Here is a 72,089-nt window from a genome sequence, read left to right on the forward strand (position 1 = left end):
GGTAAACCAATCTGGCTGAAATGAAGGTTCGGGATGATGAGTAATTGGAGATAGCATTGGAAACAGCTGGTGTGTTGGGTTACACAGGGCCTTGACCCTTGGGGACAGGAGAATCACCACGCTCCATGAGAGATGTGTTCTGAGTCCACCTTTCTCTTATAGCCATCTTGGCCTCCTTTCCCTTTATGCTTCTGCCTTGAAGCCAAGAGACCATTCCTGCTGGATAGACCTGCCCTTCCTGGCTCCATTGGTTCAAGCCTGACACAAGTCTAGGCCTGGCAGGTAAGTGTGCAAGGCCATGTGAGGACTTCTTAGAGCTCATTACTATTCCAGCTTGGACAGGGCCCATTTTGGAAACGGAGTGGTGAAGTCTTCTTGCCTGGGGATGTGTGTAAACACCATCTGTATGCACAATGGAGACACAGATAGCTTCTCCTCGTCACTACTCCCAGAACCCACTCAGCTGGCCTCCGACCCAAGAACCTGAGAAGTAGGTATAAAACTGGGCATTTGCTCAAAAGGCAAGCATTGCATAAGGATTCAACTCAAACCCTGAGCAAGTCTTGATGAATACGGACCCGATGATGCATTATAATAAGAAAATGAAAAGCACAGACTTTGTGGTTGTAGCTTCCGAGCTAAGTAATTCTGGAGAGTAATTATGAAGCAGGAGAATGATTACACAAATTGCAGACTAAACATTTAAACCCTGTGTGGGGGGCCGGCTGACAAGCAGAGGTAATTAATAGGCAGTTACAGTGTGGAAGATTCTGGAAAATAGAGTTTTGTCATCTGAAATTCACAGTCTCTGACAGAAGAATATTAGCAAGATGGATGTAGTCGGCTCATGTAAAATTGAGAGGAAAGGCATTCTCAAACCGCTTTTGGAAAAACTCCCTGGTGGTGTTGGGTTCCCTCTGTCCCTTATGAAGAAAGAGTGTTCCTGAGTGTTCCAGTTGGCGAGCCTATGGGTAAAGGAGATGTCACAAGCAAGCGCTGCAGCTGTACAAGCAAGCCACTGAAAAGATTAGACACTTGTTAGTTTTTATAAAGTTAGGTGTCTGGTCTCTGTTTCTCTGCCTCCCTGGCGGAGAGTTAACCCAGGCGGCAGCATCTGCTCCGGGGCCGGGCAGATGACAGCTGGCCCTGAGCGTGGCTGCGGTGGTGGAGGGCTTCTGCCAAACATATTAGGACCCTCTAATTCTGCTCCCCTCCTCCTGTCCCAGAGGCACTGATTATTAGAAGGTGTGACAAGGACTCTGGCCTTCCTTTGTCAAAGGGAAAAGGAAGGGAGCATAATGGGTTCCTTGGAGAGCCAGGAGCCTAGTCTCCAGAGCTGGTTTTTAGAATGTGGGGAAGCTGAACTTTGATGACTTCTAACTTCTTTTACTCCTATATTCTTTTGGGCTTTTTCCTCAGTACCACACTGATCCTCTGCTGAGAGGTCCCCCTGATATATATATATATATGTATATATATATATACACACACACATATATATCCCCACCTTCCAAAATGATCCCAATCCCAAACCTCTTCAGAATGTCCATTTCCTCAGGGTGAAGCCCAGAAGAAGCAAAGACTGATTAATTCCAACTAAGATGTGAATGACTGGTGCCCTTGGGTGAGGGTGGGGTGGTGGTTATTCAGTATAGAAGGTAATTATTCAATATAGAAGATGGTTTAAAGGCAAGTGGTTAGGAATATTCTATATCTGTCCTTTCACAGATAGTGTCTTGTGCATCCCTGCAAAGCAGAAAATCTTACTATTTCAAGTTTACAGAAGTGGAAACTGAGGCTCAGAAAACTTAAGTGACCTACTTAAATAAATAGTCTAGGCAGAACTTGAACCCAGATCTCCAGCTCCAAGAGGCCTTGTTCATTGCCTCACACTTCTCTGCTTGAACAGCAGATGAAAATGTATTTGGATAGTTGATTCTTCTCAACTTTTAGAACCACTGAAAGGCTAATCTCTAGAAACCAACAATCTGCAAAGGCAACGCATTGGACTAAATTGTGTCTCTGCCAAAAACATACATTGAAGCCCTAGGCAACGGGATGGTATTTGAAGGTGGGGCCTTTGGGAGATAGTTCTAGATGGGGTCATGAGAGTGGGGCTCCTATGATGGGATTAGTGTCCTTAGAAGAAGAGACATCAGATGACTTTCTTGGTCTCTCCTGGTCATGTGAGGAGTGAGAAGGCAATCTGGGAAGAGTTCTCACCAGAATCTAACAATATTGGCACCCTGATCTCGAACTTCCAGCCCCCAACTATGAGAAAATAAACTTCTGTTTAAGCTACGGAGTCTACCGTATTTTTGTTATGGTAACCCAAGCTGTCAAATATAGGAGAATACAGAAAGAACTGGGACCGTTGTGCCAATGTGTTGCCATATCTCTTTTCTAACAAATGCCCACGTGATGAACCCCAAAAAACCAGGGAAGAACTAGGAAAACACCAAAAAGCAAAAAACTGAACCAAGAAGTCTGCTGCTCTTTTTCACTAGGTTTTCCTAAATGATGTTTTCATGCAAAACCTTGAGTACAGACCTATAAGGTAGTCCATAATTTCTCTTAGCCCAGTAATATCAGCTTGAAGTTTTCCTCCTGCACCCGCTCACCCAAATTGGGCACAATGTTCTCAATTGTGTTAGTTACAAAAAATGAATGCAGTCCTGGCTGGGTGGCTTGGTTGGTTGGAGTGTCATCCTGTACACTGAAAGGTTGCAGGTTTGATTTCAGGTCAGGGTACATACCTAGGTTGTGGGTTTGATCCCCAGTCAGGGTACATACGGAAGGCATCTGATTGATGTTTCTTTCTCACAGTGATGTCTCTCTCCTCTCCTCTCCTCTCCTCTCCTCTCCTCTCCTCTCCTCTCCTCTCCTCTCCTCTCCTCTCCTCTCCTCTCCTCTCCTCTCCTCTCCTCTCCTCTCCTCTCCTCTCCTCTCCTCTCCTCTCCTCTCCGTCTCTCTCCTTTCCTCTCTCTAAAATCAACAAAAAGCAACATATCCTTGGGTGACAATTTAAAAAAGAAATAAATGCAAAAACATGCCTAGTCATTTTAAGTCATTCTCTTCTTGACTCAGTTGGTTCCATCTGGTCTTCTGGATGAAAGGAGTGCTCTTGAATGAGCTTCAGTCTTTGGAAGTTACTTTCTATGATATCAAAGCTACACATCTGGTGAATGGCAGACAGTAAAGCTTCCCTCGGGATGAGCCAAATGGAATGATTTGAATCACCCAAGAGTGATGTCATAGTCCAAGATCAACTGAAATATGTTTAGGCAGAGGAGGAATTCATTATCTCTCATAATCAAACCATGAGAGAATTTTGGGAGATTTTAGGGATAATTCAGATGAGAACTTGATCATCATAAGCCTTTGTCACCCCACCCCTGGCCTCTGTTGTTCTCTATTTGGTTTCATTATATCTAACAAATGTCTTCCTAAAAGCTGGAAATAAGACCAGAAGAAGCAACCGACCCTCACAATTCACAGCTGGGGTCCAGTGCTCATCCCGAAGACCAGCTGACACTGAAGGTAGCAGTTTTAGACTACATGAATGGAATGGGGGAAGGGATCATCTCCCCAAAATAAGAAATACTATTCATAAAAGAAGTGCAAGAAGGGACAGCATAGAGTCTGAACAAACAACACCATAAATGGCTATGGGAATCACAATGGATGATGATAAAGCTGATTATTTATGCATCACATATTCTTGAAATGTAGGTTTCAATGGAAAATTTGATTTGTAGCATCTAAAATTCCCACTATTTTTAAAAATATTACTAAGATAGAATTATGAATGAATGGAAATTTCCATTTTAAATACATGGTAAAGCTACACTTAGCAGATGCCAGCTCCTTCTGACTCACGCATATCAAAGACAATGACAGTTTCAGATGAAAAGTAACTCTAATAGGAGGTGTTGAAAAATAATGATAATGAGGAAGAATTCAAGTAATGAAATATTTATTCACCCATTATTTTCCCTCAAGTATGTATACTGTAAGTGCAAAATAATGATACCAAAAATGTTGAAAAGTGGCAGGCACTCTAGAACCTTAAGCCAACAATTTTAACATGTAGTCATTTTGTTGGTATAATAATAATAGCTAATACTTATTGAATATTTACTAAGTACAGGTAACTATTATAAAACTTTTATTGGCATTTTCTGAATTAATAGTCAAACAAGTTGTTGGCAAACTAATAAGGCCTGTGGCCAAATCCAGCCCACCATCTGTTTTTGTATGAAGTTTTATTGAAACACGGCAACCCCCATTCATTTATGCATTGTCTGTGGCTATTTTCATGCCACAGAATTAACTAGTTGCAACAGAGACTGTATGGACTGCGTAAAAAATGTATCATCTGTTTTTTTAATACAAAAAGTTAGCTGATGCCTGCAAAACAATTCTATAAAGTAAGTACATACTTACCTATGCTTGATCCCAAAGTTATATACTGGTATTGTCAGGGTGGTGAGTCAAACCCAAGTCTGTCTGAATAAAGTCTATAATATTTTTAGATATTTTCACAGCAGGGAACACAGGTCAAGAGCCAGACTGTATGGATTCAAATCAGACTCTACCACTTAGAAACTGTGTATGGAACATTTTGTTTAACTGCTCCATGTCTCGGATTTCTCCACAACTCTTTCAGTTATTAATTAATGTTGCTGGTCATTCTTGACATCAGCACAGCCTTGGGACCTGAGGGTGTCTGTCCCAGGCCCTACATCTCTGGGCCTCCCACCATTTGGAATACTTTCCTCAACATTTTCAAAATTCCCTCAGGTACCTAGAAACAAGTGGGGTAGTAGTCTTATTAGGGCAGGGTTCCAGGAATAATATCCTTGAGGACCCTGGTTCCCAATTCTCTTCGTTGGGGTGTTCTTTGATGTTTATTCCCTATCCACCAGTGGAGTCAACCAGATGCCCCAAAGAACTCCAGGACTCATAGCTATGGGATCATTCTGGGGTCCTTGGCCTGGCCTTGATTCCAGGAGGGTGGCCTGACAAGCAATTGCTCCCCAGGAGAGCCCAGTCATTCCTTGCTGAGATTTCATGAGATTGGGCCACCATACAAGTGCAGACACACTAACCTTGATGACTCTCAAGTAGGAGACACAAGTTTGGGGCTCTGAGGTACCCATGGCTGCCACTTGATGGGTCCATGTGTTGGTTCTCACCCCTCCATGTCCCATTGCATGGCAGCCTCTGGTCTATAGTACCCCAGGGCAGCAAAAGTGGCATCATACAGCCTTTACTCTGCTCACCATCTCTCATTGGCACCAGGATGGTCAAATCCCCTCCCTAAGCAGTCCTCCAGTGGTGGCTATACCCTCCTTCTCATAGAGCTTTTGAGCATTGCTCTGTAAATGCTAGCAGACCCTGCTGACTGATGCACTCTCTAGGTACCAATCTATGTGTTGACATTGAACTCCATGTTTAATCCATGTTGGTGAAAGATGGACAATCCTTGCATAATGGATACTCTTCTTTGTTTACCCCCTCCCTCTGGTGGGGTTTGTGGAAGGCAGAGGTGCTGTCAACATTGAAAGAAATTCTAGGAGTTCATTGATTACCCAACGGAGTTGTAGAGAAGGTACAGTTGGAAAATGGGCTGTTCTATGTTTATTCTCAAAAATTTAAAACAGTGCATTTCGCATAATAAGAAAGAGAATTATCATTCACATTTCTCTCCATGCTGTGGGTAAGACTTGCCTTAGAGATCATCATCCACGAGGCTGGTAACAACTCTGGAGAGTGTCACCGGAAGCTGGGGTTCATGGTGGCAGGATGGATAATGAGGCATCGAGAGTGATGATATAACCAATATAACCAGTGTTAAATAAATGGTGTTAGGAAAACGCAGAAGCAAGATCTGTTTCAATACACACATGTTCTGAAGGGCCATTGCGTTGTGAGTGTTAATTACAGTGTTGTTAGCCTTTTCTCCCAGTGGGAAAGGTGAAATTGGCACATCTAAGAACAAAGAACACAAAGAGGTGGTTCTGGCACCTGCATGGGAACGGTGGTACCTAGAGGGTGTGAGTAATCTTCACCTACACTGACTGGACAATGAGCACATGTGAAAATACCTCTTCTCTACCCACTCTTCTAAATCTCCATTGATAGATTGCCATGCCTCATTTAGGCCCATACATTTTGTAAAACACTTAAAAAATCAAATTATTTGTATAGTCAGGGACCCTGTGAAGAATATTTGACCAGCCCTGGCCGGTTTGGCTCAGCGGTTAGAGCATCGGCCTGTGGTCCGGAGAGACCCGGGTTCGGTTCCCGCTAAGGGCACGTGCCTCGGTTGCAGTTTGTCCCCGGCCCTGGTTGGTTGTGCGGGTGGCGACCACTCGATGTGTCCCTTTCACATCGATGTTTCTCTCTCTCTCTCTCTTCCTCTCTCTCCCTCCCACTCTATCTGAACAAAAAATGGAAAAATGTCCTCGGGTGAGGATGATAAAAAAAAAAAAAAGAATATTTGCCCAGTACTCATCCTAGGGACAGTCCTACTCGTGGTCACCTTTTTTTCTTTCCTACTAAGTTACTTTTACTTTCAGTGGTAGTTTCTCCTGTCTCTTTTCAGGTTTGTGCTTTCCTGTATGTTTTCCACTCGTTTAGGTTGCTCTTTCTTTATTGTCTTCTTTCCAAAAATCAACGTATGCTTTGTAATACTGTGTACTCCTCAACTCCTTTTCAAGTAGATAATCACCATGCTTTCTCTCTGTCTTTTTGATCATCTGCCCGTCTTAGCCTGTCAGGCATTCTCTCTCTCTCTCTCTCTCTCTCTCTCTCTCTCTCTCTCTCTCTCCCTCCCAGTCACACACACACACACACACACACACACCACTGTGCATGCACATATACAACCAATGAACATAATGTCTTAACATATAGGTGGCATGTTCACATAGAATTGGTTCCTTGCTTCAGGAATTATGAAACTCATGAGATAAAGAGTCCCATATCTAATACAGAAGAGAGAGTCCAGGATCACTTACTGTCATTCTCAGATCTGGCATCTGGACAATGAGGTTGTTGTATGCCGAGAATGCCATGATGCCCAGGATGGCACAAGTGGAAATTCTTTTAGATGCCCTGTTGTATGTGCTCCTGACTGTGGTTAGAACTTGGCTCTTTAAATCTTGACTTGTCTAGTGGATCAAGTGTCCTGTGACGGGTGACAGCTGCAGTGTTGGATGAGATAATGGGGTGCTATGTGTAACTCCTGGCTTTGTGACTATATTTTTACCATAGGAAGCTAGTAAACTGTAATCACATTTTTGTATTATTTAAGAATATTTGAATAACCTAAGATGCTATTTTTGCTATCAACCAGGAGCCAATACAGTCCATTTTTGTGTGTTGTTCCTCTTTGTCATTATGACTAATTTATATGTTATTATTCCTGATACTATTTGGCTATCCTAGAAATGGCCAATGCCACCATAGGACATAAAACCAGTTGCTTCCAACGTACTGTCTTATTGTGTGTTCATGCACAGCAGGGCAGGGCATTTGAAGCACATTTGATTTAGCTCATTTAGATAATGTATGGTAATGGTGACAGGCTTGGGGTGTGGCTTTTTGTTGTTGTTGTTGTTGTTGTTGTTTTTGCCAACTTGTACATTAGTGTCACTTAAGTGGAAGATTAAAAATTTCATAAAGCATTGATGCTGATTAAAAATGTTTGTTTAAAAAGGGCTAAGGGAATATATTAACACCACACCAGCACTGCAAGATATGCTAAAAGGACTGCTGTAATTAGTAGAAGAAATAGGAAGAAAAATATAACCACACTAAACAAAAATGGCAATAAATTAGTACATATCAATTATCACCTTAAATGTGAATGGTTTGAATACTCCAATAAAAAGACACAGAGTAGCTGACTGGATAAGAAAGCATGTCTCACATATATGTTGTTTACAAGAGATCCACCTCACAACAAAAGACACACATAGGTTGAAAGTAAAGGGATGGAAAAAAATCTTTCAAGCAGATGGAAAGGCAAAAAAAGCTAAGGTAGCAATACTCATATCTGATAAAGCTGATTTCAAAAATGAAGACCATAACTAGAGACAAAGAAGGCCACTACATAATATTGAGAGGATCAATCCAACAGAAAGATATAACCTTGGTAAACATATATGCACCCAATATACAAGCACCGACATATATTAAAAATCTTCTGGAGGACTTCAAAGGAGAAATCAACAGCAATACAATCAGAGCAGGGGACTTCAACACCCCACTGACATCACTGGATAGATCCTCTAGACAAAAAATTAACAAGGAAACACAGACTCTAAATGAAGCGCTAGATCAAATAGATTTAATAGATATCTATAGAGAATTATACCCCAAAACTGCATAATTCACATTCTTCTCAAGTGCACATGGGACAGTCTAAAACATAGACCACATCTTAGGGCACAAACTAAGTTTCTACAAGTTCAAGAAGATTGAAATCATATCAAGCTTCTCAGATCACAATGGCATGAAACTAGAAATCAATTGCAACAAGAACATGCAAAGACATTTGAAAACATGGAGGCTAAATAGCATGTTATTGAACAATGAATGGGTTACTGAGGAGATCAAGGAAAAAATTTAAACTTCCTGGAAACCAATGAAAATGAACACACAACAATACAAAATCTATGAGATGCAGCAAAAGCAGTTCTGAGAGGGAAGTTCATAGCACTACAGGCCTACCTCAAGAAACAAGAAAAATTTCTTAGGATTATCTAACCTCACAACTTAAAGAACTAGAAAGAAAACCCCAGAACAAGTAGAAGGAAGAAAATAGTAAAGATCAGAGTAGAAATAAATGACATAGAGACCAAAGGAAAAAAAAAAACAAAACAATTCAAAGGATCAATGAAACAAAGAGCTGGTTCTTTGAAAAGATAAACAAGATTGATGAACCCTTAGCTAGACTCGCCAAGAAACAAAGAGAGAGAATGCAAATACAAAAAATCAGAAATGAAAGAGGAGAAATAATAACTGACACCACAGAAATACAAAGTATTGTTAACAAATATTATGAACAATTGTATGGCAACAAATTCAACAATCTAAGCAAAATGGACAAATTTCTAGAAACACACAGTCTCCCAAAACTGGACCAGGAAGAGATAGAAAATTTGAACAGCAAATAACAATAACAACAAAAGAAATTGAAGATATAATCAAGACTCTCCCAGCAAACAAAAGCCCAGGTCCAGACAACTTCACAGGGGAATTTTACTAAACATTCAAAGAAGAACTAATATCCATTCTCCTCAAACTATTTCAAAAAATTCAAGAAGAAGGAAGACTTCCAAACTCGTTTTATGAGGCCAGCATAATTCTAATTCCAAAACTAGACAAAGACACTACAAAGAAAGAAAACTATAGGCCAATATCTCTGATGAACATAGATGCCAAAATCCTGAACAAAATACTAGCAAATTGAATCCAGCAATACATCAAAAAAATTACTCACCATGACCAAGTGGGATTTGTCCCAGGGATGCAAGGCTGGTACAATATTCACAAATCAATAAATGTAATACACCACATAAACAAAATTAAAGATAAAAATAATATGATCATATCAATAGACACTGAAAAAGCATTCGACAAAATCCAGCACACCATTCTGATAAAAACGCTCAGCAATGTGGGAATAGGAGGGTCATATCTTGACATAATAAAGGCCATATATGAAAGACCTACAGTGGGCAAAACTAAATGCATTTCCCTTAAGAACAGGAACAAGACAAGGATGCCCACTTTTGCCACTCTTATTTAACATAGTACTGGAAGTCTTAGCCACAGCAATCAGAAAGGAAGAAAAAATAAAAGGGATCCAAATTGGAAAGAAGGAAGTAAAACTGTCATTATTCACAGATGACATGATACTATATGTAGAAAACCCCAAAGACTCAATCAAAAATTACTAGACTTAAATGAATTTGGAAAAGTAGCAGGATACAAAATTAATGTCAAGAAATCGACAGCATTCTTATACACCAATGATGAAATCACAGAAAGAGAAACTAGAAAAACAATCCCATTTACCATCATGGCAAAAAAATTAAGATACCGAGGAATAAACTTAACCAAAGAAATAAAGGACCTATTTACAGAAAACTACAGGTCATTGAAAAAAAGAAATAGAGGAAGATATAAAAAAGTAGAAGCACATATCTTGTTCATGGATTGAAAAAATTAACATCATTAAAATGTTCATACTACCTAAAACAACCTATAGATTCAATGCAATTCCCATCAAAATACCAACGACCTACTTCACAGCTCTAGAACAAATACTTCAAAAGTTCGTATGGAACCAAAAAAGACCTCGAATAGCCACAGCAATCTTGAAAAAGAAAAACAAAGTTGGAGGGATCACATTACCAGATTTCAGGTTATACTACAAAGCCACTGTAATCAAAAAAGCCTGGTATTGGCACAAGAGCAGGCAGATAGATCAATGGAACATAAAAGAGAACCCAGAAATGGACCCAAGACAATATGCTCAATTAATATTTGACAAAGGGGACAAGAGCATACAGTGGAGTAAAGACAGCCTCTTCAATAAATGGTGTTGGGAAAATTGGACAGCTACATGCAAAAAAATGAAACTAGACCATCAACTTACATCATACACAAGAATAAATTCAAAATGGATAAAAGACTTAAATGTGACTCATGAATCCATAAAAATCCTAGAAGAAAATGTAGGCAACAAAATTTCAGACATCATACGCAGCAGAATTTTCACTGATACATCACCTAAGGCAACAGAAACAAGAGAAAATGAACACATGGGACTACATCAAACTCAAAAGCTTCTGCAAAGCAAAGGAAACAGCCACCAAAATGGAAAGGCAACCCACTGTATGAGAGAGCATAATTGCCAATGATACATCAGATAAGGGGTTAATTTACAATATATGTAGAGTGCTCATACAGTTCAACAAAAAGAAGACAAAGAACCCAATTAAAAAATGGGCAGAGTACCTAAATAGACACCTCTCCAAACAGGACATACAAATGGCCAAGAGATATATGAAGAAATGCTCATCATCACTAATCATCAGAGAGATGCAAATTAAAACAACAATGAGAATGGAACCAAAAAAGACCTCGAATAGCCAGAATGGCTGCCATCAATAAATCATCAAACAACAAGTGTTGGCGAGGGTGTGGAGAAAAGGGGCCTCTAGTACACTGCTGGTGGGAACGCAGACTGGTGCAGCCACTATGGAAAACACTATGGTGTTTCCTCAAAAAAATAAAAATGGAACTGCCATTTGACCCAGTGATCCCACTTCTAGGAATATAACCTAAGAAGCCTGAAACACCAATCAGAAAGAATATATGTACACCCATGTTCATAGCAGCACTATTTACCATAGCTAAGATCTGTTAACAGCCCAAATGTCCATCAGTAAACAAATGGATAAAAAAGCAGTGGTACATATACACAATGGAGTACTATGCAGCTGTAAGAAGAAAGATCTCTTATCCTTTGAGACAACATGGAGGGACCTGGAGAGTATTATCCTAAGTGAAACAAGCCAAGCAGAGAAAGACAAATATCACATGATCTCACTTATTTGTGGAATATAATGAACATAACAGTCTGAGATATAGGGTAGTCCCAGAGACGTGGAAGTGGGGTACAGACTGACAATCCCCAGAAGAGGGGGTGGAGGGAGAGAGATAAACCACAGAACTTATATGCATGTGTGCATGAACAATGGACATGGACAACAAAGCTGGGGACAGGGTGGAGAGGGTGGGGGAGGGGGTATCAGTAGGGGGAAAAGGAGAAACATCTGTAACAAAAATAAATAAATTAATTAAATTAAAATAAAATAATACTGTTTGTTTAGACTTGTTAAGGACTCTAAGTGCTCACAGGCTCCAATGCACATTCTTGTCCTTTATTGAACCAATGCCATTTTAAACATTGTAATGGCTCTATCTTATTAAGCAATACTAAGTTCCTATAGGTCTATATGCTTTTATAAGGTAAATAACTGAAATGTGTAAACATGGAAAGCAATCCAGATCCATGGAAACATTTGCAAGTATATACATTTATATTTAAAAGGTTTCAGTCCTATTAGTCTCAATATCCTTTCAGTACGTTGGAGACATGATTGCATTGTACCTTTTTTTTTTCCCTCAAAAACTTCCCCCTCCCCCCGAATTTATGGCATCTCTTGCATCCAGTCAAGGCTCCTGAGATGTCAACTTCTTGTGGCTTCATATGTTGTGGACTAAGAAAAAAAAATCTTCTGCCCTGGCCGGTTTGGCTCAGCAGTTAGAGCATCAGCCCGCGGACCAGAGTCCTGGGTTCTGCTCCCATCAGGGCCATGTACCTTGGTTGCAGTTTGTCCCTGGCCCTGGTGGGGGTCATGTGGGTGGCAGCCAGTCTATGTGTCTCTCTCACATTGATGTTTCTCTCTCTCTCTCTTCCTCTCTCTCTCCGCTCTATCTGAAGATAAATGCAAAAAAAAATGTCCTCGGGTGAGGATAAAGTGAATGAATGAATGATGAATGAATGAATGAATGAAAATCTTCTTTGGTGAGCATAAATTTTAGTGTCTACTTTTTATCCATTGATTCATTCTTTTATCCTTTCTTTCATTCCACACAGCTCTGGGCCTAGCTGGGAGGCGGGTCTGAGGACCAGGCTGTCACATCAGGGGAGAGCCGCCCTGCAAAGAGTGATCGGGCCAAAAGGGGCATCAAACAGATTTACTTCGGGCTTCCCGGAGGTGGTGGCAGTGGGCTAGGCACAGAGGAGGAACTGGTGGCAGGTGTGAACTACCCTGTCAAGGTTGGGGTGGGCAGAGGTTCAAGGCAGGCTCTATGGGCTTCCGTGGGGGAGCCTGGAGCACGTTCTCTGGCCTGTGTTCCCCACTTGTCGATGACATTGACAGGCTGTTTTAGCCGTGGACGGTCAGGGGCTAAGTTGCAGTTCTGCCCTTCCTGTCGGATTGAAGATGTCGGCTATTTAGATCTTTCTCAACTCACTAGATGGCTCCTGGGCCTCCCAGCCTCCTGTTCTGAGTGCACTTCCTGTCCACTGTCACAAGGGAGGGGTTTGCCCTGCCCCTGCTGCTGCCGCCACCACTGCACAGGGCAGTCAGGCCTCACCTGGCGTGACATTCGGCACCCCCTCTAGGGCTACACTCTCTCCTTCACCTGTTTGTGTCACGTGGCGTTGCAGGACTCTGGGTCCTTTGAAGCGCTCAGGTGATCCCATCAATAGTTAGGGGGCCGGTGAGATGACAAGTACTCTGGGGGGACTTCCCACCATGCAATGGTTGGACATCAAATGCCTAACAAAGGCGTTGAGGTGTCGAATCCTCGGCCCCTGGGGCAGGTAGGTGGAGCCTGTGTCAGCCATAACAGCCCTTTCATGTTCCCCAGGTATCCTGCAAACCTCTCCCTTTCCTTCCGCGGGGCTCCGCCTTCAGCTCCCTGGCTGTCTCTTGGCCAGTCGGCTTCTGGAAGGACATTTACAGCACCCCTTAGCGCTGGGTGAGCCCCCTGGCCTCTTCCTTGACTTGCCCTCTGCATCCTGGGAAGGCTGATTTCACTTTGCCCAGCATCGGTGCGGGCAGGGGCACTTCCGAGACCAGAGCCGCTGAGGAGTATCTCCTGAGCCAGAACGCAGGGCCCCTGGGCAGCTGTCTGCTTCCCCGTGGTTGTTGTCTGGGTGACAGGGCTCATCTGCCCACGTCAAATGCTGTCTGGGGCCGGAAACAAGCCTCCAAACATGTTTTAATTTTCGTATTTTCCTCCATCTCCCCCAAGTGTGCCCACCAGGTACACACTTGATTTGCGTTACACCCGCAACAATCAGCTGTGAGTGACAGGGACAAGTCCACCTGGAGGTAGCCCACTCAGCTGCCCGCGAAGGCGTCCCACCCGCATCTGATTGGACACGGCACCGCCTGTTGGAGCAGGAGGCCCTGGAAGCAGCTTCCCCAGCGCGCCTGCAGGGACCCTGGAAGGGCTGCCGCAGGGCTGGCCGGGCTCCCGCGGGGCTCCTGCCGGCAATGTTCCCTCTGCTGGGGACCAGCCACAGCAGCCCTGAACCCGTGGGACTGCTTGTCCAGCAGTGGAGACCGAGGGCCAGGGAGGCGGGTCATCCTGACCTTACCTCCTTGGAGAACCTCACTCGTCCAGGGGTCTCCTTTATTAACTCTGTATTAGCCAACTTGAGTGCCGTAATAGAACACCACCGACCGAGAGGCTTAGGCAGAACTTTATTTTCTCGCAGTTCTGAAGGCCGCGGGCTGGTGTCTCCTGAGGCCTCTCTCCTGGGCTTACACATGGCACCTTCGTGCTGTGCAGTCGTGGCCTTTTCTCTCTGTCTGTGCAGAGGGAGGGAGATCCTTCTCTTCTCGTAAGGCCACCAGTCCTACTGGACTAGGGTCTACCCGAATGACCTGACCTTATTTAAACTTAATTACTTCTTTTTAGTTTGTTTGTTTTTAATCCTCACCCAAGGATATTTTCTATTTATCTTCAGACAGAGTGGGAGGGAGGGAGAGAGAGGGAGAGAGAAAAACATCTACGCAAGAGGGACACATCGAGTGGCTGCCTCCCGCACGACCCTGACCAGGGCCCGGGACGAACCGCCACCGAGGTACGTGCCCTTGATCGGAATTGAACCCACGACTCTTTGGTCTTGAGGCTGATGTTCTAACCGCTGTGCCAAACCAGCCGGGGCCCTTACTTACTTCTTTAAAGGCTCTGTCTCCAGATACAGTCACATTGGAGGTTAAGGCTTCAACATACAAATTTAAGGAGACCATAATTCAATCCACAGCATTTTCCATCCTTACAATACTCCATTTTCCTGCATTCTCTTCAATGCTTAGGTATTCCATTAATTTCCTAGGGCTGCTTTAACAAATTACTACGGATGTTGTGGCTTAAAAGAACAGAACTGCAGTGCCTCACAGTCCATGAGGTCAGAAGCCCAGGTCCGCATCACTGGGCTGCGGTCAAGCTGTCGGCAGGACTGCCCTCCTCCTCCAGCTCTAAGCTCCAAGGGAGAATTCTCCTTCTCTCTTCCAACTTGACTTTGGTCACATAGCACCAGTCTCTGCCTCTGCCGTTTGTTTGTTTCCTCCTCTTGTGTGTGCCAAATTTTCCTTTACCTCTCTCTTACAAGGACAACTGCACCTGCATTCAGGGACCACCTGGATAATCCGGGCTAACTCCCCACCTCAAGATCCTTAACTTAACTGGATGCTTTTTTCCAAATAAGGTAACATTTTTGGGTTGCAGGGATCAGGGACTGATATCTTTTGTTTTTAATTTATCTTTATTGTTGAAAGTATTATAGATGTTCCTGCTCCCCTGCCCATTGATCTCCTCTTCCCTGCCCCTACCCCCACCCCCTTCACTGCACTATTGTCTGCGTTCATTGTTTATACATGTGTGCATATAAGTTCTCTGATTTATCTCTTCCCTCTGAGGTTTGTCAGTCTGTTCCAAACTTCCATGTCTCTGGGTCTTTTTTGTTCGTCAGCTTATTTTGTTCATTATATTCCACAAATAAGTGAGGTCATGTGATACTTGTCTTTCTCTGACTGCCTTATTTTGCTTAGCATAATATTCTCCAGTTTCGTTCATGCCCTCTCAAGAGTAAGATAACTTTCTTTTTTGTAGCTGCATAGTATTCCATTGTGTAAGTGTACCACAGATTTTTTAAGGACCTGGTATCTTTGGGGATATGATGCAGCCTACCAGAGGTATATTGCTCATATGCTATCATACGATGTTATAATAGTGATGTCAACCTTTGAGAGGAGCCCTTGTCAGGAGGGGAAGAGACCCAGAGATGTCTTTCTTGGGCATGTCCAGGCCGGATCACACCCTCCAAACCATTCTCTGGACAGCTGGCTCCTTCCTCTCTTTTGACCTCCTCCTAGGACCTGAAGGGAAGGCTGAGGGCTGGGCAGCAGAGGGGTCTCCCTGCGAAGAAGACACTCGGATGGTCAGGGACAGGAGGAAAGGAGAATGTCCTTGATGCTTTCCTATTTCGTGGCTGGTTAAAGGGATGGGCACCTCACTCCTGGAAACCATTTCACCGGCAACCCTTTGTTTATTTCTGGCTGGAGCAATCTCCAGGAGTGGGGTCTTGGGTAGGAAGACTTCCTTCTCCTTCTCTTACACAACCAGGCCTGCCCGTCTGTGTCCTCCTATCACGTGAACCCTCATAGTCTGTTCTCTCAATGACCTAGAACACTATCGACGTTTCATATGCTTATCAAGTCCAGAGAGCCAACTGTATTGAAAACGAGCAATTTAAATCCACAGTGAAACCACCACTTTAAAAAGGAGGAGGAGAAGGGGTTACTGCAGAGGGAATCTTCACAACCAGTGCTTTATTTGGTCACAGGGGCCGTGGTCTGCTTCCAGGATGGGAGAACTTTATCGGATGCTAATCTAATATCTAAGATTGTGTTCGTCGGCTCTTCCTTCTTGCCATTTATGGTGAAAACTGTGAGGCGAGAGCACCATTGCCTCTTGTTTTTGGTCACATCCACTTTTATTTGCAACAGGAGCAGAGGTTAGCAGACCGTTAGCAATGTTCTTCCCCCACTCTTACCAATGATACGCTTACTTTGAAAGATATGCCTGAACATTACTGTTTGCTCTGAAAAATTCAACCTGCAGTAGAATGTTGTCTCGGGCTTTTCAAAGTTTTATGAGTTTCTGGAACATGATTATTTACCTTAGAATGCAGAAAAATTATTAGGAAGAAGACTTCAGGACAACATAATCTCTTCAAGGAAACGGTGTCACTCAGATGCCACTGTTAAGGGGAGAGGTGGTAGAGCTACAGGGAAGGTTAGGCAGAGATTTTAAAATATCAACATGTGGCTTAAAGCCATTAGTAAGGCCTTGACACCTTGTGGCCTGAAAGGAGATGGGAATCAAGTCAGTTACGGAGAGTTTGATATTAATCCTCTCCTGTACTATGTCATTTGTGTTGATTCAAATGTAGATTTGATCACAATGGTTGCATTTACTCCTCTGACACCAGGGAGATCAGCCAGCTATAACCTTTACTATCTCCTCTGGTGAAGACCACATTTGGTGACAGGTAAACCTCTTGGAAAAAACTCTCTCCCGCCCTGGCCGGTTTGGCTCAGCGGTTAGAGCGTCGACCTGCGGTCCGGAGAGACCCGGGTTCGGTTCCCGCTAAGGGCATGTGCCCCGGTTGCAGTTTGTCCCCGGCCCTGGTTGGTCGTGCGGGTGGCAGCCACTCGATGTGTCCCTTTCACATCGATGTTTCTCTCTCTCTCTCTCTCTTCCTCTCTCTCCCTCCCACTCTATCTGTGCAAAAAATGGGAAAAAATGTCCTCGGGTGAGGATAAATAATAAAAACAAACAAACAAAAAAAAACTCTCTCCCCACCCCCTCTTATTTTGGGTCCCTGGACAAATTTTGCATTAAGTGAACTAATTCTTCCTGCTTTTCCTGATCTCTCTTACTCTCTGTGCCTCCCTTGCCCCAGTCCTCTTGCTGGAGGCTTGTGCTTCTAGAGTAGACAGCTGGTAAGTGAGCTCACATCCCATTGCTGATGGCTTTAAAACACTGATACTCCTAGGAGTATTCTAAGGGGACTCCATGACTAGCATAATACCTTATCCAAAGGAATGCATCTCTAATGGTGGATTTTGGGTTCTGGGGCAGCTATACAGAGGAGAAACTGTTCTCGGCAGTTTTGTTTTTCCAGGGTCCCAATTCTTTCAGACCTGGGACTGAGGTTCTGCCTATTTCACTTATAAACATGGCTGGTCATAGGTATGGGACAACATCCTTTGGGAGTTTTAGTGTGCATTTATTGTGACTCATACTAAGGACAAAATTTTCCATGAATGTGGTACCTCAAGGAACTTTGTTCAAGACCCAAATGTAATGATCTTCCCACTTCTCACTGTGGGCATTTGCGGTGTCAACGTTGGGGCCTTTGTGCTTTTGTACTGAGATGACTGTTTTCCTGACGACCTTGTGGAGTAAGGGTCATCCTAAGACTGATGCGGTCTTCCCCGGAGGGTGAGCTGCCCAGAAGTCAGCCCTGGGAAGAAGCAGATCCTCGGATAGGAAACCGGAGGGGATTCTGCACCCCTCTGGGCTTCTGTTTTGCGAGTTTGGACTTCAAGGAGTTTGACAGGACAGAGCTGTTCGCTTCTACTTCAACGAGTTCGTTTTTCTACTCAGCTGAGACTCTCCTCTGACACTTGGACTTTGGGACTTTCTTTCATTTCCTGAGCTTTCTCCTTTAACCCTGGGAAGGCTCAATCAGAAACTACAAGCCAGCCAGGTGGGGTGAGAGGGGGCATGAGGAAAGACCTGGTGGGACAGCTGTCCCAGGTGCTCAGTCCGGGGACTGTAATATGAACCTGTTTTATCTGGTGCTAGTTCAGGAGATACTTACCCCTCTCACTTCTCCCATCACCATAAGAGACTTGCCCTGAACACCCACAGCCTCACTGTTGGTGTCCCGGCTGACTTTAGGGGGCAGCAAGGCACCCCTGAACATGCATGAGCTTTCACAACCTGGTGGCTTACTGACACACACTTCCGTTTTCTTCTATCCTCACCCGAGGACATGTTTGCATTTACCTTCAGATAGAGCGGGAGGGAGAGAGGGAGGGAGAGAGAGAGAAACATTGATGTAAGAGACACATCAACTGGCTGCCACCCACATGACCCCAACCGGGGCCGGGGACAAACTGCAACCTAGCGGGAACCGAACCCGGGCCTCTCTGGTCCGCGGGCTGATGCTCTAACCGCTGAGCCAAACCGGCCAGGGCTCACACACATTTCTGACCCTGGGAACCAGCCTCAGCAGTGTCTCCCTTCCACTGGGAGAGCCTTCTCAGGCACGGGCCCAATCCTTTCGGGCCTGGACGAGCATCTTCTACTTTGATCCCTGTTCCCGGACTGTTTTGAGTAGAAACCCTACCAGGATGTAGTGTATCCTTTTCTTTGCTCATAATCTTCTTCCCCCTGAGTATGCCCCTCCCTAAAAAGAATCTCACGAGTCCCCTGAGGTCCCTTTAGGGTTCTCCTCTTCCGTGAAGCCAGCACAAGTGTTTCCCGCCCAGAACTCAGCGCTTCCCCCCAGCCGGCCGTGAATCACACACGTGCTCATGACTTGCTCCCATAACCATTTTACGGTGAGGGTAATACCCACTTCACTTACTCAGACTTGCTAATTTTGATGCAGGGCAGATCTCTGTCTGCATGATGAGTCTCTGGAATATGAACTCTATTCTGCATCGTGGCTTTGATTTGGGCAGATGTTTTTATCTATCACCCATGTCAATATGCTTCCCATGAGGAAATCTGGCTGACCTTCAAAGGATGAAGATTACAGACCTCCCCTGGAAGCCAATGGAAGTGAATTCCCTATTGGATTTTTTTTTTTTTTAAAGTAAAAATGGGAGATAATGAAATACAGTGTAGTTGTAAAACAGATTTCATTGTGTTCTACATCACTTCATAAAAAAAGCATAGTTCCCATTCTTTCAAGACTTTCTTTGTAACATTGACTCCCTGATAACTCAAGTAAGAAATGTTTAGGCTGACTTCTTAATAAGCACTTGCTCGAAGAATACGGTGAAATGAAACCACTCTCAGATGGAAGGCTGGTTCATGAAACGCTGTGCCATCAGAATAAAGCATTTTGACATTCCAGGCATCGTCCGATGAAACAAACACGCAAAACACCTGTCAGGAAGACCATCTCCTTCTTTAGAAAACAAACGTATTGCTCAGCCAGAACCAATAAATTAAAGTGTGTGAATATAGTTTTGAGTATTGTGACATTCTTAGATTCTGTACAACCAAACACGCCAGGAGTCTACCCATCTGAGTCAATGGTAGCTTATCATTCAGCATCTGGAAATTTCTCATTTTGCTGGATCAGACTCCAAAGTATAGGAGGAGACACAGGGCAGCACCCAATAACCCTATTTACAGCTTATTGAAAATAACAATCAATCATTCATATTAGTCCGGTGAACTAATTCTAAAGTCTGAGAATCTTACTAGTACTAAATTTGGGACAAGGCTGATAACATAATTTCCAAAGGAGAAACTATTATTGGAGAGAAACCATAATATTTATTTATTCTATTGTTTATTTCACAGTAAAATTTTCTCTCTGGGTTCCACATTAGGAGGGTCAGAACCATCACCTAACATGTAATTTTTTGTCTGTTAATCCAGACTCATGAACTTCCTCTAGTCCATGACTTCCAATGTTTTGTGGGGAGACTTGAAAAGATACGGTACCTTTCAGTAACATAAAAGACGAATAGTAGAGTGATTCTAGAGCCCTTTTCTGTTCCATCAGGTTAGTCTTTGTGTGGACAGTGACTTTGACTCACCGAAATGTGATCCTTAATGACACTGTTTTCATGAAGAGCAAAGTACTCTGGTGTTTTTATCTTTTGAAGCAGATAATTTTAGGCAGAAATAATATATTTTGTCCTTTGCCCTTTGTTAAGTTTCTGCCCAGGGGAAAAAGAAAAACCACCCACAAGAAACCTGGCTACTGCAACACGAAGGGTCTCTACTTACACAAATTGCCGGCCTCTCTCCTGGTCCTTGGGTCACAGGTGGCTTGCCATTCTGAGTTTGCAAATAAAGTGCATCTTGATAAATGAGGTTAAAAGTAGAAAGACCACAGCCTGAGAGCACCAATTCAGCTCTCAGCAGGTGCCAGTCAAAGTGCCTTTTTGCAGGAGAGAAGCCACCAGCTCTGCACCTGCTCCCTGGGGCAGGGACCAGGTACTACTAGGGCTGCCACAGAACTGACTCAGCAAAATCATTCACAAGCCGGATGTGGCTTTGCTTCCTCTCTGATGGGGCGTGTTTGTTGCCTTCTCAACTGTACCTAACCTAACAGTAGAGACTGCGTCAAAGGGCTCAGATGAGGCCCTACTTAAAGGCCAAGTACCTGCAAGGACGCATTATCACTTGAATTCTTGCAAGCACACCCAATCCTGGCAGAACTGTTCTCCGTCACAGAGAGGGCAGAGGAAATGCAGGTATTCCTCATCGTTTCACCTAACAGTTCAGTCTTTTCCTTGAGGTCATGCTTCAGATGAAAAGTAAAATGAAAGAATGAATATAATCAATCATACTTAAGATGGGGAACATGTTGAGAGAGTCTGGCTAAAAATTATGAGCTATATCAGACTCATCCTTGGTCACAAGATTTCAAAGTGGCGGGGAAGTCTATTCAGAACTGGGCCCTGTGAATGGGGTGTCAGCAGAAAAGAACACTGAACATCATGGCACAGAAATACACCCGGGAAATTAAGGCAGGCACTCAACGCTCTAAGCCAACAGGGTTCCTCTTCTCCTTAGTCGTCCTGACTGTGGTGGTTCACCTGCGGTTCAAAGGCGATTTCAGATGATCAGATGACAGAACTGGAACAACTCCAAACCCGGTGAGAGAATCACTGAAGTATTTGGGAGAGGAAGTCATGTCGGGGCTGGAAATGCACGGTATTGTGTGCAAGGAATTGTCTTTGAGTGAAAAGGGGTGGTTAACAACAGGCAGGAATCAGTGTGTACATTTCCTGTTCCTGTTTGCCTAACTGACACCCTCAGGGCATCTCTGGCTCCTTGGAGGCCAAGTGCCCTTTGCTGCACTCTTTTTAGCCTCCTCAATTGTCTCTATGGCACCTGCCCATGGAAACACCTATGCTATAGGGCTGGGGTTGGGGTGTAAGGGTTTGCTGCAGAGTGTGTTAAAATAAGAGAGAAGAGTCACAGAAATGAGTTTTGAGAGGTTGGCATCAGTATTGACTTAAAAAAAAAAATTCTGATCTCATGTTTGTTTTTTCTAAAATTAAGGGTCCCTGTTTTGGGGGATTCTCAAACCTTTGGGAAATAAGCAAATTTACAGACTAGATGGAAATCACCTCTTACCTTGTTTTATAAGTCTCGTACAACATTTTAGAGAAGCAGTTTTTCTAGCTCTCGATTATACAATAAGAAAATATTATTATTCTTTTGTTTTTGTTTATTACTATAAGCATGCAAGTTCATTTTAACATTTGCTCTTTATTGTGTTGTATGAAGTACCTATGTAATGCAAGTATGTACTGTACTAAAATACCCATATTTCCACAGTCTCTGCAGAAGCGTCATGAGTAACCTGTGCCTTTACACTCGACAATCCACTGCTGGCTGCTATGAAAAGCTTAACAGGGGAAGAAAAAATAAAATAAAGCTCAAGTATGAATACACTTTCCAAACATACACATACACAGCTTACAATGGAACCACAATGGAAACAAGTCCAATGGCAACATTTGACGTAGTATCTATAAAATGCAGACTCTTGCAATAAAAAGCCAAAGGCACATAAAAATATATTTTAACTTTAAAAATAACTTAGTTACAGTAATACTTTGCTTGTGTCTTACCAACATGTAGCTGACAGTCAAAGTTCTGCAATATGGACATCATATATAGGGATACATAAGAGCTACAAGAAAATCCCCCAAACCCACCAAGTTGTTCGGATGTGAAAACCGAGAAAAGTTTTAACACTGAAGAATCTGCTATGATGAGCCCGAACAACAGATAGAAAAGAATCTAGAAAAAAGGCTTAGAGGTGTTAAATAAATTCTGACTTCCTCTTGCTCAGAAAATGCGGGAGCACTGTCAGGTCCTCGCCGTGACGGGTGCAGCCCTGCGTGGCTAGTGCCATCCTGGTGGGGCAGGTTCCTGTGTCTACAAACAAAAGTGTGAGCTGAACATCAGCCATGCCTGCTGAACGTGGGTTCTCACTGCCTCACTTCCTCTTTCTGCAGGGGCAAGTCTTTTTTTTTTTCTTTTTCTTTTAGCGGTTTTTGCAAATAGGGCATAACAAGTAAAAAAATACTTTATGAACATTATTTTAGAAAACCCATCATGTAACTGCATATATAGCCAGTGAAGCTCTTCTCTTCGCCTGTGGTTTGTGGTGGTGGTGTGATCCTGTCTGGAGGCCTTTTACCCCGGAGGAATTGCTGGAGCTGTCCTGTTACTTATTTTTATCCATGACATTCAGCACCTCATCCAAAAACGAGGGCCCGAGGTCGAGCTGCAGGGAGAGCAGGGAGCCCGTGAGATCGGACAGCGACTCCTCCGACTTAGTCTTTCCCTTGAGGAGCTCGCACGGGGCAGGCTGGTCGAACATGTCCTCGGCTGGCCAGTCGGGGTACTGTTCCGAGAGGCTGGAGGAGTGGCTGTCCCTGCCCTGGCTGGACTGCGACACCGACGCCGAGCCACTGGAGCCCCACGACACGTCCCCCGGGGGGACTGTCCCGTTCTCCAGCAGGCTGCTTTGCTCCGGGGCCTTTTCCTCCGCGACAGGCTCACAGCTCAGCCTGGGCAGCTTGGCTGGCCCAAAGGACTCCTGCTTGGCGCTGAACGTCACCGGCGACAGCAAGGGCAGCATGAGAGCTTGGGAGCCGCCGATGGTGGGCAGGGAGATGGCGTTCTTGAGCACCGGGGAGGGCGTCTCTGTGAACACGGAGTCGGAGGTGCTGTTGGCGCGCAGGAACTCGTGCGCGGGGCACGGGCCCAGCGGCGCCTTCTCGGGGTGCCCGGGCAGCAGCTCGTAGTTGCCCTGGAGGAAGGAGATGTCTCCGAAGACGTCGTGCTGGCCCTCCTTGCCGATGTGGATGGTGTGGCGGAAGTCGCCGAGGGGCGGGCTGATCATGTCCGGGGACAGAATGTCCCTCAGTTTAAATTTCTTTCCTTTCTTGTTATTGGCAGCTTTCAGGTAAATCGGGGTCTTGGCTGGCATTTTGGAACTTGAGAATGTCTCTTGCGAAAGGGAAAAAGGGCCACTTTCTTCACAGAGGGTGGATGTTGCTGGCGACCCTCTGATAGGAACTGTCACACCATCTTTCTCGAGGGGCTTCCGAAGAGGCTGTGAGAGGGCACAGAGGTCGCAGACACCTGCCCGGAGTTACAGCCAAGTGGGGCTTTGGGAAGAGCCGGGTTCAGCATCCAACCCCTTGCGCAGCATGGAGACACCTGGAAAAGAGAGCAGCCAGGCCGTTAGCTGACCCTTCAGGGCCTTTTCCACGCGGGCCTGGAGGCAAGGGCAGGGGCCTTCCCCGCTGAGGCCAGGCTGCTGTTTCCCTCCAAGAAGTAGGATACAACCTTAAACCTTAGCAACGGTCCTCTAATCTTCGTCTTACTTCAGGGGAAAACAGAAATAAAAAGAAGAGAAAGAGAGAGATTAAAAATCCCAAGCCTATGACATCAGCACTTTAGCAACGTGGCCATGGATGAAATTTTCTAGACATGTCTACGATTTTAGTCCTTTTTGTTTGTTTTTTTAATTTAAAAATTGTCATGCATGTTTTTTTGTTTTGTTTTTTTAATCCTCACTCGAGGACATTTTTGCATTTATCTTCAGATAGAGCTGGAGGGAGAGAGGGAGAAAGAGAGAGAAACACCAATGCAAGAGAGACACATCAACTGGTTGCCATCCACACGACCCCAACCGGGGCGGGGACAAACTGCAACCGAGGTACGTGCCCTCAGCGAGAACTAAACCCAGGACTCTCTGGTCCACGGGCTGACTCTCTAACTGCTGAGCCAAACCGGCCAGGGCTCCTTTTCACTTATTACAAGAACTCTGTCAGCACTGGACCAGAGGGGCTTCAGCTCCTCACATACAACGGGATTTGTTTTAAAATACATTTTCTCTGTTGCTTTGACAGTCACACTAGCAAGACTAATCTTCTGTTGTTGAGTTTTGTAGATAAATAAAATTAATGGAAAAAATAAACAGTCCTATACAGGGGGCTAGAAATATCACTTACTAAGTGACAGTGACTACTATATGCTAGTGTCTTAATGAAATGCATTCTTACAGATGAGAAAACTCTAAAACTCTAAAACACACACACTTTTTTAGATAACATAGAGCCAAGAAATGAAAGAGCAGGAGCTGGAATCAAGCTGTGGCAGCAAGACCCGGGCTGGCCAGGACGTCAGGACCTGGAGGCATTCTGAGATGGAAGAAAAAGAACAAGTCTGCTTCTTTTTAAAGGAAAAAGTGTCATACTGAACAGGTTAGATCTTCATTTGGAAATACTTTAGAAACATTTACTGATAAGCTTATATCCTCTCCCAGTGGTAGGCAGAACTCCAAGGTAACCTGGTGATCTGCCTCCTGGTGGGTGGTAAGGCCTTTGTGGGCAAAACCTGTGATTTGCTTCTAATCAACAGAATATGGCAAAGGTGATGGACCATCACACCTCGAATAGGTTACATTATAAAAGATTCCATCTCTGCAGACTGGAGGTGGGACTCCCTTTACTGGTTTTGAACCATGCTGCGAGAGGGCCTCTGGAGATGAATTCTGACAACTGGAGGGAGCCTGAAAGTGGATCTTTCTCCAGTCGAGCCTCAGATGGTACCTGATTCACAGCCTGGCCATGGAGCTGACCCGCAGAAACTGTGAGACATTAAATGGGTATTGTTGCAAGCCATGAAAAATTGGTGGTGATTTGAAAACTAACACAGCCTCCCTGCTCAAGGCTACATCATGAGATCAGAGGTGATGAGCTAAAAGGAGGTTGTCATTTTACAGATGAGAAATCGTCACCCTTGAAAAGCACCCTCCGACTCTTCAGTGGCATCAGCTGACAAGGAAAAGCTTAAACCTCTGGCGCTGAGGGAATTCCTGCAATGGCTCAGCGGCGACCTCTCCCTGTCCGCAGAGCAAGTAAATAAATAACTACTCTGAGGGGTGGGTCAGATGGTGGCTTGAAGACAGCCACACTTGCTCTGTGGCAGCTGGAGGCTGGCTTACATCTGCCCCATATTTCTTTCCTTTCAGCAGAAGTTTTAAATTCATTTCCCTGTGGCAGGTGGCAACAACTTTGCTCCAGCACCCGCTGGCAAGGTGACAACTGGCTCTGTTGGGGAAGCCACTTGCACCCAGGCCTGAGAAGGCAGAGAACTGTGAGCTGGAGAGACTCATCCACCTGGCTGCGGGGAGGAGGCGAGGCAGAATGAAGGGCTTTGCACCCAGACTGGGCTAACCTGGAAGCGGCCCGATAGAACCTTAAAGCCCCGTCTCTCTTGCCCTGGCCAAAGAGTCGCGGGTTTGATTCCGGTCAAGGGCATGTACCTTGGTTGCGGTTTGGTCCCTGGCGCCGAGCCCTCGTGAGGGTCATGCAGGAGGCAATCAGTCGATGTGTCCCTCTCACATCGATGTTTCTCTCTCTTTCTCCCTCCCTCCCTCCCTCCCACTTTACAGTATCTGAAAATAAATGGAAAAATGTCCTCGGGTAAGGATTTAAAAAAAAAAAAAGCCATGTATCTCCAGTTAGAAATGCATGAAGACTTTTTCAAAGAGACGCTTTGTATCAAGCAAGAAGTCTGGGAACCGAATCACAGAAGACCTTCTCTCGCATAGTTTTATCTCTCATTTGGGTCTTGCAGCAGTTATAAGTTTAAACACTGGGTCTTCCTGCTGCAACCTCAGACGTCCCCTCCCCTGTAGGTGCACTGCAGCCTAGGGCCCTGCCACCCAGGGGGGTTGGCACTGACCTCCTGCCCACTGGGCCCAACGCCACGACCGCTTGCAGGAGCAGCTGGGCGCCTTCTGCAGAAGGTGGGGGCAGCCCCAAGGGACAGCTGACTACAGGAGTGGTGTCCACCCACACACAGGCCAGGAGGGCAGCTTCCATGCAAAGATCTAGTGTGTCCACCACCACTCAAGCACATGCTGTCGTCAGCTGGTGGTGCCAGGGTGATGCGAGGCCAGAAACTGAGGCAGGCCGTGGCCCATTAATTAGAAAATGAAAGGCCATCAGGTAGCAGCAGCCAGAGTGCAGTTCTCATAGGATCACTCACACTCACATTCAAAGGTTACCTGAACGGCCAAGGACAGCTAGGGATGCTGAGGAGGGGGAGGAGGAGGGGAAGGAGGAGGAGGAGGAGGGGGAGGGGGAGGAGGAGAAGGGGAGGGGGAGGAGGAGGGGAGGAGGAGGGGGGAAGAGGAGGAGGGAGGAGGAGGGGGGAAGAGGAGGAGGGGGAGGGGGAGGAGGAGGAGGAGGGGGAGGGGGAGGAGGAGGAGGAGAAAACGTTTGCTGTACTCAGAGGGCTCCAGGAGGATCGTCCGCCCAGTCAGCTGTCCGTGCCTGCCCACGGCCACGGCCACGGCCACAGCCACAGCCAGGGGAACTGCAGGCCCCTCGGCAGAGGCTCACTCAGCCTGCGGGGTTTTAGGTCAATGGCATGGACCCAAAGGTGGCAGGGAAGTGACAAAATACAGAGAAAAAAGGGGTTGGTGAGCGTAGGCTTGACAAGCTGCTGGCAGTGAGATCCTGGAGACTGGGAAGGAAGATACCTTAAAAGGCATTTTTCTTTCTTTCTGTAAATATTTACATAGTATTTACTGCACAACAGGGACACAGGCTTCTAGACTTTGGAAACAGTAATTTGTATTGAACTTCTGTTCCAGTGCTAAGAGCTCCCAAATACACGGGATGTTTTTTAAAATGGAATTGCGGCAAAGTGTCGGTTTTACAAGTTTAGATGTTTTCGATGCCATATGGGGGGAATGTCTGAGAGCTCTGACCCTACCCTTCTACCTTATCTGTCATCTTTCCTCCAGCTCAGGGCCAACCATGCCTGATCCCTGGAGAGACAATCTGATATCTCACACTGAGCACTTCCGCCCTCCATTCTGAACATTCTGGGTCCCTCGCTCATCAGCCAGTGGACACCCACGCCCTGCTTCCTTCCCAGGCTGACTGCTCTTTCAGCATCTTCCCTGCCCCTGCTAATGCAGAAACCCGATGGGCAGTTTCTTCACAGGTGACTAAGTGGCTGGTCCTGGGGAGGGTATGTGTGGGTCTGCAGGGAATCGCCAACAGTGACTACGACAGTAAATGTTTATGTGCCGGGCACTGTTCCAACCTCTGACGTGCACTAAGTCACGCACAAGGACCCATGAAGCTGCTCCTGTAACATCCCCATTTTACAGCTGATGCACTGAGGCACAGGCGTCGAGTTGCTTTGCCAAGGCCGCACAGGCACACAGGCAAGTGTCCAGAACCTGAGGTCTCGACACTTGGTGAGCACACTCCTGGGAATTCAGTCAGCTCCCAAGTCATGAAGGGGATGCATTGCAAAGCCTGTTAGGACACAGTGTGTGATGAGGCACTGGGCTGATGAGGGTGGGGACCGGCCTGGCATACACTGATGACATAAGCTCCAACAGGTCTGACTGCAGGAAGTCAGTTGAGCAATATGTACCAAAATTGTATATCTATCTAGTAGTGCCTTTGGCCCTGGAATTCCACTTACAGACATTTATGAAGATGTATCAATTTACGTATATGGGAAATCACTTGTGTACAAAGTTATCAATCCAGCAGTTTGTAACAGCCCAGAGTGGTAAAGAACCTAAACTGTCCAATATATACAGAGGTCTAAAAAATGTCGACACAGCTTTTTATATGCTGATATGGAAAGGACTTCAAAGACATACATCTTCAAAGGAACAAAAGAAAGGCGCAAGGTGTGCCGACACACTTGGGTTGGCTTGTATGTCTGTAAAACACTCTGGAAGCACACACATAACATGACTGCCCACGGGGACGGCACGCAGACGGGGGAATGAGGGTGAGGGAGAAATGTCACTGCATCCTATTTCTTTTAAATCCTCACCCGAGGACATGCTTAGAGGAAGGGGTGGGGGGAGACATCAATTGGTTGCCTTTTGTATGTACCCCAACCAGGACTCGAATCCACAACATAGGTCTGTGCCCAGACCGGGAATTTAATAGGTAACCTTTCAGAGTATGGGATGATGCTCCAACCAACAGAGCCTCTCAGGCTGGGCAGTATATCCTTTTTTTTAATTCTCATCCGAGGACATTTTTTTCCATTTTTTGTTCAGATAGAGTGGGAGGAAGAGAGAGAGAGGCCAGGGACAAACTGCAACCGAGGTACGTGCCCTTAGCGGAAACCGAACCCAGGACTCTCCGGACCGCAGGCCGACGCTCTAACCGCTGAGCCAAACTGGCCAGGGCCGGGCAGTATATCTTTTTATGGTTTTGGATTTGAGTGAACTGTGAAGTAGCTAAAAAAAATAAATAAATAAATCAGTTACTTAGGGCTCAGATTGCATTTTCTGGCACATCCCCGTTTATACATAGGTCATGAACAGCCTACTGACCCTGTGAGCTGCCGACACAAGGACACTGCGGGAATGACCACCGTGGGGTGTCTGTGTGGAAGGAAGCACAGGCAGCTGGTGGCACTGGGGTTTGGGTACACAGCTCCTTGTTTGAGAGGTGACCAGGGACACAGACAGGGGACATTTAATGGTGAGATGGTCCTAAATGCCACAGCACAAAATCCTGTCCCTCCTTGCCATTTTCAGAAAAGGGGACTTGGGCTCCAGGTTGCTGGCTGGTGAACAATGTGGCAGTAGACAGAATGAGGGGTGAACCAGAGTGGGACAGCCTGAGTCGGGGGGACACTCCAAATCCTTGCTCTGTGCCCCCAAGGAAGCAGGACGTTCATGCCGGGGGTGGTGGGGGAGACGAGGAAAGGAAGAGCTGAATTCCAAGGGCTCACGGGCCAGAGGTGAGCTGTAAGAGCAGAGCTGGCGGCAGGCCTGGGGGTCTCACAGGCCACGTGACGAGAATTTCTAGCCTCCGAGTTTCCGTCGGGACTCTGCCCCATCAGTCACTGCAGGTACCGGCCACCCTGGGCGCTGGCCGCCCACAGGCCTCCCCTGCTCTCCAGCTTTCTTCCCTGGCCACTACCCCTCCACTCCCACTACCTTCCTCAACTCAAACGAAGAAAGAAAAAGGAAGGGAGGGAGGGAGGGAGGAAAAAAGGAGAGAGAGAGAGAGAGAGATCTTCCCATGTGTAGCTGTTTCTCAAAAACCCTCCCCGTGACCTTGAAATCTGAACTCTCCGCAATCACTAATCTGCTTCTCTGAGTTCTTGGATCACTGTTTGCTCCTCCCCCCCCCCCTTTTTTTTTTAATCCTCACCTGAGGACATTTTTGCATTTATCTTCAGACAGAGTGGGAGGTAGAGAGGAAGGAAGAGAGAGAAACATCGATGTAAGAGACACACATCGAGTGGCTGCCACCCACATGACCCCAACCAGGGCCGGGGACAAACTGCAACCAAGGTACGTGCCCTTAGCGGGAACCGAACCCCGAACTCTCTGGTCCACGGCCAATGCTCTAACTGCTGAGCCAAACCGGCCAGGGCTCCTCTTTTCCCCCCTTAATGACACTCAAGATAATATTCACCTGGGAAATTAAATTCCTCTGAAAACAAAGGTCCCAATTCCTGAGCACTAGAGAGAACAGATTTGCCAACAAAAGGGTTCAACTCCCCAGTCACCTTCTATCAAGGTCAGACAGAATGTGCGGCAGATGTGCAGGCATGGAAGGCCAGCTGCACACGCGCAGACTCCCGCTAACAGCGATTCGTGAGAAACACAAGGGTTCCAAGACACAAAGGGTTGGGGAAGTTAAAGCCACAGCTTGGTGAGAAAGACAAAGTGCCCAGTAGTCATTCCTGCACGAGGCTGGCCAATTCTAGTTTCTTCCTGGGAACTGTTTAAGCGTGAGTGACAGTTTTCATTAGAGGAAGCACCACAGCAATGACACTTCAATGAAGGAAAAATGGAAGTGGCCCCTTGCTTCATTTCCTTGTCATCCTTTTGGTAAACAGAGTGTGGCTGAAAAGACCGAAACAGGGCAGTGGCCAGGAGGCGGGGGAGAACAAGGGGATGTGACAGAGGGACACACCAAAAAATCAGTTCCTCAATTACTTGGAGTTCACTGTATTGGCAAGTCACAGGGCTCGGAAAAAGAACAGAGTGAGGGTTTCTTAAAAATGTCATTTATTTTAAGAAAGGAATGTTTGGTTTGTCTACTATTTGTTTTTAGATCAATTCTTAGTGAAGAAACAGAATGAAAAATTCCTTGCATCCTGCAAAATAGGTTGCAGTGCTAATTTAAAACACACATGTATAAAAACAGGAGCAGGTGGAGGGAGGGGTATAATCACCCCGAGGGACCTGCAGGCCTTTGCCTTCTGCTTGCGGGAAGTGAGCCTACACCGGACGTCCCCTTTCTTGCTTGGCTGTCACATCCTTCAAGGACATCCTTGATGCTGATCCCTTTCCCCTGTGTCAGCGTTGTGCACTGTACTCATCTTCCAAGCACCCGGACACAGCATCACTGCACCACCTGGGCCCCACGCAAACGTGCAAAAGTATTCCTCCAACAGTATTTACTTTCCCAGGCAAGGATGAGGAAGCAGCAAGAACTCCCCACCCCCAAGTGTCTCTGGGCTACTTCTCTCTGCTGCCAACAAGGAGAAGACAATTCTACTGTGGTAAGTCCTGGGAAACTGTATTTGACCCTAGGCACCCCACACTGGAAGGGACAAAGGCCACCTGGAACACGTTCCTACATGTTCTGAGGGGTCCCAGCAGAAGGCAGAGGGACACATGAGAAGCAGCTGAAGGAGGGAAGCAGCTCAAGAAAACCCCAATATGGCAGGAACATGAAGCTTCAGGATCTGAAGGATTCATTGCACCGTAATGGAAAAGGCCTTAGGGTTACCAAGCAGAAGCTACTGGGAAACAGATTTTGCCTCCTCCAGAGGAGAGCCCAGGTTTCTGGAAAGAGGGAATGGATTGCCGTAGGGAGGGGACATGATTAAGGACGAGGGTCTCATGGGGCAGCAACCTTGGCTCTGAGCCCACACGATCAATCATGAAGGTGCACTGCAGGTGGTGTTTTACATACCTGCTCATTCTGAGTCTCCGTAAGGAACACAATTACTGCTTATTTCCTTACATCACATTCACCTATAAACATGCCCAGACATTCCCTAGAGGACTTTCCACTTGAAGATAGCTGTGTTTTTACTAATATAAGGATGATCAGCCACCCTTTGGTATCAGAAAGAGTAAAATATTACTACAACGAGGGGACCCATGCCAACCCTTTTGCAAACCTCTGTGGGAGGGCTTCTTCTCTGAGTCACACAATGAATTATAAAATTCAAGGAGGGAAAAAAATCACAGTATTAGAAATTCAACATTGAACTTCAATGAGAATCTAAGACAGAAATAAATGTAACTAGAGAACATCGAGTGAAAAGCATCCTAAAGATGCTTTTCATAGTTTCAGTCTGTTTTACTCCACCCATAAGAAGATAAGAAGATGCCTTTTCTATTTTTAGGTTCTCATCCTCTCCCCATATCATCTACACTGAAGACAGAGCTATATGTCGTAAGACTGCAAAACTCCAGCAGCTCAGGGCCAGCTGCCTGGCTGTCATGCAGATGAGCTTGCAGCCGACCAGGCAGACTGTATTTCATACACCCACTCAGAAAGTCTATGATACATCTCACCTTCAATTATTTAAATGGACATCTCGTTTATGAGTCAGCTACAGCTTGTATTTACTTTTCTTTTACAACCTGATTATATGGAAACCCACAAATACCATACGGGAGACTCACTGCTCATTTGCGTCCACTCTTTACATTTACAGGATCTGACTGTAATATTTGAAAGTCTTCTTAGAAGCAAAATTGGAACACAGAACATCCACTTCACAAAACAACAAGTCTGTACTTTTGAAGAGAGGACATTAGGCCCTTTCTCCCTGTTAAAATGAGTGATTGGGGAAGGACTCAATATGGACATCGACCCCTGGCAGCTGTGACAAGGCAGGAGGACAGGCTCTCTCCAAATGCCTGGCTCACTCACCATGACTAGTTTCACACAGGATCAGTCAGAAGGACCAAGGCAGTCACTCTCGTTTGGTGGGTATGAATCAAATAAGGCCATGACTATGAATCGCTCCCAGCTTCCACAACCAATGGATCTCACTTGATTTGTGTTTTTTTTTTAAACCTGTTTTTATTGATTTTTGAGAGAGGAAGGGAGACAGACAGAAAGAAACATCGATGTGAAAGAGAAACACCGATCAGCAGCTTCCTACATGCCCCCTACTAGGGATCGAGCCCAAAACTTGGGCATGGGCCCTGACTGGGACCCCTCAGTCCATGAGACGACGCTCAACCCACTGAGCCACACTGGCCCGGCCGATCTGTGAAACTCCAAGGACTACATCAATGCAGGTATAGAACCTGAAGTTTACAGCAATGTTCAGCAAGGATATTCCTTCTAAACGCTGCTCAGAAGAAAGTAACTGTGGCCCTGGCCAGTTTGGCTCAGCGGTTAGAGCGTCGGCCTGTGGACCAACGAGTTGTGGGTTCAGTTCCAGTCAGGGGCAAATACCTCAGTTGCAGTTTGTCCCCAGTCCTGGTAGGGTTGGTGGGAGTTGACCATTCAATGTGTCCCTCTCGCGTCAATGTTTCTCTTTCTCCCCCTGCCCCCCTCTATCTCCCTCCTTCCCACTCTGAAGACGGATGGAAAAATGTCCTCGGGTGAGGATTAAAAAAAAAAACACTTGTGAAGTTGCTTAGTTGCTCACACACACACAAAAATCCTAATATCTGTCAGCAGTTATTGTCTCAAAACTCCAGCTCCCGTAACAGTAATATCAAATGATACAAAATAAGAGGTTTGACAGGTGTCCAGAAATTCAAGCTATGGTCACTCGGCCCATACCACCGTAGACAGTAAGGTTCCTAGTTCTTTGCCTTTGTAGCATCTCCTCAAATTTGGGCTCCTTGAACACTCTATTTCCCTACGGGTGTGAGAGACAGATACGGGATTTCCATGCTCTTCCCCCACCCTGCCAGGGCCCGTGACAGTCATCCGTGCTCACTCAGGGGGCTTCTCCACGCACCAGCAGGGGTGTGCCCGGAAACCGGCGGGGGCCACTCCACTCCCACCCACCCCCACTGCAGGCTCCCCTGTGCTCTTTGTACATAAATGTGGGTCCCCCGAGTGAATGAATGTCCCCTCAAACTAAGCTGAGGGCTCTTCTATGAACATGAACTGGGTCTCACCCATTTTTGCCTCCCACAACACATGGCACCCGGCGAACTTCAAGTTAAGCAGTGTTTGAATCCACAGCCCCGGACAGACCTTCCATCACGAGAGATGAGCTGGTTTGCCCCCAGGGGCCCACTCCCAGTCCAAGTCCACAGAAAGCAGCAAATTCGAAATGCCTGGTCCTCTAAGGCGAGTGAGCAGTCATGGCTAAGACCTGAGCACTGGCTGTGGCCAGGCAGCAAGGGCTGGAGCACGCCCCTCAGGCACCAGCCTTGGCTTGAGTCTTAGGTCAATCAGCCCAGACGTGGAGGGGCGAGGGTTTCGGGGGTGGCTGGCCTCCAGCCCGTGCTCCCCACTGCTGCTGACCGGATGACATGAGGACTGCTGGGGGGTTGGTTGAGAACAGAATGGCCAATCCAGACGGTGTGTCTAGAAGTCTGACGGCACCAAGAGGAAATAACACACGGTGATCTCAACAGCAATGAGAGGGAGAATTGTCAAGCTGGCCTTGTCAGGGACCAAGAACGAGTAAAATGGTCCCAGACACCAGCTCCTCCAACTCTGACGCACGAAATCTTTCCAGTATTTTTGCTCTCGTCAAAAAGAATCTCAGAAGGAATTTGACTTTATGGAAGAGAAAAGCCGAAAGATTAAAATTTTGAGGTAACAAAAGCCCCTTGAGTCTCTAGGAGAAAAACAAACATCCTGTTCTTAGAAAAGAACGTTAGTGCCGTTCATTCTTTTCCCAGAGGAAGCACGTGCCTCCGGCTGTGTACAACCACAGGCCGTCACAGGGGACAACAGCTCCCTTTCCTCGCTGTTGACACTTCCCCTCCCTCCGACCCTTCTGAAACTCAGAACCCCGCGTTCCTTACAGGGACTGTCCTCCTGCCTTTGTACTGGTGACCACTGTTCACAACATCCTCCAAGTCACTGCCTCAGGAAGAAATTCTCTAACTCACCTCATGAATCACGCTGCGTACTGCCTTGCTTGCAGGTTTTCTTAGGGCTCCTGTAGAGCTTATATTATTCTGTTATTTCCCTGTTCTGTTTCATGATTGTGTGTCTGGTATCTCCAGGCAGGTGGTAAGCTCAGTAAGAGTAAGTAGGCAAAGGAGCTGTATGTAAGACCTGCTGATAAAAATCACTTACAGAACCTCCTCTTGGACTGTGAACCCAAGAGGCCCTCAAATTTTATTGAATAAGCCCTTTTAGTTTTCTCTCTGCCCATTCCTTAGAGCAAAGGTCTGCAAATTACCATCCCCTGGTGAGCCGTAGCTTACCCCTGTACTCCCTCCTTTTGGTAAATGGCAGAAGCCCCCCAAAGCCAAAGCCCGTTGTCGTCACCAATCCTGTGCCCCGCCTGCCTTAGTTTCCAAGTCAAGTCCCATCGTCACATCTCCCGTTCTCCGCCCCGCAGCCTCAGCTTCCTTCTGCCCTCATGGTCTCTCTCCTGCACAAGGGCATTTGCCTCCCACCGTCTCCCAGCCTCCAACCTCACCTCTTTCCACTTTATATTCCACTCTGTATCAGAGTGGGCCATCTAGAATGCTCTAGTAACCTTGTCACTTTTCAATGGCAGGCCCACCCTTACAGCCAGGAGATAAGGTAGCCGATAAGGCCCATTTTAGCAATCTGGGCCCAGTCCACCCCTGCGGGAGGTATCTCCTGCCAGCCTCTTAAACTTGTTCACACCTCAGACCTACTATCACACTAGACTGAATTCATATCACTGTCGCTGCCCTGATAAAGGCAGTCTAGTCCTGGAGACGAGTGATTGCAAGACGGGGTCCTTCTGTGACTCCCACAGGAAAAACTAACTAACTAAAGTTATTTAACAAGGAGTTGCGGTCTCTTTTCTTGTAGCAAAGGCTTTCTTTAATTTTTCAATCTCTAAGACACTTTAACCTTTCTCTATCCATGCAGGGTAAGAGCTGAACCGCCTATCAGTGCAAATACAGTAAATCTACAGGCTCTTACAGATACATGCTGTTTTAAGGCAAAGACTTTTATTTGAAAGGGAAACAACTTCTGTCCATGACTGCAATGTGCGAAGAGTCTCAGAGCAAGCCGCAAGAGAAATTTCACAATACATTTCCCTGAATGCAGACTCACTGGTTATATGTAAGTCACTCTCAAAAAATGAGGCCCTGGCCCTGGCCGGTCTGGCTCAGTGGTTAGAGCGTCGGCCCGCGGACCAGAGAGTCCTGGGTTTGGTTTCCGCTAAGGGCCCGTACCTCGGTTGCAGTTTGTCCCCAGCCCTGGTTGGGGTCGTATGGGTGGCAACCACTTGATGTTTCTCTCTCTCTTCTTCACTCTCTCCCTCCCACTCTATCTGAAGAAAAAGGCAAAAATGTCCTCAGGTGAGGATTAAAAAAAAACAAAAAAGAGGCCCTGGAGAAACAGTAAGCTTGCTCTCTTGACCTTGCCTTTCAAAAGGAAATGAGTTGGATTATTTGGCACAAGATGTACAAGGGAAACAAGAAACTCTAATGGAGATTCTATGGAAAAGGGTTGTTTGGAGTATTACTGTCTGCCTAGCACAGATCAGGTACTTAAAGAAAACACCTACTAAACGAGTGACGCATCGCAAACAAACTAGACAGAACTCACTGCTGTTGCAGGCCTTCGAAGAAAGGACTGGGTCAAAGCCCACCAGCCCTGGAGGATCCTTATGTAAATGGAGACCATTATCCTGCCTATCTCACAGATTTTAAGAGCCAGAGTAAAAATATTCATACCAACTAAAGTGCTATGCAAACACAAAGCATTATCTTTATCCCAAATGAAAAACCAGAACATCCACTAAAATACAATACCAAGAAGGGGACCATTCTAATTGCCAAAATAACCACTTCCATTTTCTCCTTAAATGTTATCAATACAATTCTTGTAGATGGGGCTAAAATGGTTTGTGTCCCTCCTGTGAACATTCACCACAATGGGAAGGGACTCCCACCCTCCAGCTTGATCCGAAGATAATTCCTCTTGTCAGCAGAACTCAGGGCTACCGTCTACACTTACACTCATCCTTTACCTCCAGGTGCGATTCTTCCAACCTTGAGAACAAATGGGACTTCTCTGCATTGGGGAAGTTACAATCAACCATTATTGGTTAGATAAAGAAAAATTAAGGGGCGGGCATATGGTTCGGGTTCACCGGAGGACAGGGGGGCTACATATGAGAAGGAAGTCTAAAGCAACCCAGAGTCAACCAGCCTGGAGGATGGAAGAGGCCGGAAGAGGCCCATGGCAGGAAGCTTTCCCACTGAGCCTGAGCTTGGTGCAGGGATTCCACAGGGAAGGGAAGGGGGGACAGAAGGCAAGCAAGCATTCCTGCACTAGGAGAGGAGTTAGGGAGATAAATATCCTCTATTCTTAATTTAAGGTGGCATCCCCTGGTATAAGCATGTAAGCTCCATGTACACACAGACAGGTGATATAACCACAGACTTGTGCTTAAGATTTATTTTAACTTAATATTACAAAATATTTTAGGACAGTGGTTACTCACACTGTGTTCGCTGGAAACCTAAGGGGTCAAGGAAGGTACCTCTGGGACACTGGGGAAGGGCAGGGAGACTTAGGGAAGTAACGCCAACCTCCCTACCTGTCCCCTCCCTCCTCTTTAACCAAAGACATTCAATTATCTGTTAATATATTGGGATTAACGTTGTCTTTCTTTTCCTTGGCTAAAATAATAACAACAATAATTTGAAAGAGAACTGGGCCAAGAAGGAAAAACCACGCTTTCTCTCTCCGTCACTCAGTTTCCTCATGTCAGAATGAGAGCGGGGCTGAGGTGAGGACCTGTCCCATCAGGACAGGTTAGGGGTCTATGACTGTACGTTTGCAGAAACATCAGCTTCTAGGGAATTTTAAGAAAAATAGTAATAATACTTCTAAATAAAGGTAAGAAAATCCTTAGAATCTAAATACCTTTTGCCAGCGTTTTCCCATCATCTTTCCCATCATCTTTAATACCTTCCTGGTATTAAATTAAGGGCACAGGGCAATGCCAGCGACTCTGGGAGCTGTTTCCTCATCTGCAGAGACAGCATTGGTGTCTTCTTAGGAGGAGACAACATAGATAAAGCCCTGCGGGGCACTGAGCTTACAATCAAGAGAAGGGGGCGATTACTACTAGTTACTCTAAAAAACTAAAGCTACATAAGGAACAAGACCGGCTGAAAGCTCACAGTGGGTATTTCTTCCAACATTATTTTTTAGACCTTGGGATCTGAATACCTAAACTGATTGGTTTAAATATAGCGTGAAAATCCCCCCACGTGTTCTGATTCCAAGCATAATTTCCCATTCTAAGAAAACAAAAAAAATGGAATTGGAACGAAGTCACCGTTTTATTCCACATGCCACCCCCATGATACCTGGCCGGGGCCACTGAACTCCACCCAGCTGGCCCTGCAGGTGAGCCCACAGTTTAAGGGCTTCTTCACCAAGAAGACAAATCAAAATCCACCCATGAGCATAAACTGATACTAAACTTAAATAAGGCCAAACATCAACATTATTTTGGAAAAGAGTTCACTCAAGTCACCTGAGAGCAAGAAAACAGTTTCCAGGTTGGAACTATGACACGCCCACCATGAGACACGTGGCTTAAGCTGATTCCCTCAGTGAGAAGCAGGCTCTGGAGACTGCCTTCCATGGGCCTCCATCTGGCCCCCCGCTAGCCCCTCCCCTTCAACATCTTCTGAGGGTCTGCTAAGTGCCAGACAGTAGTCTAGAAATTGAGGCCACAGCTATGATGCACTTACAGAGCTTACACCCAGTGTACATCAATGATCAAAACACACACCAGTGAACGGCTCCTACAGCCATGGCTGAGGATTCTCGGCCAGCACCTCATTCTCTTCAGCGTCTGGGCTGCCCGGACTGTGCTCTACGTGGACACGCGGTACCAAGCTGCCACAGCCAGACCTGGGCACGAGAAAGTGCTGTGTGTGGAGGTCGCAACTGCCCAGCAAAGACTTGGAGGAAGTTCCGGTGGTGGCCTGATTTTCAGAAGACCTTGGATGATCACTATCAGGACTGCCAAACCACTGGAGGGGCCTCTCTGAATCTGAATGTTTTGTGGCCTGGGAAGGAATAATTTTACTATGACAGAACTTAAATAAGCGAGGTAAGTGATGCCGACTTCGAGATTGACAGCCCTAACAGAAGATGCTGCCATAGGCAGAACCAGGTAACGGGGCTGGGGCAAGACTGTCTGCTTTTTCATGAAGCCCTACTGTAAAACACATGAATGCCGAGATTATCTAGGTTTAGTCCTACTCTCCAGGAGCCAGCAGTCCAACTAGGCAGCCACAGGTGTCAGTAAACAATAATGTAAATGCAGTAAGTGTTATAATAGAAGGTACAAGACACGATAGAAATGCCTTGGATATAAGGAAACAGGAATGGAATTAAAGCAATTTAGAGCAGGAGAAAGTCCATCCCCTTCCTCTGCATCCCCAACCCCCCTTTTCTCCCCATTTCTTCACCAAGGAGGGGACAGAGCCTACCCAGAGAAGAGCAGGTATTTACCTGCACACAGCTGGAAGATTAAGGGCAGAGAGTCTCATCTCCTGCTGTGTTAACATCACTGTTATATGTCTGAACTGACCCTTTGGCAGAAAAAGTTATAAAAAATAAATAAATGAAAAGGGAAAGAAAGCAAATATGTTCCAAAATGGCAAAGGCACATTTCACCGCATTTTTATGCCTTTGCTTGTTAAAAAAAAAAAATGCATGTAGCCTAAGTGATTATAATGGATTTGAACAGAACAGGTCTTTTCCTACTAAACACACAGTGATCTATCATTGGCATGATGTGTCTACAAATAGGACCTTCAAGTTGTCACCAGTGCATGATGGATTCCCAAGTGTGCACGCTGACTAAACAGAGGCCGACTTTGAAGTTCCCTGCCTTCCACGCTGGCTCAGGCTGCTCCGCCAGAGGCCTGCGCGGGTCTGTTTTTCCAACCCAGGGTTTTACGTTATTATTAGTAAGATTGCTAGGCTAATAGGTGCCACTGAACCTGGCTAACCAGATTCTAAAGCTAAAGATTATCTGAAATCACCTCGGGCCAAATGCCTCATCTAAGAAATGAGAGTGACCCTGAGAGGTCAGTTACAACTTGGGTCAGAGCTAAGGCCAGTCCCTCTGTGACTGTGTCTGCATTAATTTGATCAAATTAATTCTGCATTAATTTGATCAAATAGCAGAACGATGGGGCTGTTTGCTGGCACCTTCTGGTGTGTTCTTGTGGCCCTATTCCTGCACACCTGAAGGTTCTCTAAAATGCCCTTGGGTGTCCTCCGCTCTGTAGGGCAGACTGCAGTGTGTGGCTTCTGCCTGTGGCTCGAGGTTCCCGGAGCGGAGCGTTTCCTGTCAGACTAGTTCTGCCAGCTGCTCTGTGGGCAAAATGACTCTGGACACTTATCTCCCTGTGATTCACTGTACAGTGACATACTAAATGCTCTGAAAAGTCCTGCATGCAGAAAAGGGCCTTAATCAAACTGGTTTCCCCAAGAACCCTTTTCTGATGTTCCAGGGCACATATTAGGTAGGTGGTGCTGTATGAGCTAAAGGCAGGTGTGTGATCTAACTGAGAACCGAAGGCTAGAAGGCTAATGACGGCTCCCTCAAACGTGTAGTTTGTAAAACCCAAATCACTGAAAATCCGAGTGTTTTTAAATGTGCAATTTCTGGATTTTGCTATTAATTCATGACTTGGGAGAGCGATAAGGATCAAGCAAATAATTAAGAACTTAAGAGCTTTCAAATTCATCAGTTTGCTTGGCTACTCAGAAATAGTAAACGTTTTAATATCAACATTATGCTTTGTATTATAAGAGTGTATGGCTTCATTTAAAAACTGCTTTTCCACCAGAGGTACTGTCCATCATCATGAGACTGGTACAACTTGGCACTGAAGAAGTATACCAAGGCCAAGAAGGTTTTTATTTTTTAAAGAAAGAAACATACATGATTATTACTGCTTAACTATTTGGCTACGTATTTATTTTGGTTTGTGGGTGCCATTTCTTGTTGTAGCCTTTAAAGGGTGAAGGTGGAAGGAAGGAAGGTATCTGAATGGAGGGTGGATAGCTCTAAGGCTATTGCCCTTGGTTTTGAGACACGCTGGGTTATTTCAAGCCATCCTTTCCAGAACCCCAACTTCAGTCTGAACACAGTCTCCTAAGCGGCTGTGGCTCCCCATAGCTAATCACAAACCCACAGTATCAAAGGCAGTGGAGGCCAGGCAGGTCTCCTAGAGGCATACCTCTAGGTTTCAAAGGCCTCCATACTCTATCTCTCCCACCAGAAGCTTATCTGGCAGGGCCTGGGGTATGAGCAGAACTGCAATGAGGCCTGGCTTCTGCTGAGGACAGAGCCTTCCTGCTCAGCTTACTTGGGGCTGCCACCTCTTGCTTTAGCTCTCTTGAAGCAACATCTTATGAAACATATAAAAATGTCACCCGAGTGCAAGGAACTGAAGGGCCATGCACTGTGGATGTGGTCACTAGGCTCAGGTAAGTGGCCATGCAGACTGCTTACTGAACGCTACCACCCCTGACCTTCCAGAGCTTTGAAACAAGGCTACAGTCAGTACTAAGGTCCACTTCATCCCTGGCCCCTGAAATTCCGTTTTTGGCAGTGACGGCTTTCTTGTGTGTTCCAGAGTCCTACATTCTCACCTAGCAATCCTCCTGGTACAAATCAAACAGCTCACGTGAACTCTAGCAGTTTGGTGCTGCATCCTCGGCAGGAGAAGACCGTTGCCACACCCATTGGGATTGAACTATGGCTTCAATAATAAAATCATTCTAGTGGTATTCCCGAGGGTTGGCAATTACTTTGTCTTCCTTTGGGGCTGGTATTGTGATACAGAGTAATATGAAATAAGTTCTCTGCCAGAAGCCCAAAACCCGTGACATGAATCAGATCTAAGCTTCCCTGCCCCTCTGTGGGATGTGGTATTTTGTACAAGCTCAAACAGACCTGAATTCAAACATAAATCTGCTCCTCACGTAGCCTTGTTACCTTGGCCAAATTACTCAACCTTTCTGAGCCTGTGCTGTCATCTAGAAAATAAGAACAATACTATCTACCTCAAAGGGTAGTTGTGAATGTTAATGACAGAACCAGTATTAAGCACCTAAGAAAATAACAAAAGCAAAGCATCAACTTTTTATTGTGCCTTCTCTGGGCCAGGTACTGTCCTGAGTGCATTATATTTTCACTCATTCAACCCTTGGAGTACTACTATTATCTCCACTTTATAGTTGCTAAACTGTGGTACACAGACTAAGTAACTTGCCCAAAGTCACACAACTATTAAGCGCCAGTGCTAGACAGGAGCCTGACTCAGAGAGGTTCCTTAACCTCAGGATGTTTTCCCATCTCCTTGCCCCAAAGAGGTGCTGACTTTCATGCAGGATTAGCCACTCATACGCGCACCTATTGGGTTGTTACATTGCATACAGGGTGGGGCAAAAGTAGCTTTACAGTTGTGGGCATGCGAAAGTTTATTCTTGTATTATTTATTAATTATTGTATTATTTTCCATACAAACAACTATAAACCTACTTTTGCTCCCACCCTGTATATCTGTTGAGGTATGTTCCGTACTGTGTACTTTGGGGACAGTTATGGAACAGGTCTGTCCTCAGCTTCCACACCTATAAAATGCAGATATTAATAACAGTTCTTCCTACATAGAATTGTTAGAAATGAATGAGTTCATGAAGATAAAAGGATAAGGAGAGTGCTTGGCGCTCAGAACAGGGTCCATATAGGAAGGCCCTTTAGTGTCCAAAGTCATGAACAGTGCGATACATTAGAATTCTTGGGTGTCAGTGCTTGGTAAAGAAGATTTTGTGGCTGGCTGAATTCAGTAGTTTCAAATGACAGTACTTGCTCTCTGGCAAACATACTGCATTTAAAAATAGATTTAAGTTCTGATTCAACCAATGAATAAACAGGTCCACAGGATTCTGGTTGAAAAGAAATTAGGCCAGGCCTAAGTGAAGCCAGACTAGAAGCAAGCATATTAATAATTAAAATAATCAGAATAGTCAGACATCTACTGGAGGTTTTTCAGGTTATGAATTATATTCCACCTACTGGATAAATGTTATGGCTACTGGCCAAGGAGCTTAAAAATTTTTTTGGCCTGCTAAAAATCTTTGGGTGACATAGGTTAAAACCATTTTATTCCCAATGCTGTTGAATACCATGGCTTTTAGAAGTAAAAAAGGGAAGCTTTTATGAATATGTTGGACATAAAACACCACATTAAAGGAAAAGCTGCAGAGCAGATAGAACAAACTAGCTCTTGTGAGCACTTCTGCAATAAATTTTATGGCTTTGAATTTACTCATCTTGCACCACATTCAAAATTTGTAATAAAATGCAAAAAAAAAAATACAATACTCATTATTCTAGCTGTTTTTCCATGTTCCATTGGGATACAAAACAGAATTTCTCTGCTCAGATTTTGAGGGAAGGGGGAGCTCATCTTATTTCATGTCTGTGCTGCTGCCACAGCCGCAGCACCATGTTCTAGTCATGAAAGTCATAATATAAATCTCTTGCAGACGATACCCACTAGAAGCTGAAACTGCCATGTCCAGAAACTGCTTCCCAAGTTTTTATCTGTGAACCCAGAGGCTAGCACTGAGTGTTTCATTCAATGAGTGAGGCCTATTGGGAAACCTAATTCTTTGGGAGACTTAATGAAGAACTTTCAACCCTTCCATGACTACATAGCCTTTACCACCCATTTCACACGTGACAATGCCAAACATTTCACAACTGCCCCAACTTATATCTGAGTGTTTAAATAATCTATTCTGAGAAGGATATGTGTCACACACATACCTGTGTAGCTTTCTCTTAATGTCAGTAAGGGCTCATACAAATTATAGGTGATATACAGAAGACCTCTAGAACTGTCCAGAAAACAGCTGTGTTTTCTAGCTGTTAGATGAAAGATCTTTTCTAAGTTAGAATACGATAGGAGTCTTAAAATGCCTTAGGGATACTGTAGGGGCATCATCAGAAGGATGTTAAAGGAAGTTTCCAAAACTGGCTTTGCTATTCAAATCCAGGCATTTGTTCTCTTTCAAAGAACACCCCCAAGAAACTCTTGGATATTGTGAGGCCTAAGAGCTGGGGGTGGGGGGACCTTTGTCTCTCTCTTGCTACCCAGCACTGCCCTCCCCAGAATGCCCTACACCTTCAGCACACATCAGGAGCAAGTGCCCCCAAAATACCAGGGCTAAAACAATTCCTACTGCAATATTCTCCTGACATTCTTATTCCCACCCTCATTTTAATTCACTCACTTTTTTTTTTTTTTTAAACAAAATGTAATTACTTGACTGTCAGCCTGGGCTGCACTCTGGGGCTTTTACTCCTTTCAACACAGCTGCGCTCCCTGCTTTGAAGCTGCTGTCCAGGCAGCTTGTCCCAGCCACAGCCTGGCTCTCGGTAATGTAACATTCAAGTGCATATTTATTTTTAAACTGACCTCTCCTAGACTGTACAGTATAAAGGAGGTCCTGCCAAAAAATATGCTACTTTCTATTTATAAGATGAAACACATGCCTTCCAAAGTCGAGAGGGGGATGGAGTATAATAATTCATAACGAAAAACTGACCAGATCCATTCGTCCTCACATGTCTGATACTAGTCTGTGTCAAGACACTTAGTTTCAAGAAGAAAAAAACATCTTGAAAACGCTTCAGCTGTTCAAAAACCACCGACCAAAAAAAAAAAAAAAATCAACTGCCAGACTTGCAGGTTGGAACTCCGCTCACAATGCCCGCCCCTCCCCCCCACCGCAAACTGAGGAAAGAGCACCAGACGGGTACTGCCACCGCAGATATGCACTGCGCACCCGTGTGCAGCCCTGGTGCCAATCCACGATGGGAGGGGAGTGGTAGCCATGTGCGGCTTGTTCTCAGATGGAAAAATGCAATACGCGCCCAGAATGGCTGTCAATAGCTCGAAGGGTGCAGTAAACGTGCAGCCCCACCCTGAAAAGTGGTGGGCACAAATGGTGGATGTCGGAGTCCTGATTGTAGCGCCCGGACCCCTCTCGGTATACTTTATGTCCCCTTTTGTCCTTTGGACACAAGCTGGAAGGTAATGCCCTGGTATCCTCGCTCCCTATGGGTTTCCAAGCCTAGCACCCCGTGCACGCCGGTAGCGGCCACCGCAGCCTGTCGGACAGACACAGACAGAGAGGAAGGAGCCTTGCGCAGGCAGCAACTCACCAGCAGCCCCCGAGGATCGCAGCCACTGCCCAGGGGCCCTGCGCCTCGCACCGGCGCCTCCAAGGGCGCACGCAGTCTCTGCCTGCTACACGCAGATTCAGCGAGTGGGCTGGCGCGGCGCCTCCTCACTGCATTATCCGCTCCCAGTCTGCGTGAAGGCGCCCAAGGCCACTGGTTTCCAGGCTTGTCTGCCGTTCGGATCCCGCCGCTGAACTGCTGCTCGCTGCAGCCGATACCCAGAGTGAAGGTGCGGGATAGACTGAGCGCGCGGCGGCCGGACTTCGGACTGAACCTGCGAAGGGCGGGGCGGGGCGGGGCCGCTGTTCAGGGGGCGGGGCCGGGGCCGGGGCGGGACGGAGGGCGCGGGCGGCGGAGCAGACCCACCCCACCCTGGTACCTGCGCAGCGCCTCGGGGCGGGGCGGGCAGACAGTCGAGGGTCACCTGCGGCAGAGCCGGCGGGCACACGGAGGACAATGGGCACCCGTTTTTACCTCCCCAGTGTCACATCTAGGGATGTGGCTTCCCTCGGAGAAGCTGCGTTCAGCTCCCTCTGCACAAAGAGAGGTCGCGGAACTCTCGGTTCAAAAGGGACCCCGGGGTGCTAGCGCCTGGGTACCCAAGGACAAAGGACTCCGCCTGCAACCCAGACACCTGCACTAAACCTCGTGCGCCCACCTCTCCTCCCAACAAACCGACCTAGCCCACCGAGGCTCCAGCGCGGCGGGCGGGTGACTAGCGGAGTAATGCCACCTGACTGCTCCGTCCTAGCCCGGTCGCGGGTCCCCTGGCCACTAAGATACCGGGCTTGGGGGGAGGGTCGTGTTCTGTCAGTTTCCAGCTCGCTCCCCTTGGAGCTGTCGCCAAAACCCGGAGAGTGGATTTCGCACACTGGAGACACAGAAGCTGCAGGCTGAGCGAGTGGGCGCGCGAACAGCCGACGCTGCAGGTTTTTCCAGTCCACGAGAAGGTGTTTTTTTTTCCTCCCCCGGGTCCCTAAAAGAGACTTGCCTAAAGCTGGCGCAAGCAGGTGGCTGCTGCTTCCGACGCACGACGAGGCCCAAGTGGCGCAGCTGCTGGCCGGGAGCGTTAAATTTCGTCCTTCGCGACACCTGCGCCCGCCGGTCATTCCGGCGACCGCTGCATGCCCCGCCCCTCCGCTCGGGAGCCGAGCGAGGACCCGGTTAATTAATTGTCTTAATCCGTCTTCGTCTCTTCCTCCTCGAGTCGTCGGCCTGGGGAAAGAGTAGGCGACAGGAAAGGGCGGTGTTTTCCGCCTGCGAGGTCCCAGCCCGCACCGTGGGCCTGGAGAGGGTACTGGAACCCGGGAAAGCGGGGCGCCCGGGGCCTGGCCCCAGCCCAGGGACTCTGAGGTTGGATGGAAATCCTGGCACAAAGCAGAGACCCTCCAGGGGACCTTGACTTTCCGGAGCGGTATCAGCCGCGGGTCATCACCGCAACGCCCTTGGGTCTGTCTGAAACCTTAGGGGATGCCAGTTAAGCCGCTGTTGTAAACCATCGCTGACGTTAAGGTGAAGTGAAAAGGAAATGGACACAACTGCTCTGGAAAGCAAAATACTTGGGTGGAGCGTTAAAAGCCTCAAAGAAAATAATAGTTGGCAGGTCAAATGGCCAGGAGGTTGAAAGTCAAATACAAAACTCAGCTGAAATGATGTTAGAAATCTGACAAGCAAAACAGTCCATGAAGATAAGAGACCGGGCATTATTTCCTCTCTACAAATGGCAATTGCTCCGAAGTTTCCTTTGGCAGATACCTGAATATTACTCCAGGTTCCTGAGAGTTTTACTTGGGATTCATATTTCAAAATATATGTTCCATTTGGCACTAATGTATATATTTTATGTATGAATTTATTGGAAAATATTAAATGTTACTGGCCCACTTAAAGGTATTTTTATAAATATGCATAGCTTTCATTGCATATGGTATTTTCATAAGTACAAATAGTATGTACATATTAAATACCACATGAAAAATTTCTTTTGCACACACAGACATTCATTACACATGTCTTGTGTATAGAATTCTTTTCATTTGCTCTATTGTTAACTGCTGTTAACAACACTTTATTTCCACATGACGAAATAAGTAACTTCTTTTACAGCTTCTGCAAGCATAAAGTGGCATGTTCTTTGAGGTAACAATTTTATTCTAAAACCCTATTTTCACTCTTCTGCACCGTTCCTCATTTTCTAGAGACTTTCGCTCTTTGCCTTTCCTTTATGAGGCTTCACATCTGGGCTCCAAACAATTTATCCAGAACCTGCCTCTTCAAGGGCCTGGTGATGCTGATTTGATTTATCCTGGCTTCTTTGATGGTCTACATTATTTATTTGTACTGAACATTTTTCTTGGTACTGAATATCTCCAGCGAGGAAGAATGCCCTTATATAGTGAATTATCCTTTCAGATGAGTGCATTTCCTGTACTATGGTGGCTTTTAGGTTTAATGGATTTTTATTTCAATATGGAAGAAAGAGAAAAGCTTTGCTTTGGGAAGATGTTCGAGGTTCTGAGATTCTGCTATGAGTTACAGAAAGGTTTAGCCTTGAAAAATTGGTGGTAATCAGTAATCTTAGAAGCCTACATGAAACCAAGATAGTGGACATAGAGAAGATATTTTAATCAGGTTCAATCAATGCACTAATGTCTGTAGAGCAAGCATCTGTCAGGTCCAAAGGTGGGCTATTTTTCTCTTAGTTCCGACTGTGGGAGAAGTGCCAGGCAGTGTCAGCATTAAGTACTCTTGCTGTCCAGAAGCCTGCAATCTACTTAAGGGGCAGAGAGGTCGTGCCAGTACATGCAAGCAAGTGCTGACTAGAAATATTCTTGCGTCTTGCCACCAAATGTGCTTCTGGGACAAGCAGCACCAAGGCTTACTCCAGAGCTACTGAATTGGAATCTTCATTTTAAGGAAATGTAGATGGTTCGTATGCACATTTGGTGTTTGAGAAGCTCTGGTCAAGAGTAGTGGTTCTCGGTTGTTTTAAATCACACACTCGCCTGGCTGGTGTGGCTCAGTGGATTGAGTGTCAAACCATGCATGGACCATGAGATCCTGGTTGGATTCTGGGTTAGGGCACATGCCCAAGTTGCAGGCTCCATCCCCAGTAGGGGGCGTGCAGGAGGCAGTGATCAATGTTTCTCATGTTGATGTTTCTCTCTCCCTTTTTCTCTAAAAAATCAATTAAAACATATCTAAAAATCAATCAATCAATCAATCACAGATTCATTTTAAAATATCATGGGACTTAGGAACACTCCTGTCAGGAAAACATACACACAGAATTACACATAGGCTCTTTTTTTTTTGTACAGATAGAGTGGGAGGGAGAGAGAGGAAGAGAGAGAGAGAGAGAGAGAGAGAGAAACATCGACGTGAAGGGACACATCAAGTGGCTGCCACCCACACGACCAACCAGGGCCGGGGACAAACTGCAACCGAGGTACGTGCCCTTAGCGGGAACCGAACCCGGGTCTCTCCAGACCGCAGGCCAACGCTCTAACCGCTGAGCCAAACCGGCCAGGGCTAGACTCTTTTGCATTCAATTTCAGGGTTTTTCTGAACAATCTATTAATGGTGAGGAAGTTCTCTGTAAAAGCCTCCAGTCACAGAGTCATTTAGTGTCACTTAGAGGACTTTAGGGGAGGATTCTTACGGGAGGCAGAGCTTAAATTAAGCTTTGCAATATGGGAGGAATTGAATAGGGAAAGGAGCCAAGAAGGGCAGGAGAATGGCCTAGGTAAATGGGCTCAGGAGATGAAACAGCAAATATGCATTTTTATCTGGAGTAAGGTGACTGCAGTTTGATAGCAAGCTTCCCTTGCAATTCATTATCATTGTTTGAAGTTCCACAGAATGAAGCTGAACTGTGGACTCAGAGGGCCTTCCACTTCAGGGGCACAAGAAACCCTTTGACATATGGTTTTCTACTTGCTTTCCCTCTCTCATTCTGCCGGAACCACATGGCCTTCAGGCCTTTCCAGGAACTCCAACAGTGCCTGGGGCACTCCATCTGCCTGGCCACTTCTTCCCCAGGTAACCAAAAGAATCCATTGTTTTTATTCAAATGAAACTTCTAGAGAGCCCGCTGGTCCTCTAAAATAGCAGCCCTTCCCATATTCCCTCCCCCATCCCTTAAACTTGAAGGCTTAATGCAAGAAGTACCTGACATTACATTATATTTATTTATAAGTTCATTTATGGCTTGCTTTGTGTAAAATGCGGACCTTGTGTATTGTATTTTCCATGCCTAAAATAGGGCCTGGCACATAGTAGGTACTCAATAAACATTTATTGAATAAATGGATCCCTTGACTACAATTTGCAATGAGTGTAAAAGCTGTGTTCACAAACTCCATCGCTCCAGAAATAATAATATATTAAACATTCCTGAAATATGCCACATGTATGCTAAGATTGAATTTTCGACCACTTTTCTTTAGTCTAGCTGAACAAGAAATACTAAACACATGGAACATTTTAAGTTCTAAAATTCAAACATTTTAAAGTAAGGCTTGCAAAAACTGTCTTTACAGTCCATGTATAATGCATAACTATTTCTCTTCTGGCAGAGCTGAAGAACACTCATGTACTCAGCTGGGGTTTTCCTCCAAAATGCCACATTCAGACTGAATTTGTTTGTGCATGTTCTCGATTATCCCCCAAAGTTAGGTTTAAGGAAAAGTGTAAGAGAAGCTGGATGTTTAGAACGTTTTGAATGAGAATATCCTTGTAGCTGGAGAATTCTCTTCCTTGCTACCCCAATTAGGATTTCACCAGTCCTGGAAATAAAGTCAACCTGTTCTATTGAATTTGGTTGAACAGTTGCCAAAACCTAAGGAATTTTCTAAGCAGTGACTTCCTTATGAATAAAGGACTGCAGGTCACATCTTGGTTAGGAGATTTCAGTTTGGCCTAATCAAATGCAGTAGTTCATGGTATATATGAGACTATGTGAGCATGCGGACTGCAGGCCTAGCAGATAGGTCTGAGCAGGTTAGCCAGGTGCTCCCAGTGATCACCAAATCCTAGGACTCTTGGCATTTGAATTAGCTTCTGAACTCGGCAGCACCCATTTCATTTGTGGATAAGACCTTCAAATATAGATGCATACTTGATCCTGATTGTTGATTGGAAACCAGTGACTAATAAATAGCATTACCTTATATTTATATAGCCTTCCATGCTTAAAAACAAACAAAAAAATCTTTGCATTCACCTCATTTCTTGTTTCTTTGGTTGTTTGTCCATGTTTGGTAGATAAGACCCTATTGAGGGATTCACTCTTTGCCTCTTTCCAGAGGGGATTTGAGGCAACTTTTGTGTACAGTGAGTCCTTCCTGTTATATTCTTTGTGATGTACTCTCTCCCCAGATACCTGTATGTCTCTCTCCTTAGCTTTTCTCAGGCCTCTGCTTAAATGTTAGCTCCCTCGAGACCTTCCCAGACAACCTATATAAAATATCACCCATGGCCTCTTTTATCTCTTTATCCCTTTATTCTTCATAGCACTTATCATCCAACATATTGTATGTTTATTTATTTACTATCTCCTCTACCCCACATCACCAGAAAGTAAGCTCTGTAAGAGCATAAACTTAACCTGTTGTATTCACTGCTGCATTCCCACAACTTGATCAGTGCTTGGCACGTAGAAAGGACTTAATGAATAGTTGGTGAATAAATGAATGAATGAAGCCTCAGTGCTTAGCATAGATGAGCGATTTTCAACCTTTTTCAGCTCATGGTACTCATAAACTAATTCCTACAATTCTGCGGCACAACAAAAAATACATTTTTTGCCTATCCGACCAAAAAATGGTGCACATTTGACTCATTCACATTGGATGACTGTTGTTGTGTTGGCTGTTGTCATTTTGTATTTGACAATCTAAGGGAAAAGAGGTCAGGTATTACACGTTTTAAAAATTCTTGCGACACACCAGCTGGTATAAATACCTGGCATACAATAAATATGTGTTGAATACTACAGTGCTTTAATGAATGAACCAGAGAAATGTCTGATTCATTCAAGGTCATGCAGATAGTGATAACTTAGTTTATACAGATTTCAATCTCTACTACTTCTATCTTTGCAGCTTCTTCATTTGTATACCTGGTAGCAAGTCCAGACTCTGGTATTGTTCAAGTTTCTTTGTTCATCCAATTTAGTACCTGTCAAAATGAACATTATAGAGCTATGCAGGAAGTACAATGATTTAAGTTAATGTTCTGGGTTAGAGAGAAACAACATGAAAAAAGAGCGGAGAAGAGGGAGTCTGTAATGATCCCCTCCCCCCATTGCTTCTGCTCCCTTACATACATTCACACACATATGGAAGGACAAGTACCCATATACCTCCCCCTGACACATGCACAAAACATACTCATACCCTACAGGTACATGTTTTCACTGTCTCTGCCTTTCTTGTGTCACCTTTATTGTGTTACCCAGTGTCAGAAGTCCCTGTGCACAAAGGACAGACCAGTTTCTCAGTTTATTATGGGTCATTTAATTTGGTCTCCCCCCCCCCCACCACACACACACACACACAAACAACAACAAATATACAGCGGGGGACACCCAGAACTGTCCTTACATTTACTTCACAGAGAACATCCCATAGGGATGTCTGAAATGACATCTGACAGTAGTCTCCCCAAGGTCACTTAGGCTCAGGACCACGATCTTTAGCTGCCCTTCACCCTGTTGATGTACCAGACTCTCAAGTACACCTCTCCCGCAGGCTTAGTGATACTTCCAAGCCCACTTATTTGCCTCTGTTGTCGACGCTTTAGCAACAATATGGTTGTGGTTCCTTCCTCAAGAAGAAGAATAGGCAGGTGGGTGTGTGGCCTTGACGGTGCTTAGAGCTGCTTGACTACTGACTGAACAGGTTGGAGCAGGAGGAGGGGAGCCATTTCACACATTCAACACATATTTATTGAATGCCCATTCTGTGCCAAGGAATTGGGCCAATAATGTCGGCACTCCTCTTGGGCTGACCTATATTTCTATCATCTTTCCAAGCCTGCTTGACTGAACATGGAAACTATGTTCCAAAGGCCTTCATCTGAACCCTCCAGGGACATCTGCATGCCCCTGACTGTGGTCTGGTCACTTGCCCGAGCAGAAGAACATGTTATGCAAATAGGTGTGTGCACAAGAGTCAACATTTGGTAACACTAAGCTTTGCACCTTCTCCCAGAAATGCTGTGAGATTTACACAAACACACACTGAATGCTGAGCTTGTTCCAGGTGGTTGTCTCCTTTGTGGCCCTGTCTTAAACACGGTTCCTAGAGTGATCTAAGACTTCCTTTTTGATTTGTAAAGTCCTGTCTTTACGTTGTTCCTCATTATGGGTCTGCCTAGAGAGCAAAGAGAAGAATTTTGCACATTCGTTCAATTATGTTGTAAATCTTAGGACCTGCTGCACAAATCTGCTTGCTGGTAAATGTGACCTAACATTCTTATTGTCATTCAACTTATATTTGTTGAACACCAGAGTGTAAAGCACTGTGACAGTTACTCTAACAGATGCAAAGAAGAATATGCTTTCTACATTTAAGCACTTTAAAATTTTTAGAGTTCATAAAACAAGCACACAAGTATTATTATAAGACAGTATATGATAAATGTCATCAACTCCGTGATATCTTCCAAATGTCAAATAAGGACACATATTCTGATATGTTCTCTGACAATGAACATGTATCTAAATTGAGACCATCTGAATTATCTGGGATAGATAGTCCAGTAATAGTGATATTTCACTATACATTAGTGGTTTGAAAGGTTTCCCCTTTGAAATGTAATTGCAAGAAGGTCCCTGATGTATATTAGGGGCGAAAGTACAGCTGTTCTGTCTGCGCTGTAGTGCGGAGCCCATCCCCTCTTAGCCATTCACCTTTTCACCAAGGAGGTTCTTGAAACTCCTTTCTAACTCTCATGGGCTCCAAGAAACACAGTGGAAACCATGGTGAGATGATCAGTAAGTGGAGAAATCGCTTCTGGTTAGGGTGATCAGGATGGCCTGATGAAGGGAGCAGCACCTGAAGACGGCTTTAGTATAGAGTGGCCATTGGACTTTTGATTGTATTAGGGCTGGGCAACGTGGTCTGAGTCCACCCATACTAGGCACAGACCTTCATAACTGGTAAATGGCCTCCAGAGAGGGTGGCGGTGAGGACCCAGCACTTGCTTTGTGAGTTCATGGCAGTGAAGGATCTGAGGTTTATCTCTGGCCTCCTCTGGCCTTCCTCACTCCTCCTGCTCTTCCTCTCTATCCCACTGTCAGGAATTTTCTGCTGTCCATTTGTCAACTCAGAGCTCCAGCAACTCTGGGTATTTGTACTTTGCCAGCAGCAGCACTTAAAAGGGTTCTAACACTTATTTCTTCGGCAATGGACCTCAGAAGTATACCCCCAAGTCACTGCAACAGTGGATGAGCACTGCCATCCTCAGGGAAGGCTGTGCTTTCTTCTGAGGAGGGCGGCTTGGGAAGCAGAACACACTCGGGACCCATAGAACCAATGAACTAGGATCTCAGTCCTTAACATTGTGGCTAACCAAAGTTTTACACACCACCTGGGAACATAGTTAACATTGCTTGGGCGTGTGCTGCCTACTCCTAGGTTCCCGTTCTGTAATATCCAAATATTAGGATTAGATAAAGGAATGACCAAGGCTCACGCATCACTCTTACCTTTAATTGCTTTATTATTATTTCAGGCTGATGACCTAGTTAGCTATAAAGGAGATCAGGGTTTATGGAAAACCCAAAGATGAAAGGTATATCCAGATTTATAAACGTGTGGCATTTTGCAGAAAATTCTATTCAATTTAAAAATGTATTAAGTTTTTTCTTTATTTTTCAGAGTAGTTGTAGGTTCACAACAAAACTGACCAGAAAGTACAGAGAGTTTCCACATACCTTCTGCCTCCCTCCCCGACACTATCCTACTCCAGAGTGGTACATTTGTTACAATCAGTGAACCTACACTGACACATAATCACCCGACGTCCACAGTTTGCGTTAGGGTTCACGCTTGGTGATGGACATTCTGTGGGTATGGACAAATGTATAATGACATGTATCCATCATTGCAGTATCATACAAATAGTTCCACTGCTCTAAAAATTCTCTGTGCTTCCCCTATTTATCCCTTCCTTCCCCGTTATTCCTGGCAACCCCTGATCTTTTCACTGTCTTGTAGCTTTGCCTTTTCCAGAATGTCATATGGTTGGAATCATACAGTATGTAGCCTTTTCAGATTGACTTCTTTCACTTTGTAATAAGCATGTAAGTTTCCTCCATGTCTTTTCATGGTTTGACAGCTCATTCTCTTTTGGCACTGAAAAATATTCCATTGTCTGGATGTACACAGTTTATTTATATGATCTCCTATTGAATATTTGTTTAGTGTTTACTCTGAATAAAGAAGTAAGCTATATGCAATTAAGGGACATAGTAATATAAGACAGTTTATAAAAACAAGTCACTGTTCAGTTGTTCAAAGAACTTATATTACACTAGGGCCTTCTATTAAGTGGTGGGCTGGAGCAAAGACATTACAAGGAAGGAGAACTTCCAACTGGTTTAATTTCAGACTTCTTGAAGAGAAAACATATGAAGAGGGATTAGAAGAATAGGTAGGATTCCAACATTGTGATGGACTAAACTGCATCCCCTCAAAATTCATATGTTAATATTTTAACCTCCAACACCTCATAATATGACTATATGTGGAGAGAAGGCCTTTGAAGAGTCAGTAAAAGTTAAATGAGGTCATGCGGACCCTAATCCCATAAGACTGGAGTCCTTCTAAGGTTATCACAGAACGCATCTTGAAAGTAGGTATGAAGATTAAGTGAAATAGTTATTATGAATGTGACAAGTGCATGATCAAACATCAAAAAGTATGTTCAGATCATTTTCCCTATTCTGCAGGGATAGTCTTATTTGTCTCTATGTCCCTAGGACCTGGCATAATTCCTGTCATGGTGTCCCTGTGCAACAAACGTGTGTTGAATGAATGAAGCATTAGGAGTGGCCTAAGAGAGACACTAAAGCTGGGTGAAGAAAAAGGGAAACAGAAGATAATATATGGATAATGGATAAGGGAGATCTGTAAATATTTTGATTCTCAGGCAAGCAGAAAGATTTAAGCAATCAATGTTAAAGGGCAGTAAAAGGAAAGAGGAATCCCCACCTCCAGGGGTCACATGGGACCACACAACAGGTGCACTTGACATACCTTGCAAAGCATGAAGTACCAGACAGGTGTGCAGGACGTATCTGTAGCCTCAGCTTACTAGGATTTGAAGAAGAAAAGGTTTCTCTAAGCATCCAGAGAGGCTGACACTGTTCAGATCTCAGGAACTAGGGAGGTCAAAGGGGAAGATACAGAGGAGAGTCTCAGGCAGTGCCTGTGACAATAGACCCAACAATGAAGACCATGCAGGCTGGAGCGCATTAAGCTTGTCTATTTATACTGATGCTTTGACATCTTGAGGCCTTGCTGACTACTGAAAGGGACTGTCCCTCCCAGGGTCAGCTAATTTCCAGAGATAGCCAAAAACTTGCCTGGGAGCCCACCTTTTATGTGTAAGCCAACCAACCCAAAGCCCTCACCCCAACCACTTCTTTTATGGGGTTCTCAGGGGGCTCTCAGAGGGCTCTCACATGGGAACTCACTATTCCCCTGCTCTAATGGTCTGAAGACCAGATACCAGAAAACAAGACCATCTCCCATCCCACCAATGCTCCAGAGCCCACTGAAATTATTTAAATTAGCCAATCCTAAACCTGTTTACCCACATTGCCTTCCCCATGGAAACCACAATATAGTCTCGTGTTCACATTTTCTCCTTGCTGCTTCTTCCTTCTAATGAGCCCTGGTGCTTCCCCAGGTGGTCCTAAGTGGTGTACTGTGCCACCTGTTTCCAGGGATCTGTGAGTGTAAAACTTCTTTCTTCATGACAGTCTTTTCTGTGTCTGCACTTCACCTGATTAGAACAAATCTCAGGTACCCTTACAAAAAGGAGCCATCAGGGTTTGTACAATTGTCTCCTCCACCCAGCTGACAACCCTCTTTTCCCTTATTGAACACTTTTTTTTTGTTTGGAATTGACATTCTCCTGTGTTCTGAGAAGTTATTCTCTCTCTCTCTCGTTTTTAATGTCAAAACTGTTCTCAATGCCAATGACTCAGATTTCTTGTTTAGTTTTTAAGTTTTATTCCTCTTCTCTGAAAAACTTTTAATATTTTTTAAAGTAGTCAAATAACAACGAGATATTATCATCTACCTATTAGAGTGGTTAAAATCCAAAAAACCGACAATACTATTTGCTGACAAGGATGTGGAGCAACAAGAACTCATGGAATTGCTGGTATGAATTCAAAAGCTACTTTTAAAAGCAGTTTGATGGTTTCTTTCTAAGTTAAACATAGTCTTACCATAGGACCTAGCAAGCACACTCCTCAGTATTTATCCAACTGAGTTGAAAACTTATGTCCACACAAAAACTAGCATGAGAATGTTTATAGCAGTTTTATTTATAATTGCCAAACACTAGGAGCAACCTTCAGTAGGTGAATGGCTGGACAAGCTGTGGTACGTCAATGTAGCAGAATGAGCTATCAAACCACACACAGACGTGGATGAATCTTAGATGCATATTGCTGAATGAAAGAAGCCAGTCTTGAAAGGCGACATACTATATTATTCCACTTATATATCTTGGAAAAGGCAAAACTCTTACAGAGATGGTAAGTAAATTAATGGTTGCCAGGGACTCAGAGTGAGAGAAGAGTTGAATGGATAAATCACAGGGAATTTTTTTAGGGTGATGAAACTATTCCTTAGGTGCTATAAAAATGGTAGGTGATGGTACATTACCTAATGGTAGATAAAAATGGTACATGATCTTAGGCACTTGTCAAAACCCAGAGAACTTTACAGCACAAAGGGGGAACCTTCATTATGCATATTTAAAAAACCCTTTAGGAGGTTGTAGGATTCCATGATGGAATGCAAATATGACAAAAGAATCTAATTGTATTATAAATGCATGAGCAATCGCATTGATGGGGGTAAGGGAAAAGTGCTGAGGTAGGTACATCTGGAAATACATGGAGTCTGTAAAATTAAAGGCTACAGGAGTTGCATGTAAGCACTCTAGTTTATAAAGTTATTTTCTGTGAGGTTATGGGCTCACAATTATGTACGCACTCTACAGTGCACGGGAATTGAGCAATTAAGTAATGCATGGCTGATGGTGGGAGCCCGGTTTCTCATTGTAGGGGCGGGGAGATATAGACAAGCAAAGAGAGAACGATCTATGGTACCAGGTTAGAGCTGGAGACATCAGTATGAAGCTATATTTAGCTTCATATAGATACAGATAGTTTCAGATAGAAATATTTATAGATATATGTGTACATACATGTGTTAATATGCACACACATATGTTCATTCTCTGTCATCTAAGAGGGCCTAGAAGCAGAAACACCATAGGAGCATCCAGCACAGCCAGACACCTGATTCTAGGCCTGGGGCAGGGAGCATACAAGGTAAGCCTGACATCTTATAGTTCCAGAAAGTAAGGAGGCGCTCCACAGAACCCCACAATGACTCGAGTATATTAAGGAACACAGGAGCCAACTGAAAAAGATCTCGATGGCCAAAGCAACTATTTGAGCAACAAAGTAAAACAGCATTGGCTTTTAACCCAAAACATAAAATAAATATCCATGAATCCATACTGATATGAATAAATGACTGAATAAATAAACAAATGAGGGACAACTGGAAATCTCCCCTGCAGAATAATTAAGTAACTTATGTAACTATTTCAGTGTCAAAGACATAGAGTATATAACTCCCCACCCCTTAATTGTGGGCTGCACAGAGCAACTTCCTTTCAAAGAATGTAATATGAAAAGGCAGGGGAAATGTAACTTTACCATATAGAAACCTGACAAACTACCTCAGCCACCATAATCAAGGTCAACATCAACAATCATAGATCATGTTGGTAGTACACAGCCTCGATATGATGTGATGAAAAGGGCTCTTTACCTCTGTGATCCTCCTCCCCAAAACTCATAGTCACGTTCTTTTTTTTTTTTTCTTTTTCTTTTTCTTTTTCTTTTTCTTTATTGTTTAGAGAGAGAGGAAGGGGGATGGAGAGAGAGACGGAAACATCGATGAGAGAGAACATCAATTGGCCACCTCCCGCATGCCCCCAACCCCGGACCGGGCCCACAACCGGGGCATGTGCCCTGACCAGGAACCGGTCAGATTTTAGTTAAAATAATTTATCGGTATTGGTTCATTAATTATCAGAAAAGTATATATTAATGTATTAATGTATGTTCCATACTAATATATTAATGTAAGGCATTAGTAATAGGGACACAGTATGTAAGAACTCTCTGTACTATCCTCACAATTTTTCTGATAGTCCAGAACTATTTTAAAATAACAAAGCTTATTTTTTAAAAGTTCTGGAAAGAAGATCTGGGCTTTATTATTTTGCTTAAAGCTGGTTTCTGTCTTTAACCCATTCTATCATTTAGCACTTGGAAATTTAACTTTTTAAATAATAAATTAATAAATTTTAACTCATAAATAAAGAGCTGAAAGTCCTTTAGAAAATTGGAAATAATCAAATCAGCAAAAACACGAGTTTATATATTTATAAAGGGTTAGGCCTATATATATATTTTTTTCCATGCTGATGATAAGTATTGATCATCTCACTATTTGCATTACTGAAATGAAAATTTGGAAGTTCCATGACAAAAGTAAACTTTAAATATATTTATCGTCTTTACTGCTGTATACCTTCAGTATACAAAATACTGCTGGCTTTGGAATAGGGTTTGGGGAGGGTGGGGAGGGGAAAGGATGATTTGAGAGAATCCTGGTGAACCTGAACCTTTAAGTATCAATAAACAGGTGAACGGATATCTTGAAATGTTGAAGAGAAACTCCTTCTTGCATTTTTGTCCTGCATTGGCAGTCTTTGGAATCCTCTAGAAATTATATGGACTCTAGTGCTTACTATGTCTAAAAAGATGGGCAACAGGGATGCTCTGAAGTCCTCTGAAGGTCTCCGGTGGCCACAGTGGTCTCAAGGAAGTGCAGGATGCCAGGGAAAGTAACTTCTCTGCATACCAAGTAGTTGAAGGACTTTCTCTTGGTTTAAATACTGACCTGGCACCACTGCCCTCTTCCCTTCCCCCACACAAATCTGTGTTTTCTATTTATTCAATACATATATTTACAGAATGGTTAACATGTGTCAGATGTATACTGGAAAGTAACACAAAGTTGAATTAGACATAAATCTCTCTGATCTTCCTCAAGGAGCTGACAACCTAACAGGAGATAGGTAGGGAGTGATCATTGGAAAGTAGTATTACTGGGTGGATAGGAGAATTATTCCTTTTCCCCTCCTGCCTAGTAAAACCTATGAGATCACGTGAGGCTATTTGCCTGTCATTCATCATTTGGTTTAAGCTCTCATCATTCTCTCCTGGATCTTTCGTCTATATCCTCTCCCCAGCTCCAGTTAGTCACCAAGTCAAAGAGATTGGACCTCACACAGCTTCTCTTAGCCATCAGGCTAAAATAGAAAGTACTTAGCTGGCCACAACAAACAAACAAACAAACAAACAATCAAAACTTTCCTGCCCTGGCCCTTGCCTGTTTCTCCAGCTGTAGGTTCTAAACATACCGAGTTACTTGTGGTATGTAAAACATGTTCTTTCACCACTTTGTGTGGGCAGTGCTGCCTCCTCTTTCTAGAATGCTCTCCTCCCTGCCTTCCACCTGACCGCCACCTCCATATCCTTCAAAGCCCACATTTCCTGCCGGGAAGTAAGGTCCTGCCTGCTGGGCTACTGTCCCTCCTCTGTGTTATAGCTCCTTGACCATGGCCCTTCCCTGTTTTTTGTTATCTTCTGAAATGTACTCCCGCTCCTTTATATACTCTTACTCATCCTTCAAGACTCCCCTTTGGTAGCCCTCCTCCCTTTAGCCAGAGTTACTCTTCCCTCCATTTTTCTCTATATACTAGTCCTGAGTTGCATCTGCCTTGTGTTAGTTGCTGGCTGTTTTGCCTGGCGTTTGGCCTGATTGTTAACCATTTCAGAATAGGCAGCTTATATCCATCTTTTATTTGAAAACAATGTCTGGCACAACACACGTTGATTAAGTTACCCTTTCTGTGGTTACCTGGGCCTCTGGGCGAGCAAACATCTCAAGGCAAAAGCAGAGGCACCCAGTTGGCTCCATTTCTGGACATTCTAACAGGCAGGCTGTGCCAGACTTTATATGATCTAATGAGCCTCCAACAACTAGGAACTGTAATTTACAGCATGTTTATTTCTCCTCTCTAGATACCTGTTCTGCAATCATAAGCAAACAGAGAGACCAGATCTGGTCCAGAATCTGAAATGTAAAAAGGCTACTTGTCAGCTGCACCATTGTTTTCTGCTGGAGCGCTCCAAGCAGCCCGGACTGCACATTCCTGGGACATGAATAATATCAGTTGTGATTACACTTCAGTATCTCATCCATCACCGGCCTGCGAACATCGAATATAACCTAATTAGGAAATGTGAAGGTCCCTTTGCCGGGGATGAGTGCCGGGGAAGCACAGGTCCACGTGCCTCTCCCGGACAGGAACTCCCTGAGGTTCACCAGCAGGTCTGCGTTCAAGGGCGGGCCTCACTAGTCTGGTTCGCATTCTTTCCATAATCACCAGTAAGCCAAGACCAGACACCTTGGATTCCATCCTATGTTACACTCCTCCGTAAACGTGTTGCAAAGGAGATATATCGGGACTGACACATCAGACATTTAAGGTATTAACTAAGGAATTAACACTCTGCCTAACAGAGCGCAGCTGACAAGTAACCTTTTTTTTGTTTACTAGTTTTGACTGGCCTCAAATAGGAACCCTGAATTTGTTGACAATTGGCTTCTCACCTTTTATTGACTTGTACATTTGTTGGTCTTTTCCTACACAGCTCTTGAAATGCAGTCGAGGGCTGCATTTTACCTTCCAAAGTGCGGAGAACAGCGGACTAAGGATGGCTGCAGGCCCAGTGATAAAGAATGAGACAACATCCTTACGGTTCCTTTGCATGAGAAAAATGACAGGCTCCTTGTGCAAAATGCTACTGCGTTTGAATCCCCACTCGTCACGCACAGCTTTAACTTGTTGCATTTATTATTCAGTCCGTATCTGACATTTGTTGAGTACCTGCTGTGTGCTGATCCCCACGGTGCCCCGGCACCCAGCGTTTACACAGTGACTGGAGGAGCAGAGGCCTGTGGCCGTGAAGCCATGGGGAGAACTCAGCTGCTCTGGGAGTGAGCACCTGGCGGAGCACACAGGCCCCACAGACTGAGCAAACGGATACTGGAAATTCTACTGGAAAATGTGTGTGTGTGTGTGTGTGTGTTTCAAACCACCCTCTGCCAACCCAATGTACATTCCGATAACCTATACCTTGCCTTGAGAACGTGTGAGCTTCAGTGGCACGCTCCAAGGTTCCTGTGCTGCTGGGCATGGGCGTCTCAATGATCACTAGAACTTTTGTCTTGAATCATGGTTAAGTCACTCTAAAGTGTCATGATAGTTGGCTACCTGTTTCCAAGTGTCCTCGTCCTCATTTCACAGATCAGGGCTTCCCTGGACTCGCATTCTATGTAGACAGTCTATCTTCCTATCATGTTTCATGCTGTGTTCTCGTCCCCAGTGCTGGCACCTGGCTTTGGCAAAGCCCCCGTGAAGTACTGTGATGGTGGATACCATCCACTCCATTCTGTTCACCGGGCTCTGATCATGACTGGGGACAGCCTGCTACTTATGCCTTTCAACCCAATGTTTGCCTGCTTTATGTCTGGACATTACTTAATTCCCTGGTTACCATGCCCTACCTGTTTGTTGGAATTTCTGTTGTCATCCTAACCCCAACCCGTCTCAACAGCTCTACCTTGCTCTTGCCTCACTGAAGAACCATGAAATTTGATAGGGAGGATATTGTCATTGATACTACTTTTGCTTTACTGTTAGGAATACTGACGCCCAGAAGGATTAAGTGACTTGACCAACTAGATGTCTAATGCACAGGAGAACCAGATTTCCTGTCTCTAAAAAGTTTGCTCCTTGCCCAAATCCATGCTACTTATTCTAAAAATCTTAAGGAAGGTTTTGAAACTTAACTGTGATAAAAAGGTGAAAATATACAGAAATGCATCATTTCTTCTCATTGTCATCAGCCAGTGGGCTTCCACAGTTTGCAGCAATGCACTTCTTCTATGTCTGTCCAGGTCTATGAGGCAGAGAAGCTGCCGCTCCCTGCAGCAGATGCAGCTTGTGTGTGGGGGCGGGGGCATTGTGGCAATGTCTGCAGGCGCCAGGGCTGAACCAGTTACCTTTTAAAAGTCTTTTTGGTGATTATTTAGAATGCAGACCTCATATTCCCAAACAGAGAATAATATAAATGGTGGTTAGATTCTTGGGTTATCTCACAAAGGTTGTTTGATTAATGAGTTAGCTGGAGTACATATTTCTAGTTCATAAAGTAGCTAAATTAATGCGTATATTATGCCATTGCAACATAACCATTGAGGCCCTGATCAATGGAGCCCATGGAACTGTCTCCTGACAACAGTGATGCTGTCACTATTGGCTCTAGAGTATATAGGGGTGATTGGGAAATATCCAGATTTTTTTTTTAAATCCTCACCTAAGGACATTTTTGCATTTATCTTCAGATAGAGTGGGAGGGAGAGAGGAGGGAAGAGAGAGAGAGAGAGAGAGATCGACGTGAGAGAGACACATCGACTGGTTGCCTCCCACACAACCTCAACCAGGGCCGGGGACAAACAGCAACTGAGGTATGTACCCTTAGCGGGAACCAAACTCAGGACTCTCTGGTCCACAGGCTGACACTGTAACTGCTGAGCCAAACCAGCCAGGGCAGAAATACCCCGATTTTTAATAACTGAGTGCTCTTTGTCAGGTGAGAAGTGAGAAGGTATTCTAGAGAGAGGTCAGGTAGCTCAAAAAAACATATGCAGATGTGGAGTAGAAAAAAGAAATTTCAGAAACAACTAAAAAAAAAGGTGTGAGCAGAGGAGTTGGAAAAAATCAGAGTTATCCGAGGATGAGAAATAAATTCTGACAAGGAAATGGGAACTAATAAAGGGACTTAGAGATTGTGGATTTAGGAGGTTAAGGATTTATAATGTGAGAGACTGAAGATGGTTTTGGCAGAATTTTGAATGGCTTTGGATAGAGCAAATTCAGCTTTAGAGAAATGTAATCTTAAAAAACCCTATATAATAAAGCTTTGGCAACCTAACTCGGTATAACCAATGGGATTCCAGGTCAGCCATGGATTCTCATGGATGGAGTTCAGGGTACAACCCAGGAGGGCTACGCGGTCGGAGGAGATGGGACAGGGCCCCGTGGGGAAGCTGGGGGAAGCAATTCTGCAGAGAATGACTTTGGGGGAATGTGCGCCTCTCCGTTAGTCTGTGCCCTATCTCCAACATTAGAAAGGGAGAAAATCTTGAGTAGACTAGGATTTGGCTCAAGATAAAGAAAAGCAAGTTAAAGAGTAGCAATTAAGTTGATGGCCCTGTTATTCTCAAAGATGAGAATGGACTCTTTTGTTGGATGGTTTGTTTGCAAGAACCTGGACAAGGTCTGGAAAGAAAAGAATAGGAAAGGGAGATTGATATCTCTTTGTCAATCATGTAAAACTGTCTCCTTGGTGGCCTGGGGCAAGCTTGCAGAGAATTTTGCCTTTAGGGAGATGTTTCTCTTCTTTAAAATGGATTTTGAGTGTGTTTGTTTTGGGAGGGTTGAGTGTGACTGTTGTTTAGCTGAAAGTCCAAAGTGTTTTTTCACATTGAACACCTCGGTCTTTGGGGGAAGATACTACTGGGAGCTAGTATGTCTCAAGGATTGCCCTGACTGGAGGTGGGAGATCATGTTTTAGAGACCAACTCCCTTAAGTAGAAGGATAAACTGTCCTAGAGGAAGGTAGAGATTTGCAACACGATGGATTGAAGAAATATTCTTTATCTCTGAAGAAGGACAGGGCCGCAAGGCCAGAAACCAGGTTACCCAATGACAGAAGCTCTATGAAAGATTTAATTTGCTCTTTAATTTTTTTCATAGACCCTGGATACAGTGATGTTTAGGGGCATTGTTAATATTAAAAATTATAATTATCTTTATCTCCAAACCCTTCATCAAGTACAACAGCCTTGTGTTGTTGATAGAATGGGATGGATTTAAAGGATGTGATAGTAGAAGGAAATAGTACCTTCTGCTAAGGTCACTGTAACAGCACCAGAAGCCCAGGGGGCTCAGTGCCCGTGAAGATCTAAGTGAAGAACTAGCAGAGTAGCCAGAGGCCCACAGTGGGGTTGGCAGAGGCAAGCCAAGCTACTGGACTGCTTCAAGAACAGACAAGAATTGGAGTGACCTTCAGTGGGGAAAGTGTCCATTGGGGTCACACAATCAAAGAATGGAGGCTTTTCCATCTGCCCTTTCATTAAGATGTTGGAAGAGTAGATCCTCAGGATCCTAGGTAGTTGAGCACATATATGGCCGAGACTTTCTCAGAAATGCTCGCATGTGTTCTAGAAGGGTGGGAGATGAATAGAGAAGGTGGGAGCCAGGAGGGCTCCATCAGAGGGACCCTAACAGAAGTCAGTAGGGAAGCCAAGTCAGGAAATATTTTCTCCTCATCGGTCACTATGGTGAGTGGGGGAAAAAATGCATCTATAAAGATATAGAATTTCAGCAGGACTAGGGATTGCCATTTCCATTTTGCCATTTATGGATATTATTTATTGTGTGTTGCTTCCTATTAATTAAACTTGCATTAACATAACCTTGTGGTGAGAGAGTTGGCAAGAAAAACACCTGTTCTTTATTTCATTACTAGGCAAGTGGGGCTGTTGGCAGAATGTTCCAGCTAAAGCAGTATTTTATTAAACTAATTACCTGGAGAACTTGTGGAAGGATTTACTGTGGTGGGTGTTACATGTAGAGGAATTTCAGTAGCTGAGGAGGTCTCACAGGATTTACTTTGGAGATGGGGGACCTGAAGAAGTAAGAGTTAACAGCTTTGGGTGTGGGGACGGGAAGTGGAGCCTGAGATAGTGCTGTCGCTGCAAAGTTAGAAGAAGGTTTTGGCAATGTTTCCAATCATATCACAGCATTGCGCAGGAGGCTTGGTGAAGGGCGAGATGGAGAATTTGGCCTTAATTTTAGTCCATTTGAAACGTTGATTTAAATTTCTGTTGGGTTTGCTCCATCTATTTCTCTAGCCTTTGAAAATGGAGTAATTGAGCTTCACACAAGTTCAGTTCCATCAATATCTCCTCTTCTTGTTGGGTAGTGGACAAGACCCTAATCTAGTCTCACAGACCCCATATCTGGGGTGATGATTCATTGCTTTGGGAGCTGGTCCTCAACTCTAGCATTCACTGACACTAAGGTGTAAGTGGCTTTTATCTGATACCTTCTCCTTGCAGGCCATTGCTATTTGAATGTCTTTTGTATTGTATTTAATTTATTAAATAAATTAATATAGTTTTCTTCTAATAGTCACCTTTCATATTTTTTTTATTACTATTGAGAGAACTACTTGGCGTTTTCTGGTTCCCTAAATAAAAACGTAGTACCTTTTTGACATCCAGGATCCAAACTTTTATCAATTTTGTTATTCCTTTTAACACAATGTCCTTTTCTTATATCCTAGCTCAGATTTTGTAGTTCAATCAAGCAAATGAGCTTACTATTCTCAATAGAGCTTTTATCTTCTTGCTTTTGCTCATGTCATTTCTCTAACCAGAAATACAATTTTCTCCCCTCTTCATGTTCCTCCCCATTTATGTTCACTGAATCTCTACCTTAAAGACAAATCTTAACTTCTGTAGTCAGTTCTTTTATTAAATATACCCAATTCTGACCTCTTTTCTCTCCAAGCTCTCTAGACATTTAGGTATTCCATTTGTATTTTGTTAATTTATATTTGCTGAAAGGTTTTTAAAAACTCTGTATTGCCAAGTATTGCAGATGTGTATAGTCAGGTCAGACTGTAAATTCATGGGGACACGGGCTACCCTAGCTTTGCCCCTTCCCAGATCACCTATATCAGTTATTTTGCACAATTCAGTTTCTGTAATCCAGAAGACAGTGCTAAGTGAAACAGTTTGGGGCATTTCAAGAAGTTACAGTGTATTTAAACTGCAGAGAGGTCAAGAATGCTAGATAAATAGGATATAAATATTTAGTAGGTGTTCTATTCTTGAATGCGCAAATGAATGCCTACATGCCTGAAGGCCACGAGGACTTGGTAAACCCATTTTTTCAGTGGAAATTATTCTGGTGCATCAAATATGTATTAAGCACCTAATATGTTCCTGTCACTTTGCTAGATTCACAGATGGGAGTGTAAAAAAAAAAAAGGTAAAAATTTAGAGTCCCTGACCTCTAGAAAAATACAAGAAAAGATGCACACATACTCACATGGTTAATACAAACCAAGCAGAGGATACTGGGAGAGCACAGGGAGGGTTAGTGAGCTCAGCATAGTCACTTAGGAAGTGGTTCCTGGATAAGAGGACAACCAATTGAAGATTAATGTGTCCCAGCCAGTGTGGCTCAGTGGTTGAGCATCGACCCATGCACCAGGAGGTTGCCGGTTTGATTCCTGATCGGGGCACATGCCCAGGTTGTGGGCCAGGTCCCCAGTGGGGCCCATGCAGGAGGTGACCAATCAGTGTTCTCTCTCATCGATGTTTCTATCTCTCCCTATCCCTTCCTTTCTAAAATCAACAAAGGGAAAAAAAAAAAACTTAATGTGTAAGAGACAGCCAGGCAAAGAATGGGGTAAGGTGAGGAAGGCATTTCAGGCAACAGGAGCTACATGAAGAAAGCAGGGGAGTGTTTTATCATAAAGAGTGCAGTGACGGACAAGTTGTTTAAGGCATAAAGTGAGAGGCAGCGAAGGCAGCGATTTGGGGGAGATAGGAATGGAGAGAAGAATAATTTTCCCTGAAAGGGAGCTCAGCCAAGCTTGGGAGAGTCACTGAACCAGTACAGGCAGAGGAATAACATGGTCAACTCTGTATTGGAGCGGTCCCTCTGACAGCCGGGTGGAGGATGGACTTTCTGAGTAAACTAAAAGCAGAGGAAGGGTATGACCATCTAGGCAGGAGATAAGCGGGGACTTGAACTGCAGTTCAATAATAGAAACATAGGAGAAGAAATGGGTTAGAGAATTCTTTAGCAGGACAAATGAACAAGGCTTGGTGAATGATAGGAAGTGGAAGATAGAAGAGAAACATGACTCCAGGTTAACTGTCAGGTTCCTGATTTGGGTGATTAGATGATTTCCATGTCATTGTCTCGTGAAGGTAGAAGGAAGAGAATGAATAATATAGGGACAATGACAGTTTCAATTTTGTCCTTGCCGAGCTTGGGGCACCCATTGGGATATTCAAGTGGATATAGGAACTCCTTCAACTAGAGAAGGATGCTTGGGAGAGCCATGTCCTCAAGGGAGATGAAAATTTCAGTTAAAATCAGGAAGTGGAAGGAGCGTCTCTGAAGAGGTTGAAGACATAGGATGGTTGAGTTGTCATGGAAATGGAGTTCCAGAGGGCACAGTAGATAGCTATGGGGCAGGAGGGTAGAAGAGTGGTTAGACAGAGATGGGGGGCTTAAAGTCCTGTGAGAAGGTGGGTGGGTTGGGGGGAAACATTGGTGGCATTTTGTTTGGTGACTAAATTGAATTCCTGGACCCAACTCCAATGTGGGGGTGGGGCCCCTTCACACACACACACACACACACACACACACACACACACCAGCAAACAATTCTTAGACACCTGCAGGGTGTGGGAGAATTTAACTCAGTTCTGAAACTCTACCAGGCAATAACATCATATTCTACAGGCTAAGGACTCAGTTTTACAAGCTGCCCCACCCCACCCTGCCCACACTTAAGAGGCCAGTTGCAAGCCCAAGTTACCTGTGCTTCTGACAAACAGGCCACGACTGGATGTTCCACTGATCCCCTCCAACTCACAATGCCCATCTCACGTCCAGGTTGGTAACTACACTTCTGATTGACTGACTATAAATCAGAGGTTCCCATAACCCCCTCTTTGGGTTCAATTAGTTTTCTAGAACAGCTCATAGAACTCAAAGAAACATATAACTTACTAGGTCACTGGTTTATAATTAAAAAAAGTAGTGCAGGAAGAGGCAGGTGGAAGAGATGCATAGGGAAAGGTAAGTGGGAAGAGGCTCAGAGCTTCCGTGCCTTCGTCAGACACACCACTCTCCTTGAATCTCCACGTGTTCACCAACACAGGATGATTAAATCACTGGCCACTGGCCGTGAATTCAACCTTCAGCCCCTCTCTTCTCCCCTCAGGCTGAGGAATGGGACTAAAAGTTCCAACCTTGAATGACATGGTTGATTCTTCTGGCAACCAGCCCCCCATCCTTAGGTGCTTCCAAGGCACCTCATTCACATAACAAAAGACAACTTTATTACTTGGGAAATTCCACAGGTTTTGGGAGATGTGAGCCAGGAACTGTGGATGAAGATGAAATATTTTATAAATCCAAGTATCAGTGACCAAGGATGACATAGCTTTCAGGCTTGGTAGGGTCAGCTGACCTTGAGAATTCCCCATGGGAATTAGGATTGAAGGCAGGGCACTGAGTTTGCTCTTGGATAGTCCCTATCGGGGTAATTAACATTGGTTGTGATTTTAGCTTCATGTGACAATGGTGTTAGTGGAATCTGTAAGGGTGGTATACAGGCGATGGCCCCTATGAACTCTACAAGCCCTGTGGTAAGTGGAAGCCAGATTGGCAAAAAATGGTTCCAAGATATCTGTATATATGATTTTATCTAAAGGTATACATCAACTACGAAGTTAGCTAGTAGATATTCATTTAATTAATCAGAATATTTAAAATTTTCTTCTGCATTGGTAAAGTAGGGAAAAACAGAGAAGTCAAGATATTATTAGTGAGTGTCCTCCATGTTCTCACCTGTCACTGGTGGAAGTGGGCTTCTTGGGGTGCCACAGGAACAAGAATTCCCTGAGGTCCCCATGGGAGGATGAGGTATCGTTCAAAGCTTTATTGATGAAGTAACATTACTGATGAAGCTCCCCTCCAAGGTCCCCTCTCCCTCTGTCCCACCATTTTGTCCTCAGCAGGGCTAAGATCAATGCCACTGCCCAGATTCTTTGCTTCATATTAGAGCACAGTCCATTCCAGCATAAAGTTAGCTTAGCTTGTGTTCTCAGCTTGTGTGTGGGGTCCGCATGGCCATGAGCTTCTAAAGCCACATGGCAGGCTAGCACATGTCATGGAACAAGTGAGTGAAAGCAAGGAAGCAAGAGGAATAAGAGAGCAGACGTTTCTTTGTTTGGGGTTTTAACTAGGAGCTTAACCAAGGAATCATTTAGGATTTCACAGCCTGCAGTGGCTCCACCCCCTCTAGTCAATTATCTTTTCTCCAGGTTAGACTGACAGGCAAATACCTTCCTTACATCACCCCAACTTCACTGCACATGTGCCCACCTTCCCCTTTGTTGAACCCCTTCCCCCAGTGATCTTCAGGGAATGGACTGGTGGTTCTCTGGGGAGTGTTAAGTTGCAGCTGCTTCCTGGTAAAGCTGCCCAGATGACCATGCTTATAACATCTGCCTCCCCTTTGCTTTCTTCCTGTTATTAATATTAATAACTAGCTAATTATGATGGTAACAAAGAGAACAAAAAAATGCTAAGAAGTGCATTAATTAAACTGAATCTACTCCTGCTTTGTTACTCAGAAATGATTTTTTGAATCATTTGCAGTAGTAAAATGAGTTTTGAATGTTTCTTCTTCATACACTCCAATTCCTAATAACTTCACAAGCCTTCTGACTTCTTTTCCGAATGGTTCTGATATTGATATTGCAGCTGGGCATTTGATTAATTAAAAATATCAACAACAGATAAATGCTCCAAAATAGGAAACCACTTTAGCACAGGAGTAATGTGTTTGGAAGATCCAAGGCACAAGGCATAAGAGGTGAATCTTCTTAAATGTTCAGCATAGCTTTCTCCCATGTTTAACCTCCCACAATGACCTCTTACAGCCCATACTTCAAAATCTCAGCATTTCTTCCTTTCATACAGAGCCTTCAATAATCTGACTTCATCCTCACTTTTCAAACAAGAATAATAGTTACCCTATTTATCCCACAGGATTTTTAATTAAGACAGAAATTATTCACATGCATTATTTCCAGGTGAAAGTGAATTGAAACATGTCAAGGCTGTTTAAAGGGTATTTCCTTTACGGCTATGCTTTTGCTTTGTCTTCCTTCCTTCAGTGCCAGGATTTACTTCCCTTCAACCCCAGGCTCCCTAATACTTGCTAACTCCCAACTGCCTGCTCAACCTCTACTGATGACCAGCACCACCTCTACATGAATATCCACCTTCCATCCTGGACCTCAAAATAATGGTTCTTAAAGGTGAGCGTATCTTTGTCTTAAAAAAATGTCTACTCAGGCCCATCTTTAGCCTCCTCCTCATTTTTCTGAGCCTAGAGTAACATATCCACAGCCTCTTTAAAAAACAAAAGAAATACAGTTATCTCTGTTGTCCTCTCCTGGCCTGGTTTATCTTACTTCCACAAAGTTGTGTGTGTGAACCATTCTCTCCCTGGGAAACAGCCTTGTTTGTGAAGGTACAGGGATCTGAGTCTCACGGAAAAACTATCTCACCCAAAGCTGCTGGACCACTGTCATCAAGTCCTGTGCAAGAGTAAAAGTCTAGATGGAAGCAGGGACCAGAGAAAGCTATCCAGGTCAACCTTCAAGATGAAGAGAGACAAGACAGATCATGAGAACTGGAGTATGGGGACTGAATTCGGGAGGCCTGGTAGATCAGGGTGAAGAAAAGAGGGGACCACCACCTGGAGCAGGCATCGTTGGCCAGCTGCTTCTTCACGTCTGCATGGTACTTGGGTATGTTGCTGGCCTCATTACAGGGGCCCGGGATGGGGCAGATGTCCTGGGTGGCAAGTCACTCTCCCCTCCTCAAAAACACCGTCATTGTCTTCCGCTCTCTAGGGAGAAAGTTGAAAATCTAACCTGGTGTAACCATTGTGTTCAGCTCTCACTGGCTTGGGGACTAAAATGGTCACATTTCATTTAATGATCAATTACGATGACATGCTTAATGGCAGGCAGTTCTACTTGCTTCAGGTTCTCCACCCCTTGGAGCCAAGCCCGCTCTTCTCTCGGTTTCCGGCCCACTCTTCGAGATCCTCATCTTCTGTCTGCCTCGTCTCAGAGTAAATCATAGGGGGATGGCCTCAAAGATACAGTCCTGCTTTCCCCTGGATTCGGTTTCATTCCAGGGATGCTTTGCTTTACAAGTTAGCTTCAATTTGGCCATGGAGCTGAACACTTTACGGTAATACTTTCTGCCTTCTCTCATACTCATTTATGTAAACCCACATGTAATTATAGACTCCCAGGACTGGAAAGTACCTTGGAGATTGTTCAGCCAAACTTTCTGATATTTTTAAATAAAGAAACAGAAAAGTTAATTGATAATTTCTTAGGAATAGAGTTAGT

At 44.7% G+C, this 72,089-nt stretch overlaps 1 protein-coding gene and 1 pseudogene across 1 annotated transcript; both read right to left on the reverse strand.

Annotated features, from left to right (window-relative positions):
- Positions 1-19,423: 19,423 nt before the first annotated feature.
- CDC42EP3 (CDC42 effector protein 3) lies at positions 19,424-45,459 on the reverse strand. Its single transcript, XM_036262462.1, has 2 exons — positions 45,355-45,459; positions 19,424-24,114 (listed from the first exon to the last, which is right to left on the reverse strand). Exon 2 carries the CDS (start codon positions 23,879-23,881, stop codon positions 23,114-23,116), a length of 768 nt encoding a protein of 255 aa, XP_036118355.1. The 5' UTR covers positions 23,882-24,114; positions 45,355-45,459; the 3' UTR covers positions 19,424-23,113.
- LOC118631142 lies at positions 44,924-46,528 on the reverse strand (annotated as a pseudogene).
- Between the last annotated feature and the right edge of the window lie 25,561 nt (positions 46,529-72,089).

Source organism: Molossus molossus, unplaced genomic scaffold (genome assembly GCF_014108415.1).
Source record: "Molossus molossus isolate mMolMol1 unplaced genomic scaffold, mMolMol1.p scaffold_m16_p_15, whole genome shotgun sequence".
Classification (NCBI taxonomy): domain Eukaryota; kingdom Metazoa; phylum Chordata; class Mammalia; order Chiroptera; family Molossidae; genus Molossus; species Molossus molossus.

Excerpts from the sequence above, each read along its gene's own strand:
- CDC42EP3 (XM_036262462.1), bottom strand. The coding sequence starts at position 23,881 with ATGCCAGCCAAGACCCCGATTTACCTGAAAGCTGCCAATAACAAGAAA.